The sequence below is a fragment of the Cannabis sativa genome, chromosome 3 (genome assembly GCF_029168945.1).
Source record: "Cannabis sativa cultivar Pink pepper isolate KNU-18-1 chromosome 3, ASM2916894v1, whole genome shotgun sequence".
Classification (NCBI taxonomy): domain Eukaryota; kingdom Viridiplantae; phylum Streptophyta; class Magnoliopsida; order Rosales; family Cannabaceae; genus Cannabis; species Cannabis sativa.
Window position 1 is genome coordinate 4,143,772 of NC_083603.1, and position 72,089 is coordinate 4,215,860.

The 72,089-nt window shown below is 30.9% G+C and overlaps 3 protein-coding genes across 4 annotated transcripts; 2 read left to right on the forward strand and 1 right to left on the reverse strand.

Moving 5' to 3' along the window:
• Window positions 1–19,808: 19,808 nt before the first annotated feature.
• On the reverse strand, window positions 19,809–23,902 carry LOC115708826 (uncharacterized). Of its 2 annotated transcripts, none has more exons than XM_061111493.1 (7): window positions 23,761–23,902; window positions 22,610–22,769; window positions 22,389–22,464; window positions 21,709–21,804; window positions 21,039–21,555; window positions 20,320–20,452; window positions 19,809–20,226 (listed from the first exon to the last, which is right to left on the reverse strand). In XM_061111493.1, exons 2-7 carry the CDS (start codon window positions 22,739–22,741, stop codon window positions 20,017–20,019), a joined length of 1,164 nt encoding a protein of 387 aa, XP_060967476.1. In that variant the 5' UTR covers window positions 22,742–22,769; window positions 23,761–23,902; the 3' UTR covers window positions 19,809–20,016. The 2 variants fall into 2 exon arrangements, with proteins under 2 accessions (XP_060967476.1, XP_060967477.1); XM_061111494.1 differs by having other exon boundaries at window positions 23,734–23,886.
• Window positions 23,903–25,923: 2,021 nt separating this feature from the next.
• LOC115711288 (L-galactono-1,4-lactone dehydrogenase, mitochondrial) lies at window positions 25,924–29,852 on the forward strand. Its single transcript, XM_030639625.2, has 6 exons — window positions 25,924–26,677; window positions 27,795–28,045; window positions 28,140–28,325; window positions 28,403–28,823; window positions 29,096–29,236; window positions 29,426–29,852. The coding sequence occupies exons 1-6, from the start codon at window positions 26,057–26,059 to the stop codon at window positions 29,582–29,584; spliced, it is 1,779 nt and encodes a 592-aa protein (XP_030495485.2). The 5' UTR covers window positions 25,924–26,056; the 3' UTR covers window positions 29,585–29,852.
• Window positions 29,853–34,929: 5,077 nt separating this feature from the next.
• Window positions 34,930–37,132, forward strand: LOC115710311 (small ribosomal subunit protein eS7). Its single transcript, XM_030638678.2, has 7 exons — window positions 34,930–35,034; window positions 35,147–35,182; window positions 35,861–35,945; window positions 36,042–36,115; window positions 36,211–36,334; window positions 36,556–36,738; window positions 36,818–37,132. The coding sequence occupies exons 3-7, from the start codon at window positions 35,871–35,873 to the stop codon at window positions 36,935–36,937; spliced, it is 576 nt and encodes a 191-aa protein (XP_030494538.1). The 5' UTR covers window positions 34,930–35,034; window positions 35,147–35,182; window positions 35,861–35,870; the 3' UTR covers window positions 36,938–37,132.
• Window positions 37,133–72,089: the final 34,957 nt, after the last annotated feature.

Consider the following 72,089-nt stretch of genomic DNA (forward strand, 5'->3'; position numbering starts at 1 on the left):
GGGCGATACATTGGTGAGTATTTGGAGTCTGACCCGAACAACTTCACGGGCGTTTGGAGGGAGTATTTCAGAGTGAGGGTGCGGATCAATATTACTCACCCACTGAAATGGAGAATGAAATTTTGACGCAGAGGGAACGATTCCTATTTTTATGCAAATTTCAAATATGAGAAAGTCCCCACATTTTGCTTTATCTGTGGATTGCTCGGACACTCAGAGAATTTTTGTCCTAAACTCTACGATACACCAGCAGATAAGATTGTGAAGCCCTATGGAATGTGGATGAAGGCTCCCAATCGAAGGCAGAATTTCCTTACCGCCTCACCGTGGCTGCGATCGGGGAAGACGACATCTCAGGCTGACAGTGGGGTGCCCGAAGATGAAGCATTCAACATTAATTCCCCCTCCCAATTTCTGCCTGAATCAAAGAAGACAACTCACCAAATGGATTCGGCTTCTAATCCTACCGTGAATGAAGGGACAGTTGTTATCTTGAAGGAAAATGGTATTAAATTTGCTTCTGATTTGGAATTTGAAATATCAGAAGGTAAGAGAAAGAGAATGGATTCTTTATCCATTGGGCCTGGTGCTATTTCTGGTGGGCCGGTTGATACAAGTGGTTTTGTCACTTTGATAAATACCAAAAATGTTGAAGGCAGTTCAAAAAACGTTCAAAAGGTGGGTGATGGTGTCCAGGCCCACCAATCATCATGAATACACTAAGTTGGAATTGTCGTGGGCTTGGCAACCCACGGGCCCAACAATTCCTAGTAGACATTTGTTGTCAAAAGAAACCCAAATTTGTATTTTTGTGTGAAACTCTTTGCTCTAAGGAAGTGGTGGACCGAATGAAAACTAAATTGGGCTTTGAATCTTGTTTTACTGTTGAAGCAATTGGAAGGTCTGGTGGGCTGGCATTTTTTTGGAAAATTGCTGAGGAAGCCCGTCTTCTTGGATACTCTCAAAATCACGTTGATTTTGATATCACGGTTACTGGCACGTCTGCTTGGCGCCTCACCGGATTCTATGGCGAACCCAACCGTTCCTTGCGACATCGGACTTGGACTCTCCTGCGCACCCTTTTCTCCGAATCGCACCTTCCATGGTGTGTCATTGGGGACTTTAACAACATTGGTAATCAAGCTGAAAAACGAGGGGGACATGCTTATCCCACTGCACTTATTGATGGATTCCAATCCGTTTTGAGTGACTGTTCTTTACACGACATGGAGCTCCGAGGATATCCCTATACCTGGGAACGTGGCCGTGCGTCTGGAAACTTGGTCGAGATAAGGCTTGACAAAACCTTAGTTTCTCAACGATGGCTTGATCAATTTCATCAGGTAACTCTGTCTAACCTCCCTATCTCCTCTTCGGATCACACTCCTATATTGTTGGAATTTCATGACAGCCCCCATAGAGATAATGTTTATCATTTTCGGTTTGAAAAATCCTGGTGCCGTGAACCTATGTGTGCTCAGATTGTGAAAACTTGTTGGGAAACTAATAGTCACCTTTCTCTGCTTGATAAAATAAAAGTGTGTAGTTCTCAATTGGATAGCTGGGGGAAAAATCTTACTGGTAACTTTAAGAATCGGATTGCTAAAAGTAAGAAAAAGATGACTGCTATGAAACATTCTGGCTTTGACAACTGCTATCAGGATTATGTAACTGAGAAAAATAATTATTTTGAGATCCTTGCTCAGCAGGAAATCTATTGGAAGCAGAGATCCAAGCAGTTTTGGTTAAATGCAGGAGACAAGAACAGCAAATATTTTCACGCCACTGCCAGCTCTCGTAAACGAAGCAATCAAATTTACCAGTTGCAAAAGCCGAATGGGGATTGGTCAGGATGGGATACCGGTCTAAATGAGGTGATTTCTGATTATTTTGTTGATCTGTTTTCAGCAAATGGCACCTTTCAAAATACTGTTGCTAATGATATTAGGTGTAGTATTGATGAAGATCAAAATAACATCTTACTACAGCCTATTTCATCTGATGAAGTTAGACATGCCCTTTTCCAAATGCATCCTGATAAGGCTCCGGGGCCTGATGGTATGGGGCCAGGTTTCTTTCAAAAACACTGGGATATTGTTGGGCCGGACATAGTAAACACGGTCACTGATTTCTTTGCTTCTGGTGTCATTCCTATTGATCTGAATATCACAAACCTTGTTTTGGTTCCTAAGAAGAAAAACTTTGTCTCCATGAGTGACTTGAGACCGATTGCCCTCTGCAATGTGCTATACAAAGTGCTCTCTAAAGTCATTGCCAACCGAATGAGGGGTATCATTGATCAGGTTATCTCTGTGAATCAGAGTGATTTTATCCCTGGTAGACTTATTTCTGATAATGTGATGATTGCTTTTGAGGTGATGCACTATTTAAAGCGGAAGACAAAAGGTAAGAAGGGGTTTATGGCACTTAAACTTGATATGAGTAAAGCATACGACCGTGTTGAGTGGGACTATCTCCATGCTGTTATGTCTCATATGGGGTTTCATTCGAAGTGGATTGATCTTGTTATGTCTTGCATTACTTCGGTCAGTTATAATGTCATCCATGGAGGGCATGTTGTTGGTCCTATCATCCCATCCCGTGGTATCCGGCAAGGTGACCCCCTTTCCACTTATTTGTTCATCATGTGTGCTGAAGGACTTACGGCGCTTATCAACAAGTTTGAGGCAAGACGGGCTATTCAAGGGTGCAAGGTAGCTCGTGGTGCCCCTTCTATCACTCACATGTTATTTGCAGACGACAGCTACCTCTTTTGTCAGGCCACTACAGAAGCTGCTACGAGTGTTAATACTCTTCTACATACCTTCCAACTGGCGTCTGGACAACAAGTAAATTTTTCCAAGTCCTCTGTCTTCTTTAGTCCTAACACTACTACCCAATCTCGTACTGGTATTTGCTCTGTGCTTGGGATGGTTGAAGCGTCAGATGGAAGTCTGTATCTTGGTTTACCCAACATTATTGGCCGAAATAAGACCTTTATTCTGGGCTTCTTAAATAATAAGGTCATGTCTCGTATCAATAGTTGGGATGGTAAGTTCTTATCTCGAGCTGGCAAAGAAATTCTCCTTAAGACTATGATCCAATCTTTGCCAACCTATGCTATGAGTGTCTTTCTTATTCCGATTGGAATTTGTGAGGATATAGAGAAGCTTATGGCAAGCTTCTGGTGGAAAACAAGTTCAAGCAAGGGTCGTGGTATATGGATGTCCTGGGATAGAATGGCAAGTCCAAAGCTGGAAGGTGGCATGGGATTCCGACACCTTCATGATTTTAACATTGCAATGCTTGCTAAACAAGGTTGGCGCCTCTTATGTAAACCGGACTCTTTGGTGGGACAAATCTTCAGAGCTAAATATTTTCCTACCAGCGATTATCTCTCTGCTGAATTTGGGAATAATCCCAATTTTGTCTGGCGTAGTGTTTGGGCTGCTCAAACGGTGGTTCGTCAAGGGGCTATTCGTATTATTGGCAATGGTGAAACAACCAGAATTCTCTCAACACCATGGCTCCCTGATACCAATAACAGGCTTGTTACTTCAACACATCCAGCTCTCTTGCAGAACAATGTGAGTTCTCATTTTTCCATGGAAACTCGTAGTTGGGATTCTGATGTTGTCAATGACTTGTTTAACAACCAGGATGCACGTCTGATTCTCTGTCTCCCTTTATCACCAAATGTTGCTTCTGATTTTTTGTCTTGGTCGGGGGACCGTACTGGGATGTTTTCTGTCAAAAATGCCTATTTACTGCTTCAGAAAAACAAAACCCAACATGTCGGCTCTGATCATTCTGGATTTTGGCGTAAACTGTGGCAATTGAAGATCCCGGCCAAGGTCAAGAATTTGTTATGGCGTGTCATCACTGACTGTCTTCCCACCTGCCTTCAACTGGTAACAAAACATGTAAGCATCTCTGCAATCTGCCCCGTTTGTACTGATCAAGCCGAGTCTATTGTCCATGCCCTTCACACTTGCCCTTTTGCTATGTCATGCTGGCGTACTCTTGGTATCACTTATGATCCGCTGTACCCTTTATCCTTTGGTGGCTGGTTTGAGAAAGCTCTTACAACTCTTGATGAGGAGATTGCATCACAGGCTGCTATGCTTTGTTGGGCAATTTGGAAAGCCCGAAATCTTGTTGTATGGAAGAATAAAGCATCCTCACGAACTGAAGTTATTGCATCAGCACAAATAACTCTTGACCACTGGCGTAACACTCAAGATAACACTTCCTTATCTTCTCTATTTTTTGAGAATAGAGGAGATGGAGCTGAGCGTTGGACTACACCTGAAGAGAATAAAATCAAGATAAATGTTGATGCTACACTCTTTCCACGAGATAACTCTTATGGATTCGGGATTGTTGCTCGAGATAGCTCGGGTAAGCTCATTGAGGCCAAATCGTGCTATTATGGAGGTGCTTATGATGCGGAAGTTGTTGAAGCAATGGGAGTCAAAGAAGCTCTCAGCTGGATCAAAAGCAAGAACTGATCTGATGTAGAGGTTGAGACAGATAGCATGCTCACTGTTAGAGATGAAAATTTATACCGCGGGGACCCGCCCCTAATGGGGTGGGGATTCCCCGTCTTAGTGGTTAATGGGGCGGTGGTGGGGGACGATTTCAATACCCGAAGCGGGGATGGGGCGGGGGCGGGGATAATACTATCCGCACCATATCTGACCCCGATATAGATATATATATAATTTCCTTTTTATTCTTAACATATATATAGTATATATATCATTGATAATCAAAATTATCATACATAATCAAAATTATATATCATATGCTTAAATTATGAAGATCTAATGACGATAGTGAACTGATGATCATTGTGGATTACATGTGTAAAGATATTTTCTTCTCGATTCTTAATTTCATCTTTGTTTACTTTTTAATTTGTTGGAAGGCTTGAGAGGTATGAGACTACGATCCTATACTTGGATTATGATTTTTTGGTTTTGTTTTTAATTTCAAACTTTAAGACATATTTAGTTTTTATTTTCTACTAGGTTATGCTTTTTTTTTAGGTAGGTTTATCTTTTATCTTCTATGAATTATGAATGCATAATAAATATTTGCGAGAATATTAGTTTAATTTATTTTTTTCAATTATTTTTTTTTTTTTCATTTTACCTTAATGGATACCCGATGTTCCCCATAACCAATGGGTATTCCCCTACCCCGAATCTGTTGGTTATTAGACGGGGATGGGGGTATAAATAGGTAGCGGGGATGGGGGCGAGGATTGTATTCCCCGTATATTAACCGCCCAATTTCCATCTCTACTCACTGTGCAAGGAATTCGTAGTAACCAATCCTTAAATTCTATTTTTGGTTTGATTATTCATGACTGTCAACTTTTATTCTCTTCTCTAAATAATGTTAAGATTTGTTTTATCAGACGATCAGCAAACTGAGTTGCCCATGTTGTTGCAAGGCACTCTTGTTTTCTCTCTGGTCGTAGCATTTTTGAGTATAATGCTTGGGATGAGTTAATCTCCCTCTTATATTCTGAATGCTAATTATTCAATGAAGTTGTTATTTCATATTCAAAAAAATATATATTTCACTTTGCCAAAAAGAACAATTTAACAAAGAACAAAAAAAAATGTTCTTCTGTTTTTGGGGCTAAACAAGAGCTATAGTTGACTTTCTTTGGAGTGAAAAGAAATTTCAATAAAGAACCTAAAGTTAGTTATTTCATAGTTTTTTTTATATCTACATAAATTAATAACTGAGTAAAAATCTTCTAAATGTTATATCACAATACTATTAAACATCTTGTATGACTATAATATCCTTATATAATTTATTTTATTTAAAAGAACAAAACAAATTATTAAAAAATCAGCCTCAGTTCGTGGATATAAGATGAAATAATAAATTTAAGAAGTGTTATCTTCCTTTTTAACAGTAACTTGGTTTTAGAATGGAAGTGATCTATCCTTGTTATTGTAATTTTGTGGGTCACTCTCCCTTGAAAAAACTCTTCTCTACAAAAATAAAAAAATAAAAAATAATTGTTCTCCTCCGCAAAGTTAAAAAAAGAGTAAATGGTGTGAAATAACATTAAAAGTCTATTAATTGTGGAGGTGACAGTTCTAATTGATGTATAAAAATTTTATTGGTGGAACATGTTGGAATAGTTGCTGCATAAATTAAAAAGAATGAACTTACTGAATAAATATTTATGTTGTGTCACAGATTAGATCACTATCTTTGAGATGTTCATAGTACTGCTCAGAATTTTGTAAGCAGTCTCGTCATCCCCAGGATAAAACATCCCAGTCGAACCACTGTATCGAACTTTCACTACACTATAGAAAACCGTCAAAATACCACACCCAAAAAATACTAGTGCTCAAAATGCATATTGTAATATAACTTTTTCTATGAAAATGATTTCTTAGGGGTGGGCATCCGATCCAATCCACCTTTTTTTTTCTCATCCGATTCAATCCAATTAGTAATTGGATTTAGAAAATTATCATCCGATCCAATCCAATTAGACCTCAAAATCCAATCTAATCCAATCCAATTACTAATTGGATTGGATCGGTTTTTTAATTGAATATCCAATTACACACTTAAATTTCAATATTAGCTTAAAAATATATATAAAAAAAAATACGTAAAAAAACTAAGTATCACTTTTTATTTAAGTTTTTTTTATTTTTTTTTGGTAAGTACTTTTTATTTAAGTTTAATACTTCATAAACATACTATTCTTACAAGTGTATTGTAGCTAAAAGTTTTAAATAATTAAAACAACAACATTTCTAAGTAATAAAATAGAACAAAACATCATGAAAATAAATACACTAAACAATCAAGTGTTACAAATTCAACATACAAAAAAAATCTAATAAGAATATAATAAATATTTATTATATTTTTAAATATTTTTTATTATATAAATAATTTTTTAATATATATAAATGTAATTGGATTGGATCGGTTTTTAATTGGATTTTGAGATTGACATCCAATAACCGATCCAATCCAATTAGAATCCAACTTTTAACATCCAATCCAATCCAATTGTAATTGGATATCCAACCTTTTGTAATTGGATTGGATTGGATCGGTTCAGTTCAATTAGATTGGATTGGATGATGACCACCCCTAATTTCTTTCTCTCATTAGTTTTGTAATAAATTTTCTCCCAAGAAAAAATAAAATAAAGGTGCACACCAATTCAAGTCGGTCGAATAGCTACGCGGGCATGTCTATAGTGTTTATGTGAGCCTTTGTGTGACTCTTCCATCTTCTAAAAAAAGTGGGTAATTAAAGGCTTGATTAGTTTAGAATTTGAAAACAATTTTATGTTTTTGAAAACTTAAAAAGTGGTGGTCCACATAAGAATACTTGATTAGTTTAGTGTTTTCAAAAACTAAATTTCAATATAATATTGAGTTTTAAGCTAAAAAATGAAATAACAATTTTATGTTTTCTATGTTTTCAAATCATTGATTTTAAAAACTCTTCAAATACTCTCTTACTTTTTTATTTTGAAATTCCAAACCAATCACAAATCCAACTTTTTAAAACTCAAAAACACAAAATTACACTACAACTAATCACATTTTTAAAAATAATTTTTCATATGCAAAATTCATATTTTTGTTTTCAAAACACTCTTTTAGAAAACACAATTTTTAAATCTCAAACCATAATTCATAACAAATGTTCCAACAGAACACCTATTGAGACAGAATTTGCTCCCAAATTTCATATGGTATTTATATCTTATTCTGACACCACTCACTTACCTTCTAATTATTGACTTGTTTATTTTCATATTAAAAGTTGCAAGCTTTCATCCATGGCTTCTGCTTAAAGTAACATGTTAGGCCTTAGAGTATTATATAATAAGGGTATATGGGTAATTGTAATGGGAGTATTGAGATGGTATAAATAGGAGAGTAATAGAAGGGTTTTGGGGGGGAATGATTTTAGTTAAATGAGCTTTTAGCTCTTGGGAGAGAGCTGGGTCTCTCGAATACCCAGCAACTTGTTCTCTTTTCATTCCAATATCAATATATCAGTTCTATTATCTCTACTTTTGCTACTGTTGTACCGAGATGATAGGAAATTCCTATCAAATGGTATCAGAGCACGTCGATTCTTTGGGGCGAGGGGTGATGGAAATTCCATCGGAGTTTCAGCAAGCTTCGAACCAATTAGAAATGATGAAATCAGCTCTTGAGGCTACGATTGGTCCCATCGTGAAACGGCTGGACCTGATGATTGATCAGATACAAAAATCCAGAGAGGCACGAAACATCAACGACACTCTAATGGCGACGGAGGTTAACTCGATGGTGTCGGCACAAGGTTGTTCAAAGATGCTGCTTCCACAATTAGGAGCGGTAGTGACAACCATCAAGGAGGATGAACAGCGAGACGAAGCCGATAAGGGTGAAGCATCAGAGGTTTTAAATTTGAGAAGCATCTTGCGAACACTTCCAGTCAAACACCATAGAATGGCTCTTCGAGATACATCGTCGAAGTCGCACAGCTGCTCACCGGAGCTGCAGAAGATGATTGGCGCTCCACTGGATGACACTAACACCGTTATCTTCTTTGTCTTACCCGGATTATGTTGGTCGGAGGTTCTTAGTTGGATGGGTGAGACGCGACGCCGTTCAACGGTGGAAGAGCAGTGTGGTCGACTACCGTCGTCAAGTTCACGGGAGATGCGTCGTCGACCGGAGCCAGAGAAGAAAGAGGTTGAACCACCGCTGGAGCTTCAAAAGAAACGAGTGGCTCTGTCGGACATCAAAGGGATTCACGATCCATGGCCAACAGAACGGTGTTGCCGATCGGTACCGGAGGAGACAATCTTCTCGCCTGCGAAGCAGCTTCTGCGATCCTTGATGCCCAGACCAGAGAAGTCGCTATGTCTTCTCGAGCTTCTTAATGGCGTTCAACATTATTGGTGTGCCTCAATCATTAATGGAGGAAATTACATTCTATACCCATTTTTTATCACCCCATTTTATTTTTACCTCTCCTTTTGTAGTATTTAATTTATACCCTTTTTTATTGCTCATATTCCCATTATACCCTTACGTTTTAAAAAAATTATTGGATATTTTCTCTAGAAACAATGGCTCTTCTCCACCACCATCGACGATCGATCCCCTAGCCACCTTTCCTCCTCTCCACCACTGTCGAAGATCGGAGTCGTGCGCACCACCTGCAATTTCAGCCCTCTGCCTTCATCGCCCTTTCTTCCTTCGTTCCTCCATCTCTATTTCATTCCTCTTCCCCCTTCATTCCCCGATTTCAAACCAGTCCTCTGCCTCCTTCACTATGTCTTATCTTCACCGGAGTGTCTCTCTCCTTCGCTTCCTTTTCATGCTCAGTCCCCAATCATTGATCTTCCCTTCCCTTGACAGGTATTATATATATATATATGTATATTCTATAAACATATGTTTTTTATATTGCATAATCGATTAATTTTAATTTGTAAAGTTAGTAATTATAGTGAAATGTATTGCATTAGAAATTATTTTCTGTTAAGTTGTGATTTTAATAGAGACTCTCTACTTGTGGCTGAGATAGGGACTTGTATTGGTGGTGAGCTTGGTGGCTTTGTTTGTGCCTAATTTTGTTGATTTCCTATCTCTGGTAGGAAGCAGTGTGTGTGTGTTGTGATGGGATTTGTGTTGTCTGATTTATTCTACTTGATTGTATTCAAAAGAGAGTTTGGTTGGGTTGGTGTGGTTTTAGATGGCTGCATTGTAGCTACTGGACTCATTATTGGAATCATTGAAACTTGGTCCTCTCTTTTGCATATATTTGCCCCCATAGCCTGAATGAATCCTCATCAAATTCAGTCTCTTTACTTTGAGAGCTATCTGTTTTGAATTTTAGTCAAAAGAATCACAATGAAAAGAAAATGGTTGTCTTGAAATATTGTGCGGATACTATTTCTTTTCTGCAAAGTGTCTTGTTTTCTCCAAATCATAGTCAATACTGGTCACTATTTGTTAGCTAATCGACACATACAAGACACAATGAGTGTTTAAATTGGTACTCCTAATTGAACAACACTTAATGGCAGCTGCAATAGTCCCTGTAGGTGTGAGAATTTCTTTCAGCTCATTTACTACTTGCACAATTAAAAAGATTAAAAACATTGTTACATTTTAATTCACATGTCTTGACTAGCCATGATCCTTCTAGTTTTGCTTGAAGTTCTGGAACTAGCACTAAACTCAAACATTTGATTTGCTTTATCAACCATCCCCTCATTATTATGCCTATCTTCCCTTAATACACATTTATATTGGTCAAAAATTTCAACTGAAAGTTGTGGTAGAAGAAGACTTAGGCAATATGCAACATTATTCGTTGGGTGTTGTTGTGTCTATATAATGATGGGTTTAGTTTGTGATTGTGATCTTTTAGTTGTAATCTTTAGTCTCTTTGCAATGTGTTCATTTTCTTATATTTAAAGAACTTCATTATAGTATAGCTTACACAAAATACAATCATCAAGCTGTAATTACAATAAGCTAGTTAGTTAGGTAGTCAAACACAACTAACTCATTTATATATATTACTAAGATTGTAGCTTAGTAAAGTAATTACCCTCTTGTTATTTTCTTGATATTTGTTTAGCCACTTTGTTAGCTAATCGACACATACGAGACACAGTGGGTGTTTAAATTGGTGCTTCGATTTAAACAACATTTAATGGCAGCTACAATAATCCCTGTAGGTGTGAGAATTTCTTTCAGACCAATTACAGCTTGCACAGTTAAAAAAAGTAAAAAAATTGTTATATTTTAATTCATATGTCTTGACTAGCCATAATTCTTCTAGTATTGCTTGAAGTTCTGGAACTAGCACTAAACTTAGACATTTGATTTGCTTTATCAACCACCACTTTATTATTATGGTCTCTAATCACTACTCCAACACCAGCCACCTTGAAGTTCCACTATTTAATTTCAAAAAAAAAATTCTTAGTTTTTTTTGGTAGTGTATTTTAAATATCTCTTCCATGTTTACGGTTTTTAATATTGGGAATTTCATTTTTTGGTAGTGTGGTGTCCTAGGGATTTTCAGGCTGTAGCTAGTCTGTGTTGGCTTTGGAAGAGTGGTGTTTGTGATTTTTGGGTATTATTTTTCTAGTTAATATTCATTGATATATTTCATTTGAACCTACCTTTTTGTGAAACAATGAGAATGTATGTATGGTATATATTATAATTGTTAGTTTTTCAGCCGCTAACTGCCAACAAAGCACTTCAAGCAATATACACCTAATGTTGTATTAAACACCAAGCCATCATTGTAGATATATTTGTGTTTTGTCTTATCATTATAGATATGATGAAAATATCTCCCATGACGAAAGTGCGAAGAGCTTCATCAAGTCATCATAATAAAAAAGATAAAATCTCTTCATCAAGTCATTGTGGTGGAAAAAATAATATCGTTTTTGAGGTATTTTTTTATTTAGAAAAGGTTATGTTTTATTATAGTTAATATATTTTGAACAATTTATAATTCAACGTCTAAAATTGTTTGATTTCATTTCAAATTATGCAGTTAGAAGTACTATAAATTATTTTGCTCTGTAATTGTTCTATGGTTTTTGAGGTCTGATATTTAGAAGAAAACCATAGCAAAAAGCAAAGAGAAATGCTTGTTATTATTGAGTGTGATCCTTGAAATGTCAACAAGAATTTCTATGTTATTGAGTGTGATGATAATGGTTAACTCTGTTGGTCATATCTCTAGTGCCCATTTTAATCCTGCGACCACAATTTTTTTCGCCACTACTAGGAGATTTTCACTCAAACACGTGAGCATGTTCTAACCAAAATTCAATTATATGAAGCTTGTGTATAGATCAAGAAAATGATGACCGAAAGTCACATTAACAAAAATAGAGTTTTCAACTAATCTTATCTTTTTTTAAAAAAAAAAAATACAACTAATCTTATCTTAATTAATGCAATTCTACACAATTTAACTACCCATTTTTATTCCACAAGTCAATGTCTTATTGTAATCAAAGGCTCTGTATTTCTCTCTGCCTTTAATATTTAAATTTGATAAAAAAAACAAAACAAAACAATTCAAGACCAGACCAGACCAAACTTTATTCAAATGAGATTACATCTTAACTCCCTATAAGATTAAATTTATATGGTGTTAATCAATGTGCACTTTATGAAAAGAATAGAGACGAAGATTAAACTATAATACTATAGTGTGTGGTTGTATTTTATAGGTACCTGCTTATGTAATAGCTCAGTTCCTTGATCAACTCTAGCTAGTGGTACACTTTCAGCTATTATTTACTAGAAAACAAGATCATTTCTTTATATTAGATCTTGGAACACTTCCCACACTTTATTTGGTAAACTTTGTGTCTTAAGAAAGATAAATAATATGTCTTATTTGATAAATTTTGTGCCTTAAAAAAGATAAGCAACACATTTTATTAGGTAAATTCTGTCTTATTTACCTAAATATAATTTATTATTATAAAGGTAAACAACTACACTAAATAAGGTGAACGATGCGCTTTATTAGGTTAATTCTGTGCCTTATTTACTAAAATTTAATTTATTATTCAAAAGGTAAACAACTACCCTAAATAAAGTAAACGACACGTCTTATTAGATAAACTTCATACCTTATGAAAAGTTAACGACACGTCTTACTTGGTAAACTCTGTACCAAAGCGACACGCTTTATTAGGTAAATTTTGTTCATTATTTACCAAAATATAATTTATTATTAGAAAGGTTAACAACTACTTTAAATAAGGTAAACGACACGTCTTATTAGGAATATTTCGTATATTAAGAAAGGTAGACACACTATATTTGGTAAACTCGGTGTCTTAAGATAGGTAAACGACACGCTTTATTAAGTAAATTTTGTGCCTTATTTTTTTTTTTTTTTTGATAAATCAATGAATTGTATTGCACAAAGCGAAATTTATACAGCCTATGCGCACCCAATTAGGGCCAAAATCTATATACAAGTATAAACCAATCTGAAATCAAAATTTGATTAAGTTCTATAAAGCAATAAACCAATCTCTATCAATACTCTTGATCTTTTTAGGCATTACTCTATCAATCCGATTTTTTGGTGTCCATTTTGTTTCTTCAACAATACGGCTCGGATTGACTCTTGACTTTTGCCAAATAGCTTCATTTCGGGCTCTCCATAAATTATACACCAGCCCTACTACAGCAGCAGCAAGAACATCTTTCTTGAATTTTGACAGCTTAGATCTCCCAATCCACTTGAATTTTGTGCCTTATTTACCAAAATATAATTTATTGTTAAAAAGGTAAACAACTACCCTAAATAAAGTAAACGACATGTCTTATTTAGTAAACTCCTGGCGCTAAATAAGGTAAACAACTACCTTAAAATAAGGTAAACGACACGCCTTATTAGGTAAACTTCGTGTCTTAAATAAGGTAAACGACAAGCCTTATTTAGGTAAACTTCGTGCCTTAAATAAGGAAAACGACAAGCCTTGTTTAGGTAAACTTCGTGCCTTAAATAAGGTAAACTAAGTCTCTTTCAAAAAATAAATAAATAAATAATACTAAGGTTAACCAAAACATAATTTATTATTAAAAAGGTAAACAACGACCTTAAAATAAAGTAAACGACACATCTTATTAGGTAAAATATTGTGTCAAATAACTACCTTAAAATAAGATAAATGACATGTCTTATTAGATAAACTTTGTGTCTTAAATAAGGTAAACAACATGCTTTATTTTGGTAAACTATGTGCCTTAAATAATGTAAACTAAAACATAATTTATCACTAAAAAAAGTAAGCAACTACCTTAAAATAAGGTAAACGACATGTCTTATTAGGTAAACTCCGTACCTTAAATAAGGTAAACAGAAACATAGTTTATCATTCAAAAGGTAAACAACTATCTTAAAATAAGGTAAACGACACGTCTTATTAGGTAAATATCGTGCCAAATTACTACCTTGAAATAAGATAAATGACACACCTTCTTAAGTAAACTTCATACCTTAATAACGTAAACAACATGTTTTATGCCTTAAATAAGGTAAACCAAAATATAATTTATCACTTAAAAGGTAAATAACTACCTTAAAATAAGGTAAACGACACGCCTTATTAAGTAAATATCGTGCTAAATAATTATCTTAAAATAAGATAAATTGCACACCTTATTAGGTAAACTTCATGCCTTAAATAAGATTAATAACATGTTTTATTTAGGTAAACTCCGTGTCTTAAATAAAATAATGAAAAAGGAATTTAGGTCATTACTCTTGCTTTTCTATTGGTGAAGATTATTCTTTTATAATAACAATGTTAGGCTTGTTAGTTGTTCATTCCAAAGTGGTTTTCAAGAGGGAACTTAAGGACAAGATCAAGTGAGTTTCAAATGCATATGTTTCTTACAGTACAAATATACATTTAACAATCTTAGTCCTACTAATGATTATGTCACTAAACCACAAAGTACCACAGATTTTTCAAAAAAAGTTAAGCCTTCTTGATCTCTTTATGGCAATATATACAAGTGTTATAACACATAAACAAATCAAGTTCAATGCGTTGAGAACACATATTTATTTATATTGCTTCATGATTGAATGGAGTGGTAAGTCTCAAAAGTGGCCTAGGAATCTCTTTTTAAAATTCTTAGTACAATGCCAATTTTTGTTCAATTTACACCACTTCGTGAGATTTACCACAATGTGCACATATGGAATGGTCGTTAATTAATGTAAACATATTAGTTGTATGTGCAAATTTAAGTACTCTATGAATAAAATTGTTGCAAATATGCAAGAAGCTATAAAAACAAATAATGAGTTTCTAATAACACGTGTTTGAGAGTTGAATCCAAAAATAAAGATAATAAGTTTATAAAATATTGGAAAAACAATTCTAAGTATCGTCTTGTCTCTCGCCTCTCAAGCTTTGAAATATATTTTCAAAACCCATAAACCCCAACAAATGTTAGAAGCCTCTGTTGATATATCTTCCAAGCGTACTTAAATTATAAGATGTTATTAGTTAATATACTTCAACTAATGTCATATCTATGTATAGTTTGTATGTATAGACATATTATGTATATCAGTATGTGTATAGTAATTTAAACCTTTTATAGATTCATTTTAGGCCACCAAAAGAGATTGTGTCCTAGCACTCAGTTTCCTTTTGGCAACGTTGAAAGAAGGCAATTAAAAGCTCAACCATTTGATCAGTATGACAAGGATTTATATGAAACTCTGAAACACCATACGCCTAAAACACCATGTGTCTTCCACTCATTACAAATAAAGGCTAATCATTCAAATCACTAGCTCCGAAACTGTAAGCATTAATAATAACACATGCCATTAAGGAACTAAAACAAACATTGCATGAGCACACAAGTTTTTATCCACATTTCACAATTTTTAAGCTCACTTAATCATATTACACAGAGCCCAATAAATTATGTAAATATATTTTTAATAAAATAGTACAACAGAAGATAATGAGTAGGAAAAACTCAAGAAAAGAAAACAACAAAAAAAAACCAATTGATAACTCACTAACAACACCTCCATTTTTACTGTCACTAGACGGAAAACCCAGCAAGTTGTCGGTATAACGTTGATGGTGGTGACAGAGGAGGAGGAGGACACTTGCGGAGGAGTCACGAGAATGTTGCGACAATGCTGGCGAATGATGGCTGTTGAGTTGCGTGCTTTCAGGAGGTTAATCGTGTGGAAATTGTGACTCAATTTGTGTGAGGGCATTTTGGGTACAGTACTTATAAAAACATGTATGTTTCAATTAAATTTAAAATAAAGGTAAATTTAGTTAAATGATTAAAAAAAGATGTATTTTTCAATTTATTCCAAATTCTTGATCATAGTGAAAAATATTATGGGTCCAACAACTAATAAGGGAAGGGAATAGAGAAATAGTATTGATCTGTTATAGATTGGTCTACCAAAGACTTAGTTAGCATGTAATTCATGTGTGAATCATTCACTATTACTTTTTACCAAAAACACTAAATAAGTAATATAAGTATCTTATTTTTTTCAATTTAACTAGGCACTCAATTAAAATCATATGCCTCATATACAAACATAAGGAATGTCTTAGAAGGTTAGTGATAGACACAACTCCCAAGTCAACAAGTTGGTTAAGGGGAAGGGATTTAATTAGCCATTGTATTCTACCATACCAGTTTACAAAAAAAAAAAACCCAATATTATAAAAATTAATTACAGAAGAGTAATAAGTGAAAAAACTGTCATCAGCTGCGAATCCCTAAGCTCTCTCTCACCTCTAAGCTTCTAACAAATGGCTTTTTTTCTTTCTATAATTCATATAAAGATAAGTTCATCAACAAGGTACCCACCGGCCACCTCAAGTAAGGATCTCAACCACTCTTTACACTGGTTTGTGCTATGCAGAAAAATAATAGCATGCCTTTTTTTTTATCCTTGGTGTCGTCCATCAAGCTTATAATTAAGACTGGCAACTGTCCTTGCTCTCCTGTTTAATAATTTGTCATGGTAGCATAATCTCTTTCTTACCTTAGGCTTAAAAATAAGTAATACCTTTTACATCTATCTTGCATAGAATTCAAATCAGATTGTATTTTCCCCCAAGTTTAACAAATTGTCTTAAGTATGTAATACCAAAGATGAGAACTTATAGTGCTCTTGTGGGCTTGACAAATATTTGCTCAGAATCATTCTTCACAGCGAACTATGATGGTAGGTAGCTCAACTTGTCATGGCGTTGAAAGTGAACTAACAAGGTATGTCATGACATGATATAGCATATCACCATGAATAGCATCAAAGTTTTATTGTATCATATGACATATAAGGATATGCAATAGGTGTTCCCTGAGCTTCAACAAACATACATAATAAGAGGAACTGTTAGTTTTAAAAAATCAGAATACCTAACTCTGTTTAGTTAATTGTTTTTCAATCTTAGATTTATTCCAAATTCTGCACCATTTTCAACTTAGCTATTCAAAGAACCTCCAATTTTATTTTTTCAATGGATTTTGAAAGAGAAATTAGAGAATGCTAAGACATGAGCTAACAGTTAAGGCATGAAAAGTTACTGTGAATGGTATATCACCAAAAACATGAGTCAACAGACAATAAATATTTCAGATGATAGTAGCATTTGAAAATATTCATTTATTAATAATTAAGTGCACTTGATCTTTATAAACGTTAAATAGAGCAAATTTCATACATAGATATATGCAATGATGCACATGTGAATCCTACGGTTAGCACAATAAACAATGCACATACTTCACCAAATTTGGTTTAACAAAATAAAGCAAGATAACTTAACCATTAGTCGTTAAAGACCAAATTACCTCAGTAGTCAATTCTATCTTTAGGCTTGATGGTAATAAGTCTCTTATTGTGGATTACAGAGGTTAGTGTCTTCGAAAACATCAACCAAAGCCTCTGTAGGCTCTTGAAGAGCAGACACAACTCATATATCAAAAAAGAAGATTCTATAATATTTTATATATTATTTATAAATAAATCATTCATATCTGGTAGTTTCTAAAATTTCTAAATAATTAAAAAAATGAGTACAGATAAATTCGAAGAATGAATATTGAAGAAAAGAGAATGACAGAGATAAGAGTCAAAAACCTGAAGAAGAAGAAGAATTAGTACAGTGACAACCGTGAGTCTCTCCATTCACCAAAATCCAAGGGAGAGATTAGAAAATTAAAATCGGCAATCGATTGATTAACCGAGGAAGAAGAAGAAGACGAATGTAAAGCACTGGATGTTAAACTGACGAGGAATTGAGAGGCCGATGTGAATTCATCGACTAGAAAATTAGATTGAGATGGTGGTGACGACGATGCAGGAGGCAGACAGCTACTCGCAGTGCCGGAGGGAAAGTGCGATCATTCCATAGAGAAGAATGACCTGAGTTGCTTGTGTTCAGGAGAAGAAAATCGTGTGTTATGTAATGTAAGGGTATTTTGGGTACACTACTCATAAAAAGTGGTATGTTTGAATTAAATTTGATTTAGTGGTAGATTTGGTTAATAAATAAAAAAAAAGGGCATTCCTCAACATCTCCCATCATTAATGAGGCAGCTGGGCTCAATTCCTTCTGTCTAGACTTAAGGTCCAAACCAAAACAAAATGGTGGCCCAATAAGCAAGCCCAAAAGCCCATATCTAAATTTAGGTCATAATTGGGTCATATATCATCCAAAGAATAATGGTTCATTAGCCATTTCTCTATGTCACGCATTGAAAAATGGAAATATTAAATCTTCATTCTCATGGTATGTCAAGGTGGTGCGACTTGGGTGCTGTAACTCAGGATCGGCAACGGAAAATGAGGTGTGGGTGGCCGGAGCACAGCTTTCACGTTCAGCTTTTGGGTATGACGAAGAGGGAATGACACCAACTGCTCGTTGGCTTTTTGATAGAGGAAGAAAAGCTTGCTCTCAAGAGTTTCTTCCATGGCCAAGCTTGCACAATAACTTTTGGGTCACCAGGTATTTCAAATGGAATAGAACCAATCTTACTACTAATTTCATATTTCTTATTGAATTTGGAAAATTAGTTGATGATAAGGGGGGTTGTTATTTCATGGGCACTGTTAGACAAATGGGGCACAAAGAAATCACTACAGAATATGAATGTGGACTTGATTACTGTTACATATTCTTTAGCTCTAAAATGGTGACTCAACACAATTGTGGGATTGGACCAATTATTGATAATTTTCTATTCTCATTTTGGTTATATGATGATAATGGGGATTGCCCGCTACTGGAAATATTGAGACAAATCATCCAGCATGTAATTTCCAGCATTGGTGTGATGGGTACTATCCCTTCTCTGATGATGTTTAAAGGACTTGATGTTCTCAATTGGAGGGTCAACAAGGTTGTTAATTTTCTTCTTCAGGGGGATAACTTTTATTTGGCTTATGATGATTATATTCAAAGGAGCAAGGAGACATTTTTTAAGGCAGCAAACGAATTAAAAAGATATTCAGCAAAGTTGGAAATTAAATTTGAAATTAATGCCAAAAATTGGGAAGGAAGCCACATCCAACCACATGATACCTCAAGCACAATTTTCTACAACATTTTTCAGAGGCATAACAAGGAGTGGAAGTGCAAAATGCATATGTTGGACTGGTTTTTCAAGCGAAGTCGACTTGCTGAAACTTGGTGTGTCTCTCACAACTTGAACAATACGCATTTACTGGACTGGTTCTTTGATAGAGGACGAGCGAGGTTGGCAATTGAAGCTTCATGTTCTTCACCTTGAGGACAAGGTGAATTTCGGGCGGCCGGTATTGTTAGGCCTTAGAGTATTATATAATAATGGTATATGGGTAATTGTAATGGGAGTATTGAGATGGTATAAATAGGAGAGTAATAGAAGGGTTTTGGGGGGGAATGATTTTAGTTAAATGAGCTTTTAGCTCTTGGGAGAGAGCTGGGTCTCTCGAATACCCAGCAACTTGTTCTCTTTTCATTCCAATATCAATATATCAGTTCTATTATCTCTACTTTTGCTACTGTTGTACCGAGATGATAGGAAATTCCTATCATAACACTAATTTAGATATATAAGAAAAGTCCAGAGCACTCGGAAGAACTCAAATTACAACGAGAAGGCGATCCAAAACGAGGTCGTTTTCAGTAAGCCGCTGCACGAGTTCTAAAATAGCAATGAATAGAAGCAAAAACATGAATAAAATGAGAAGAAAAAGAATCAAAGACAACTATAACATCTGGATAATATTGTACAAATCTTCTGTTCATATCATATTATTCTCTAGTATATGATATGAATGCTTGTTCCTTTATATAAGTTTCTGTTTGGTAAAACTATAAAAACCAGAATACAAATATGCCGCCGGATTCAAAATGGGCTCTCTTGAAACAACAAAAATCGAACAAAATTACTATGTCAGTCTATTTCCTGTCGAAACCAATTGATCAACTATCAAGAAATAACTTCCAACGAGCACAAACGATGAGATTCCACATCGAGCCATCCGCAATCCAATGCCATTAAACAGGACTTTTCTATCTGCAGGGTGAATCCCCGTCCATCTCTCAAACCTACTCCCGGGTCGTTTCCATTTGAGAAACTTTCTTTCCAAGGAGACAAACTGCGAAAAGCATTACACTAAATAGTAAAATAGAAGGCCAATAGAAGTTTAGATAGAAAGTAAGAATAATAGTTTTGTAAAGGTTGGGAGTACCTTAGGTACTACAGTACATAAGGACCGGGACTTGGCAGTGTCGAAACAATGTGAAGCAGCAGCAGCAACTGAACCAGATAATCCAGCTGCAAAGGTAACAGCTAAAGGAGATAGTGGAATGTCTTCATCCATACTGAGAAACCATAAAAAGCCCACTTTAATAGAAGACCAACATATTAAAATTGGCACAGATAACGACTATAGTACACAGCAAGATCCATAACATATACAAGAGCAGTGCACAAACGCAAGCGTTTGGAAAACCACTGTGTAATTGGAATTGAGTGTAATTCGAAGTAATTACGAGGTTTTGCATGTTTGTTCAACCTGAGTAATTACACGATAACCATGTAATTGGAGGTAATTGATAGGTCTCAATTACACTTTTCAATTCTTATGACTCCCATGAGATAATTAATAGTATTAAATTATGTAATTACTAACTCATTTGCCAAATAGGAAAATAAAAATTCATATGCAATTACTACTTGACATCCAAACACACATTGTATTTTAAAATAGAATGTAATTACACCACCTAGTAATTATACAGTTGTTGCTTACAAACACACCCTATAAGTTTTTATCAAAGCTTTTGAAAAGTATGTAAATCAATTTCAGTTGTAACAACAAAAGCAATATAGATCACTTTGTAAGTGGCTATTATCAATCAATTGTAAAATTTGTAGCAAAAAGGTAACAAACATTGAGAAGAGAACCTGGGTACTGGATTCATTCCAATTGCCTTCCAATCCACCATTGCTTGGTGTAGGAATTCCCAAGCCGTAAAGAAGACGCCACCATAAATAGAATCCCGAACTAGACCTGGCCTTAGACCTCTCAATAATGAACTCCATCCTTCCAAAGATATAATATCAGGTAGTCTCCTAACATTGGTGACTGATGGTGGACTCCCAGACCCGGTCATCATCCAAGGATAGGCTTGCAAAGCACCCGTCATGTTTGTATGTTTGTTTCTCAGTGTTGATAAGAGGTCAACAGAATAATTTAATGCCTTTCTGTCTGGAGTATATCCACGTAGTAGTTTTTCGATAAGTGGTGTAACAACTCGCTTTTTTCTCATAGAGGAGTAGTTTGAAGGAGGAGAAGCTGAAGCAACCTGTGCACGAAGTTTTACGAGCTCAAAAGGAGTGGTTATGACTGATTCGGCTACTCCAGCTACCATTCCAGCCCTAAAGGCCTCGGATAAAGATAAATAATTGTATTGTCGACCATCTGAAAAATAATATTGACAACATCAGAAAAGTGTCACAAAGTCGTTTCAACAAGAATACCAGTTCTCGTTTTGTTGGTAAAACAATCAATTATTAATAAGGGGTATGTGGTATATTGCTTTGGGAAATAAATAACAGAAAAGGCAATAAAAACCTTTGAAATAAGCGGCCATGATTTCATAGGTTCCAAAACGAGCTCCAACGCCTAAACTTCTTCCCAATGCTAACCAGCCAAAACCATTATACAAACCTGCAAGCATTCATCGCAGAACAAAATATTGTTTGAACATTTTCATCTGAATTTTATATTATAAATAGATATATACCGAAATTAATATAACAGTAAAACTAATAGGACGCAGAAGCACTTGCGACCAAGGTATCCACCATACAATGACATGCCTCATAGTTAACTTAAAAATCGTGCCATTGTGCTCATCAACTTTAAACATTTAGAAAAAGTGCATTGAAGCATGGATAAAAACAAGATATAGCAAGCATGATCATCACAAAACTGAAACAGCAATTATTGATATTTAATATAATTTGGTCTTCGTATTATCTCACAAATCATAGCTCATATTGCAAACTTTCCACCTTTTAATGTTACCGAAGTAATTTGGATAGAAAAATAAATATATGAATTTTATGGGGAAACATATAACTCATATTAACAACTTCAAGAATATGCATCCTCACAAGCCTACAAACGATTCAAACTTACTAATATAACTTGCATTGAAGACTTTAACCTTTCACGGGATAATTAAGTATTGTAAATGGTAATTGGGGAAACAAAAAATAAAAAAATGCAAGGATTTTATGGGGAATAACCTGAATAGCCAGATAAATATTTGACTCTGTCTAAAGCCTTAGTGGTCGTCAATGGTTTGCCAGAACTAGAGCCGACCTGTTGTTCAACATTTAAACTTACAAATTAAGTTTGAAATAGATAACTTTATGGTTCTTTTCAAGAAAATAAAAAATAGAATCAGTGATTATTGAATGGTGAACAATAAATAGGTAGGATTAATAACAAAAGTTGGACAACCGACCTGAATAATGACTTTGGCAGTATCAAGAGGGTAAGTTAGAGCATTGCCTAATGTCACTGACCCTGCAGCAGCAATTGCATGGATAGCAAAGATTTGATTCCTCAATAGTTCATCCATCTGAAAATTAACCATTTATGCCTTCACACTTAGAAGTGCATGCCTGTAACATAAGAAAGAAAACACCCGAGAAGTTTAATAAGATGTTAGCTATGTGGTCTGTACATGTTAAAGTATTAATAGCTGCAATAGCATTCAAACCCAATGACTGCATAGATACAAAATATGTTATTTTAGTTTTTAAGACTGGACAATGCAACTGCGTGCTAGCATACAAAGCAAGTTATAAATCTCAGCCCCAAGAAACAAGAAATCTAAAATTTCATAAATCTCTCTGAGGCATTTTAACAAACAAATAATGTTCTTAACAGAAAGAAAGACCAGGACACATTGTATTCAATGAGAGGTGAGAAAACACCGGAAAAATAAAAAGAAAAACTTCAAATGTCCGAGCACATTCCACTATCGAAGCCATTTCAGAAACTAGTTCAATGCAATCACACAATAGACTCCTCCTCTAAAGTTCCTCAAAATCAATCCAACACCTACAATGGCATCACTCCTACCAACTGAAGATCAACCTCTACCCACAATTTAAATCACTCAAAAATCTCAATCTTGTGATTATACTTCTCAAATGGCATCAGAAATTTCCAAATAAAAGAATCAAAGCATAGCAAAATTCTCCCAAAATCATAGTTGTTCTTCAGTAAAGCCAAACCACCATTACCACTAATGAATACAACAAATCAGCAACAATTTAAGCAAAAAAATATATCACCCTCATCAATCTTCTGCCAACCTAATTTAATTTGTTTGAGCTCTCTCAGATTTTCATCAACACAGACTAGAAATACTAAAAAAATCCCACTCCACTACCAAAGAGGCATGAATTATACAGAGTCCAATCAAGTAAGAAACAGCATCAGTTCAGAGAATTGCATACATTACAATTTCACACTTTAGTTTCAATGAGTTATTTCAACAAACACTTAGAAGGCATTAGGTGTATTTTCACATAAAATTCAAGCAATGATACTAACAAACAGACATAGAATGTTACGTACGGAGAAATGGTAGTTGATTCAGCTTACGTAGATAAGACGGTGGCGATGGCGGAGCCACCAGAATTTGCATGGGTTGGGTTGCTATGGAGGAATCGGAGTGGCTGCAATGGAGACTCGTTGAATCTGGTAAGGGTATATTCGGCAATTCAATTATATAAACAAGCAATTAAATTTAGGGGAGTTATATTTGCACGTGAACTTATAAATACACCCCATTTTTAGAAAAAATATATAAACTTAAATAATTTTTAAAAAGTATTCTTAATGTTTTTTTAAATTATTTTCTCAAATAATGTTAATTTCAATACTTATTTTGATTTCATTTCATAATTTTTTCTAACTCACGTATATATATATTTTTTTTTTCTAAGAAAATTTCATATAATTTTTTATTTTAATTTTTTTGCCATAATATTTAAAATATAATTTATTTTTGTTTGATAGGTATATTTTTTAAGAATATGAATTGGAAAAAAAAAAGTAAAAAAAAATTTAGTACAATTAAAAATATAAATTTTATATAAAATAAAAATTATTAAAATGAGGTGCCTTTAAAAAATTTTGAGGTGTAAATAAAATTTCCCTTAAATTTATTCTCCACTTATTTTACTTTTGACCATTTTTTTATAGTATTTTTGAATTATTTTATAGTATTTATTAGAGCAATTTGCGGCGAAACCCCCTTATGTTTGGATTTTTATACACTTAACCCCCTTATCTTTATTTTTGGTGGCAAAACCCCCTTATGTTTTAATTTTTATACACTTAACCCCCTTATCTTTTTTTTGGTGGCAAAACCCCCTTATGTTTTAATTTTTATACACTTAACCCCTCTATCTTTTTTTTTGGTGGCAAAACCCCCTTATGTTTATTTTTCTTTGCAAATTTAAAGTTTTAGTTAAATATTACCGTTAAATACTAACTGGATTACTACTGTATCGACTTCGAGGTTTTACCGTTACATATACAAAGGTGTATACAGTGGTCATCCAGTTGATATTTAACGGTAATATTTAACTGGCGTGTCAAATTTGCAAAGAAAAATAAACATAAGGGGGTTTTGCCACCAAAAAAAAGATAAGGGGGTTAAGTGTATAAAAATTAAAACATAAGGGGGTTTTGCCACAAAAAAAAAATAAGGGGGTTAAGTGTATAAAAATTAAAACATAAGGGGGTTTTGCCACCAAAAATAAAGATAAGGGGGTTAAGTGTATAAAAATCAAAACATAAGGGGGTTTCGCCGCAAATTGCTCTATTTATTATGTCATGTATTTATATATTTAATTTTGGTTAATTAGTATTTTTTTTCCTGAATTTTGATATGTACCAAATCATGCTCTCTGAATTTTTTTTGGCCGTTAAAAATTTCCTGCGAACTATTGAGATTGTTAGATTTAAAGACTTTTGTCTAATTTCATTCAATTTTACTGTTTCAGTGATTATTTATGTACTAAATCATACTCCTCAGACTTTGATATCTACCAAATCATGCCCCTCAAACTTTGATATGTACTAAATCATGCCCATTGAACTTTCATTCATGTTAGAATTTTTTTACTAAAATTAGACAAAAATCCTTAAATTTAACAATCTCAATAGTTCAGGAGGAATCGGCCAAAAAAATTTAGAGAGTATGATTTGCTACATGTCAAAATTCAGGAAAAAAATTACTTATTAGCTTTTTTTTAATTATTTTAGGCCCCCAAAAAGTATAGGCCCTAGGCACGGGTCTAGACTATCTATGCTTAAAGCCGATCATGAACAAAAATCGAATGACATTAGTAAAACACAATCCCAACCAAACTACACTTAAGCCCATAAAAGGCCGACAGGCTTGGTCGAAGAAAAAACAACCCTTTAATAGCTATAAATTTAAGAAAGCCAAACCCTAATTTTTTTCATTTTGAAAAAACTCAACAATTGTTTTAATAAATTTTAGTGTATAACTAATAAAATTACAAGTAACTTTCAATAATTAATAATTATTACTAAAATTATGTATCTTGAACTTTTATCTATGTTAGAATTTTTTTATTAAAATTAGACAAAAGTCTTTGAATTTAACAATCTCAATAGTTCGGGAAATTTTTAACGGCAAAAAAAATTCAGGGGCAAGATTTAGTAGATATCAAAGTTCGGAAGAAAAATTACTAATTAGCCTAATATTAATAATTAGGCTTCTCTTTCCCCTACCTTCCACCAAGCTAGACAGTTACACTACTGAGTCTTTGACTGAATATTTAAACACTGAAAAACAACCACCGAACGTGGCCATACCCAAAAACACAAACACACTCTTCTCATTCCTCAAACAAACTCAAAAATGCTCAGAGCTCTCATAGCTAAGCGTTCACTCCATTCCCTCTTCCCCCGCCATGGCAGCAAACCCAATATTACAAGACACTTGTCTACTTCACCACCACCACCGCCATCATCATCGTCGTCGTCGTCCCAAGCTGAGCTTCGCAAGTACCTTGGCTATGGAGCTTTAGTAATCTTCTGTGGCGTATCCACATACTACTCATTCCCTTTCCCCGAAAATGCAAAACACAAGAAAGCTCAGATCTTTCGTTACGCTCCTTTGCCGGAAGATCTTCATACGGTTTCGAATTGGAGCGGGACCCATGAGGTTCAGACCCGGGTTTTTCACCAACCCGAGAATATTGGTGAGCTTGAGAGGGTTGTGAAAGAGGCTAATGAGAAGAAGACTCGGATTCGGCCTGTTGGGTCTGGATTGTCTCCTAATGGGATCGGGCTTTCTAGAGCTGGGATGGTGAATTTGGCTCTTATGGATAAGGTTTTGGAGGTGGATAAGGAGAAGAAGAGGGTTAGAGTTCAAGCTGGAATAAGGGTTCAGGAATTGGTTGATGGGATTAAGGATTATGGCATTACTCTTCAGAATTTTGCTTCTATTAGGGAACAGCAAATTGGTGGCATCATACAGGTTTATGGCTTCTCTTTGTTATTATTATTATTGTTATTTATGGCTAATTAGAATTTTTGCCATTCGAACTTTGATATGTTTTCCTGGTAACTATTGAGATTGTTGATTTAATGAAACTGATGTTATGTAAAAGTTCGGGAGCACGATTTGGTACAATATTTGGATCCTTAGTGTTGACTTTAGTTATTGACTCAGTTTGACCTTAAGTAGAAGATACTGATAGTAAATGCTGGTTGAAAATTTGTTCTTACATCTCGGAGGAATTTGTGTTTATGCTTATTAGAATTAGTCTAATATTGTTAATGTTATATGATGCACCTTAATCACACCTTACCATGCATCTTACAATTCTAACAAGTCTCGAAAACTAATATTTGTTAGTATTGACTTTGTTGTGATTGCATAATGGTAATGGTAATTGCATAGATCATTGTTGATTATTTAATATTTGTACTTTTGATTAGCGAATTCCGGTTGAATTTGTACTCATCGATTCGATACATTGTCGTTGGAACATAGCCTTAGGTTGCATTTAGTTAGGACTAATGAAGTGAAATGAATGGAAAAGAATCGGTTTTTATTCTATTATTTTGTTTGGTTGCATTTTAAAGTATTAGAATATCATCCAGCCATAACTGAATGATTTTTATATTCCATTTTGAAATTGAAAGAAAGACTGTTCCAATACTAGATGAAATTTTTTATCAATTTTTTTTATACATTTTAAATTTTATTTCATTCCTATTTTTATTTCTGTGTTTTCATTCCTCCTAACCGATGTATCCTTAGTTCATGAAGATGAATTTCTGTGGTGCTTTGACATGAAAACTGTATGAATGTATCACTCTGTAGTGTTGGTGTTATTATGTATGGTTCTAGGGGTTTCCATTCATGTTTAAGCTTAATGTTATTGTCTCTCTCTTGAAATATCACATAGGCAGTTCATGAACGTCCATGATTAACTAACTTCAATGCCTTGAAACAATAAAGTTGATACAACATGTCAATATCTGATTCCTAAGTAGAATGACTTACTCAAGTGGTGTTCAACTTCAAGTTCAGTCAACTCGGTTTGTTGTTTTAGACCTCACCTTTAATTTCATGTTTTTCATTGTAGGTTGGTGCACATGGTACTGGTGCAAGATTGCCTCCTATCGATGAACAGATTGTCAGCATGAAACTGGTCACTCCTGCTAAGGGTACAATAGAATTATCAAAAGAGAAAGATCCAGAGCTCTTTTATCTTGCTCGTTGTGGTCTCGGGGGCCTTGGAGTTGTTGCTGAGGTGACTATTCAATGTGTTGAGAGACTGGAGCTTGTGGAGCACACTTTTATCTCAACAATGGAAGATATCAAGAAAAATCACAAGTAATTACTCTTTCTGAACCATTATCAAGTAATCATGTCTTGGCCCCCTTAATCAATTTGCACAACACAATTAAAATTCCTCTCTTTTTTACAGGAAATTGTTGTCTGAGAATAAACACGTAAAGTACCTATATATTCCATATACAGATGCGGTTGTGGTTGTGACATGCAATCCTGTGTCAAAATGGAAAGGTGCCCCGAAATTTAACCCCAAATATACTTCGGATGAGGCCTTACAGCATGTTCGGGATCTCTACAAGGAGAGTCTGAGGAAGTACAGGTATGGTTTGTTTGTCGTCTTGTTTTAACAATATATTTAACCGATACTATAACAGCTTTTACTCATGTGCAATGCAGAGCGAGAGACATTACGGCTCCATCTGAAGGATACGTTGAACAAGATATAAACGATCTTACATTTACAGAGTTGAGAGATAAACTGCTCGCTTTAGATCCTCTGAACAAAGACCATGTTATACAAGTTAATCAAGCTGAGGCTGAGTTCTGGAGAAAGTCAGAGGGATACAGAGTAGGATGGAGTGATGAAATTCTCGGGTTTGATTGTGGTGGCCAACAGTGGGTTTCTGAGACTTGTTTTCCTGTTGGTACCTTAAGTAAACCGAACATGAAAGACCTTCAATACATTGAAGATCTTAAGAAGCTGATAGAGAAGGAAAAAGTTCCTGCGCCTTCTCCAATTGAGCAACGGTGGTCAGCTTGCAGCAAGAGCCCCATGAGTCCAGCTTCAAGCTCATCTGATGATGAAATATTTTCCTGGGTAACTATTTCTCCTTTGAACTCCTGGTTCTTTTCGGTGGCTAGTAAAATATGTTGGTTCGAGACATCTTTCTAGCGCGAAGTATAACTACTTTGAACTTAAACTCTAGACAAAAATCAAAAGATGGATCGATGTTAAGAGTTTAGAGTCTTGATCTGAATATAAGTATCTCTTTCTGATCAGTGTAGCATGAAAATGAAATACAGAAAAGCTCGAGATATTAAATTCACATGCTAAAGTTCTAATCTGAATTGTTGCCTTTTCTCTTTCAGGTTGGCATAATCATGTATCTTCCTACCACGGATGCTCGCCAGAGAAAGGAAATCACAGAAGAGTTTTTCCACTACAGACATCTGACTCAATCGAAATTGTGGGGTCGATATTCTGCTTATGAACACTGGGCAAAGATTGAGGTATCTTACGAATCGAAATTTGTGTGATCCATACTCTATTTCATATGGACTGCACTATTATGTTTGGTTAACAATTTTTACAACCAAAAGTACTTAATTGGTGTACTTAAATTATTAGCCGACGATAATTGTACTTATGTTTTAGTGTTCGTCTCATTTAATTCATTCACCCTTTTATACTTTCCCCAGGTTCCAAAAGACAAGGACGAGCTAGCAGCTCTACAGGAAAGGCTTAGAAAGAGATTTCCCGTCGATGCATACAATAAAGCACGAAAAGAATTGGACCCGAACAAGATCCTCTCCAACAACAAGATCGATAAGTTTTTCCCAATGTCTGATACTGTTTAAGAAACAGCCTTGCAAAGGGTTAGTATTTCATTTGTTTTCTTTGTTATAAATTATTACCTTCCATTTTTTTGTCTGTCAGACCCGATACAAGTGATTTTTTAGCTTGCCCAATTTTGTCACGCCTGAAACAAGCATTTCGGTTAAATAATTTGGTTGTACATTACAAGATCTTTTGTTTGGATATTAAGTGCATTATGCATATGGTGTGTTGTTACACTTATAAATGTTGATAAAAATAAGGAAAATTGGGGAAATTAGATCTTTTCAATTATAGTATGTTTTAACTTTTAACCACATTCTTTATACCTTAGTCCTCAATCTCTATACCTTTTGTGTTTTGTATGCACTTGATCGGTTAAATGTTTCGGTTTCTTTTCCATTACTTCATAGGGTTGACACAAACCAAAGGTTTGATGAGATTGGATGTAGGTCCTAATCAGGAGACTTGTGATTTCGAGTTCCTTGTAGGCACCTACATACCAATTGTTATAGTTTTCTGGTCCCCAAACATTGTAGGGTTAGGCGAGGATCTTAGTTTTATAAAAAGAAAAACTCAGGAGACTCGTGTCGTGCTTCTCCATTACCGTGTTTCTTGCATTTGATTGAGGTTGAGTTTGACTTGTTGTTGGAGATTTTGATCAGAGAAAAATTGCTAACATAGGATACAAAGTACTGAAAATGATTATGTAAGTAACTACCATGACAGATCACATGTTATTACAATACATATTCATAAACTGTAAATTAAAACTATGAAGAAAACCATACCCATCACTGAAGGGTAAGCAAGAAAAGGTAGAAGCAATATGGCGATCGACTTATAAAATGGAGTTAGAAGCATTCTTCGCAGAGCCAACAGCAGCAGAGCGCGAAAAGACTGCACGAGCAAAAAGTAAAAATCAGAACAAGAAACTCCTAGTAATCTCAAGTTTGTTTCGGTTAAATTGCAGGTCGTTTCGAAGTTGAATGAGAATTTCGAAAACTCACCATCCCTCGATGAAGCCTCGATCTCCTTTCTTCTTAGTAGACCAAGACTTCTTCCCAGTTTGGGGGTTGTTGTTCTCACTTGGGTATCCTTTCAATCAAACATAAAAGAAATCATAAGCCTCTTTTTCACTAAACAAAATCACTATACATTTTATCTATACACACACATATATATATAAATATATAAAAGAAAACACATGTGGAGTTATGTTTGAGACCTGGTGGAGGTTGGTTTTCCTGGTTCTCTGGTTTGGACATTCTGGGCAATAAATAAACTTACAAATATAAGTGAAAATTAGCTCAAAAGTCTAAACTTTGATTTGGTGTTTGATGACTATGGAAAGTAATATTTGAGCACTGTAATGACCCATATTTATACACGTTCATGAAAAGTAAATTATGTTTCTTTATTATTCTTATGATTAATTAAAAGGGAAAAAAAAAGTTTTTTTTTTGAATAAAAAAGTGTAGGGTTGCTCTATATTCTAACTTAGGTTTGTAATAATCTTTTCGAATAAATAGGATTTATCCTTTCGAACTATGACTCTTATAGAGTTTTGTTCCATAAACTATAAAAATCGTTGCAAATGTCTCCCTCTAGTTGTATAATGGTCATTTATTTAAATAATTTGTTAATCTAAAACTAACATAACATTGGTTTAGTCTAATTTAAGAGTTTAGACAAAAAATTAATATATAATTAGCGGTCTAATGATAAATTATGAAAGTATATATATACATTCTTAAAGCTATTGTTTGTATATTTAATGCTAATAAATTAAATTTAAAGTAGCTTTAAGTTATTAAATAAGTCATTGTACTAAAATTATACTTGTAACTCATAGTAACATAAGTAAGTTGTTATAAAAAATGAGAAGAATATAATTAGAGGTAGATATTTGCAACAATTTGCATGGTTCGATGGGGAAGGGGGGATTTTTGCAACTAAGAAAAGTTCAGAAGGCAAAATTCTACAAAAATTATAATTCAGGGACAATAATTCTATTTATTTTAATTTTTAATATTTTATTATTGTTTAGATTTATTTTATGATTAACTAGGGAATAGATCCGCGCTTCGCGCGGTTTTAATAATTTTTTTAAAATTTTACATTAAAGAAATTAATTTTTAGTTACGAATAAAATCTCAATTCAGTCTAATACTATTTTATATTTTTTATGAATAATATAAAATTATATAATATATATTTATGTAAAATTTCTTTTATTTGTGATTAGCACAAATTTTAATCATAATACAATAAAATAAAAGCACATTTCGAATAAATTTATTTATAATAATTAAAAGCTATTAAAAATATAATATTTTTTTTAAATGAATCAAATATTATAATGGTATAAATTTTTCTATAATTAAAAAAATTATTATTTTTTATTTATTCATTTATAGCAAAACTTAATTTTTTTGTTCATATATATATAAATTAAATATTTTTATAGTTTTTTTATTTATATAAAATTATTAATTTAAGTATTAATAATTTAAACATTGTAAATTTTTAACGTTTTTATTGAATGAGAGGTAGATATTTTAAAATATTATTTCTTAATTTTTTCTTGCAACAATTCATTAAATTAATGAATCATGATTTCTTATCTTTTTTATTACTATTATTATTTATAATATTAATTATTTGTATCAATTTTTTAAGTTAGACTAATATTATTATTTTAATTGATGAATATTTTTGCCTCTTCTCTTTTCTAGTGCCACATTTTTTAAACTCAATTAAGATGTATATATACATAAACGAATTAAAATGTATATTTAAAGTAATTATGAAATAAAAAAATTACAAATATTATAAGTAAATGGACAAAAATAATCAAATCTATAGAAAAAAAATATTAATTTTTAGATATTTATATAAAGTTGATCAATAGAATATATATATATATTTATATATAAATATATAAAATTAATTGGATAAGGTATTCAATTACCCCTATAAAAAGAAACAATATGAATTTTTGGACAAATCGGTGTGAATCAAGAAATATTTTACTTGTTGTATTTTTTTAATGAAATATAATATATATTGTGTTTACTTGTAGTTAATAAGTATAATACTCACATAGTTTGTAAATAATGTGAGACTCTTACAAAATATATATATATTACTTAGAAGACATATTATAAAATAAATAAAATATTAATAGATAAATAATAAAAAATATTCATAAAATGACATCTCATTTGATTTATATTTTTCTTTATATATTGAGAAAAAAATAAATGTTTAGTTTGATTTAAAATAATTTAGTTTGAATATTGTTTTGGGCTAATAAAAATATTGAATTATATATAAAATCTAAAAAAAATTAACTTATAATAAATTATATATTATTATTATTATTATTATATATTACATCAAATATAAAAAATTTATAAAACAAATATTTATTAAATAATTACTTTTAAAAATATAAATAATGAAATGTATATTAGATGAAACATAAAAAACTATAAGACATTAAAAATAAAATAATAAAAATTTATAGGGTAAGAAACTAATCAACCACCCATGAACAAAAATACTTTTGGATGAATTAATATAACTTAAAAAGAATAATATTTATAACCTACATGGATGATGCCTACATCATTTATAAACAATGTGGGACATTTAGTTCCAAGTATTTTTGTTGTTGTTTTCTAAACAAAATAGAAAAAAACTACAAATTTTAAAAATAGTATAAAAAAAAATCTAAGATGCCACCTAAACTCATTTTGTGCTTTCCTTTATATTATATATAGATAATGTCATGTCATTCTAATGAAAGCTTGGCAAGGATTTCCACTTGGACTCTTAAAGCCATGAAAAAGGACTAACCAAAACAAAGGTACCAATACAAAAAGTGGAGCTTAAAATGGGGTGCACAACCACACTTAGTTTTAATGCACTAACTTTATAAAATAAATAATTTTTAATACTGTTTTTGCAAGTTTTTTGATAAATTTAAGATAATTTAAAATGTAAGTTTCAAACTTCTAGTGTAAATGCACCATGTTCTCTATAAATTCTGTCTTTTTATCATCTTAAAACATTCAAAACTATATGTATAAACATTATAAATATAATCGATATTTTGGTTTCGAACTGACCATCAAAAGTGAAATAATAATAATTATTATTATTATTATAAACAAGTTTCTTAATAACTAATGGTCAGTTACTATGTGCTTAAAATATTAATCAAAATTGATTGATCTAGAAAATATCGATCATATCTGATCGAATTTTGCTCTTAGTATAATAAAATCGAGATCATAATTTATTTTATACATGTGAATTGGTGTTCTTTAAAAAGCAACTATATAATAAAAATATGCAAAAAGGATTACTTTTACTTGGATTCTTTACTTGGTGAAGAGGAGAATTAAAAAGCTAGGGTAGGAAAAGAGATTATGTGGGAATAATAATATCATAAGCAAATTCCTTAACAACTAAGAGGTTTGGCTAGTTATATACGAAACCATCCATATATAACTATATCTCATTAATTAATATTGGGTAAGTTTATACTCCTATTTTGGTAAATTTTTTATTTGTGAGTTTTTTTTAATTTTTTTTAATAATTATATATATTGTAGTTATTTATAATTTTTTTATAAATTTTTAAGTTGGCGAAATTCATAAAGTCTATATAATTATAATTACACCACATATTGAAATTTCTAATTTTTTTACTTTTATAATATAGGACGGAATTTTTTTCAAAAATACTGTGTAAGTTTTATACTGTGTACTGTGTTAAGTTTTTACTGTTATTTTACTGTTGTTTTTCAGTTGTTCCACTGTTGTTTTTAGTTGATCTGTTTTGTGTTCCACTGTTGTTTTATAAAAACACAGTATTTTTTAAAATATTTCCGTGTAACAGTATTTTTGTAATAGTTAACTCGAATTCCACTATGTTTGTAAATTTCTCTAATAATAATTTGTTTACATATGTACCAATACAATTAAAGGAAATTACACTACATCTCTTATGTTTACTTATTTTTTCAATTATTCTACTAATTTTACCCGTATGACTTCACGAAAATTTTCATTCTTCTCTAATCAAAAGTTTGCCTTAACTTTCCCACAAACCTACACATCCATCTACAAAGAATACAAATATATTATAATTGAAATTATGTCCTAGTTATATGAGTGTGTGAGGATAATTTAAATATAATACTCATAAAAAGAAGTATATTTGAATTAAATTTTATTTGGAGCTAAATTTGATTGATGTATAAAAAAAAAAAGGGTATTCTTCAACTTCTCCCAAAAAAAAATGCAACCCGTATCTGTTGGGTCGAAATTGGGCTGATTCTTTTTGAGGCCCATTCAGCCCAACCCAAGCCGGCCCACTATATATATACACTGTCTCATAAAACCCTAATCCTAACGATACTCTTCTGAACTCAGGCAAAGGCGCTTCCTTTTCTCTAAGGTAAATTCTATGCTCTCCTCTCCTCAACTCTAATCTCTTCTTTTTTTCATGGCTGCAAAGAATCCAATCCAATCTTAGTCTCATCCTCGTTTTTTTTATTGGAAAATCTCAGGTAACAAGGTCGGCCGGAGTGCATTCACTCACTCAGGTAGTATTCTTTACTGACATTGTTGATTATACAGAAATTTAGAGATCTAAAATCGCTTCGTTAATATTATATCTTCGAATAGATTAAGTGAGAAGAGAGACAATTTTTTAAAAAATAAGTCACAATTTCTTTGCAAAATATTATCAATTTATATATATATACATAATTTATACATATATATATGTTAGAACTATTACATGTTCTTTAGTGTTTATGATTTCTTTGCTTTTTGTTTTTTAGGAAAAAACAGATTTTGTTCAATTTTTGGTGTTTATGTGATTTTTATGCGTTTATTTTGTTATGTTCTTATCTTCCATTTTAGTAGTTATAGTAAATATATAATAATTTTACGAAGATTTATAAGAAAGTTATTGTTTGTTCATATAGTTATACAAGTTTTTTTTTTCTGATTTGAATTGTTTGTAATCAATAGGTATTGTATTATGAATGGATCACTGTTGTCTGTAATGATTAATTTTTAAATGGTTTGATGTTGGAAACTTTGAAATGACTTTCTATATTTTTTTAGTTTAGATTGAACTTGAGGTCATATTCTTACTTTGAGATCATTGAATGGGTTAGAATTTTTTAGGCCGATCTAATCGGGTTTACTTGTATGGATAGACTCAGTTCTATTAATTATTTACGAAATCGATATTATCACTACTGTGTATGTAGGTTAGCAAAAATGTATTCGACAAAGAAGAAGATCCTCAAGGATGGCAATGCCGAGCCTACTGAGTTTGAAGAAACAGTTGCACAGGTATAATAATATATATTTATATAATATATGTGTGTGTATTTTTGTATTGTTTTATAGTGTTTATCATACTGAATTATCGGTGTTGATATGTTGCAGAACCTGTTCGATTTGGAGAACACTAACCAGGAACTGAAAAGCGATTTGAAAGATCTTTACATCAACTCAGCTATGTATGTTTAGAATGAATTTTTTTTGGGGTTCTTTGTTTCATATTTTTGTTGGAAATTTTACTAATATGAAGGGAGTTTATTTTTATTTTTAACAGCCAAGTAGATATCTCTGGAAACCGCAAGGCTGTTGTTATCTATGTTCCCTACAGATTGAGGAAAGGTTTCCGCAAAATTCATTTGCGTCTTGTTCGGGAGTTGGAGAAAAAGTTCAGTGGAAAGGTAACTTATTGTAAATTATTCAAGTTTTTTATTATGATGATTTCGATAGTCATGGAAAGTTTCCATTTTTATGCTTAGACAAAAAATAACAAAAATACTTCAACATGGAATTTTTGTGCTTAGAATTTTGTATTTGTAGTAATGATTTTGTAAAATTGTAAATGAAACATAAAAAATGGTTTTTTGAAAATTTCCTGTGTTCTTTTGTTATCACATAACAGGATGTTGTCATTGTCGCAACCCGAAGGATTGTGAGGCCACCAAAGAAAGGCTCTGCTGCCCAGCGTCCTCGTACCCGTACACTTACAGCTGTCCACGATGCCATTCTAGAGGATGTTGTTCATCCCGCTGAGATTGTTGGGAAGCGGATTAGATACCGAGTCGATGGCTCCAAGATAATCAAGGTAAAAATATTTTTTGAAAGTAAATAAATTTGTCATTATAAATTTTTCGCATAATTATAATAATGTGTGTTGATGACAGGTTTACCTTGATCCAAAGGAGCGCAACAACACCGAGTACAAGCTCGAGACATTATCGGGTGTTTACAGGAAGCTTACGGGTAAGGATGTCGTCTTTGAATATCCAATCACAGAGGCTTAAGGCTCTTTCATTACTAGAAAGATGGGTTCTGTTCTGTTTTGATTTATTGCTGTTACTTTATTTTAGAAGTTCTCAGATAGGTGTACTTTTGAAATTTTGACTAGTGAGATTTTTTTCATATTTTAAGCAAACTTGGATGATATTTTGTTCCAACTCTTCCTTCTTATCTTAATGAAAAAAAAATTGGATTAGAAACATTGGTGTTAAATATTATGAGTAATATTTTTAACTAAGGCTAAATATAATGGCTCATTTTTGTTAGAGTTGGTAATTCCGGTCATGACATAATTTACAATAATTATCTGGGTTGGATTGGATAAGAACATAAATTAATCCGTTTAAGATATTCTATTTACACTTTGATATTAAAAATTTTATCAATTTTAACTTTATATATTGTTTATTAAGTATATTATTCAAATGAGTTCAAACAAAGTGATATTAGACAATAGACATAGTAAGGTGAAAAAAGAACCAAATTTAAAAGAAATAATCTTTGATAGAATAATAATGATTTGATTAATTAGAAGGGTGGAGGAGCATAGTAAGAGAAGAAAGGTCTTCCAAATCTTTAATAATGCTTGGACGCTATTAACAATTTTGGGATTTTGAGTTTTGGTTACGTTTTCTTTTTAGGTTTTTATTTATTTATTTACCTAATGATAAGAATCACTCATAGATTCTGTATTAGTGTAGAATTTTTTTCGAACTAGAATAGCTCATCGTCTAATTGAAGGACATGTTTTATGTAATTATGAATTGTTATAGTAAGCGAGCAATATGGGACAAAATTATCTCCAGAAATTTAAACAATAAAATTATATATTCTTAAACGACATACTAAAAGAGCTAGAATGTCAATTTGTAATATTTAAAAAATATTTACAAAACGAAAAAGATAAAGACAAGTGAATTAATTTTTTACCAATGATTAGGGATGTACATTTTTCTCATGGGGATGGGGCGTCGCGGGGACTCGCTGCACCTAATGGGGCGGGGATTCCCTGTATAAATGGGAACGGGGACGGGGATCAAATTTTATCCCTAAATGTTAAATAGTGCGGGGACGGGGATGACACTCTTCGCCCCGACGGGGACCCGTTTAATTTATTAATATTTTATATTTTATATATGGGTTTGTATTCTTTTTAGTGTATTAATACCATTTTTACAATTTTTGAAGTTGTGTTTTTGTATAATAATTACTATATTGAATAGTAAATAATATGTAATATTTTGTTTTATATAATTTAATAATTTTATACATTTAAATTTTAAAAATAAATTTTATTATGAAAATAGGGAATTTCCCGTCTTGTCCCCGCCCCAGTAGGAGATTTCCCGCCCCGTCCCTGATAGGGAATACGTAGGGATGAGGATTAAAATCTTTAACAGGGATGGGGACGGGGAGAGCACTCCCCGCTAATTTCCTGCCCCATGTGCATCCCTACCAATGATATTAAACACTAATAAAAGAAATTCTAAATTATTAGCATAAATAAAATTCTATTACCGTACATTTTAATATGTAATGTCAATAAAGATGGTAAAATGATGGAGTTTTTATAAAAATAATGAATTTTTGGTAAAAGTTTACAATTTTACTATCACACGAATTTTTTATAAAACAATAAAATAGAATAATTAAAACATCAATAGAACAACTAAAAAATAATCATGAAAACTTAACACAGTATATAGTATAAAACTTACACGGTATTTTTGAAAAAAATTCCGCTCCACAATAAAAAATAAAAAAATTAAAAATTTCAATATGTGGTGTAAAAAATTCTAAAATAATTCATATTATAATATCAAGACTGAGATCTAAAAAATAATTTATTGAATCCATGAGTACAAAATAAAACATTTCTCTTACCTAATATAATAATGACCATGACTAACAAAACAATTTTCCATGAATTTGACAACTATATCTATATTCTCTAAGTTTTCTTCCAACAAAAAATATATGTTCAGTTTTCCTCTGTGTTGTTCTATAGTTGATTTTTAGTTGTTTTGCTTCTTTTCATTTTTGATGTCTTTTCATGTATGTTTTCTTATTGTGCCCTAGCTCTCTACATTTTGATGCATTTATTATGTTGTTTCTTTTCTCAACCAACTTCCATCCTTTTTTTTTTAGTAGTTGGTTTAACCTATGTAATTTGAAACCAACATTTGTTAAACATACAAAATAACATTAAAAAAACCATGACAGTGCCAACATTAATGGTTTTAATATTTTTGCTTCACCTCGGTAGAATTAATGGTTGTTTCTGGCTGTTCTGGTATTACTGTGGCAGTTATGTTCGTGAGTGTGGAAGATAAAGGCCTCTTTTTTTGGTGTTAACAGTATAAAGAAAAAAAAAAAGCAGGACAGTATAAATGTAATTTTTGTCGTGTGGTAATAAAATTGTAAATATTTACCCAAAATCTAATATTTTTATAAGTTACCCTAATTATTATCTATAAATCTATAAATGGTTAAATGGGTACTATATAATATTTTGTTGAGATCAAACTTTCCCACATAATTTTATTTTATTTTCAAAATTCCCACTCTATAAATCATTTTTCATTTTTGCCCTACATGCTCCTTACGAATACCATCATCTCTAACATTGTGGCCCAATTTAGGATTTTGTTGGTTCATAAATCACTACTTATTGTATTCCACAAAACCTAGACACATTTTGATCGCTCTTCCAATATTTGCAAGTGACTAATTTTAATATGGATTCTCTACAAAAAAAAATGTTACTTTTAGTCACAACAAAATTTGTGACTAAATGCAGAGGCGGAGGGAAGGGGGGGGACATGTGGGGTCATTTGCCCTCCTCAATTTTTTATTTATATAAATTTTGTATATAATTTTTTAGGTATTTTATATTTTGACCCCATAAAAATAATTTTTTTCATTACATATTTTTATATTTATCTCCATAAATTTATATTTTTCACTTTTATTCTCACATATATTTATTTTTATTCTCATAGAATTTGCATTTTTTTTTTGATAAAAATTATATTTTTTTTATTAATGTTTCAATTTTTTTTTGGCCTCGCTTCACCACCGACTAAAAGTAAAAAAAAATTGACTAATTATAAATCAACATTTCTATTCTGTGACTAGAAAGTCTTTGGCTAAAAATATTAATCACAATAATCACAATTTGTTGTGACTAAAAATCAACGACAATTTATATCTAAATACTATATTTTAGTCACAAGTAACTTTTTATTATGACTAAAAATCTCATTTCGTCACAAAAAATTTATGTTATAACTAATAAATTGTTCATGAAATAACAAAACAAACAAATAAATTAATTAATTATGGTAAAATTAACAATGAATAGAGTTTAGAGTAATTAATTTTTGTTTAGATTATTTAGTTTTAAAAAAAGTTCCTTTCATTAGATTGTCAAATAAATACAAGAATTTAATTGTTTAGTACTTACCTACAGTTCTCGTGAAAACGATCTCACTTACATGTGTATTACTTGTAAAAATGATACGTATACTTGCGTGTTAGAAAATCCATAACAAGTTTTTGCGCAATTGTCCCAGACTATTTTAGTTAATATCAATATAGTTAACTTCCATTCTAATTTAGTTTATTTTTATTAAATTTTACTAATATTTTACTGAATGTGTTTGACATGCAACAAACACCATTAATAGGGGCGGAACAGTCCGCTGGTAATAATGCTGAAATCCGCCGGTAAAGCCCATTAGCGGCGGGCATCCGCCGGTAATAGCCCGTCGCTATTAATCATTAATAGCGGCGGACTGACACATCCGCCGCTATTAATGATTAATACCGGCGGACAAATAGCGGCGGGGTCCGCTGGTAAACGCGTAGAATTAATTAATCTGAACCATTATTACCGGCGGGTGTCCGCCGGTAATAATGATTTTTTTAAAAAAAATATAAAAATGAAATAATTTTATTAATAAATATTATAAATAATTATTTAATTAAAAAATATTTATATTTAATTAAATATTATAAATAATATTAGAAATATTTTTTCTATATTTATTTAATTAACTTTTTTCAAATTTATATTATTAATAAATATCAAAATTAAAATTAATAAACCCACAAATTATCATCCATACATTATTTAAAATTTAAAAATTAAAAGATTATTATCCATACATTAATTTAAACTTAAAGAAATCCAAACATAATAAAAATTAAGATACACTAATTAATATTGTCTTGATTAAACAAATCATCTTCAAAATTTGAGCCAGTAGCATTTAAGTTAATATCAGGATTTGGTGCATTGTCCTAAGCTTGCGATACTCGCTGTAACGCCCTAAATGATTAGGCACGCTACCCAAAATACTTATGAAACCCTAATCCCCTAAACGAGATTACTAATCAAAATAGCGCAGAATTTAAACTTTTATATTAAACAGAAAGAAAATAAACTTGTAATATATTTAAAACTTTTAAAATAGTTGGGATCCCAAAAATATTTACAAACGCTATTACAAGTCATTTATTTCTAGCCGACCTAAACGGAAAAATAGAGTTCAAAAGTTCATCACTGATAGACCCTTAACCCGCTTGGTCTGATATGGCTTGAACATGTACATTCTTCATCTTGCTCCTCAAACTCATGGTTGATCAGCCACTGACTTACCCTTTCCTGCACAGTAGAGCACCCGTGAGCCAAGCCCAAGAAGACAAGATAAAACATATCAATAATATGCTCATCATACAATATAAACAACAATGCTATTCAAATTTGTCTGTGTGACACAGACCTGCATGTTACGCTCACATGCCTATTTATGTCTACGTGGCGTAGACCTACGTGTTGCGCTCACACGTCTATTTATGTCTACGTGGCGTAGACCCACGTGTTGCTCTCACACGTCTATTTACAATAAGGCCTTAGATCAGTTCATCTCGGTTCTTGTTACCGAGTCCAACCTGGTTATGCCTTAAGCGCATAACCCTTCATCTCAACATATATATTTATCATATAATTATTGGTGCCACTGCACTATTTGTCTATTTGCTATAGACCTGCGTGTTACGCTCACACGCCTATATATGTCTATGTAGCATAGACCTACGTGTTGCTCCCACACGTCTATATATGTCTATGTAGCATAGACCTACGTGTTACGCTCACACGTCTATTTACAATAAGGCCTTAGTAAGGTTTATCTCGATTATAATTACCGAGTCTAACCTGGTTATGCCTTACTCACATAACCCTATTCATATATATTTACGTAATCCATACATTACGTTCTTTCAGTGGTTTATCCTAGTAATATACTAGGTCTAACCAAGTTATGTCTTATGCACATAACTCTTGAAATATATGTATGTATTCAATAGATAACAAAACATATAGAATCTTAGGGTAATAACCCTAAATTACATACCAAATAGTCTCTCATATAACATATCATTGCATGCTCAAAATAACACTTATAGAGATTAATAACCCTAATTCATGCTTTCACTTGATTAGCAATATTATTGTACATCATGACTTTCTTACTTTCACATAACTTTTAGGGTAATAACCCTAAACCGCATTACTATCAAACTCAAGGTACTAATTTACCGAGTCTAACTTAATTATGCCTTGTGCGCATAATTCTTTATTACAATATATTTAGCATGGCATAACATTTACACATTAATAATTACTAGGGTAATAACCCTAGGCCATTAAACCGCTCACTTTAGGGTAATAACCCTAATCTCGGTTTCTAATTATCACCAATATAATATTCAATATAAGCACCACCGTGCATATCTCTACGTGCAACTACTGTCTTACCTGTTGTCCCGTAAATGCAGAGATTCTGAATCCCCTGGTGCTCCTGACCAGGTGCCGGTAATCCTAGTCACACAATCCGGGATTTTCACAAATAGGGTTAACCCCTGATTTCATATTCATAAAATAAATTCATGGCATTTCAAATACAGATAATCACATAGAGCTCGAAAAGAGCTTTCCAACGGTATAAAGAACGTCCCAAACGGAGTCCCGAGTCAAAAGTTATGGCCGAAACAAAATTCAGCATTTCCCGATGAACTCCAACCGGAATTCCGGATGAACCAACCGGAATTCCGGTTGTCTGGGCAGAGAACACGAAATTTCTCAATCTTTAAACCCCCAAAACTCACTCAAATCATCCCCAAACATTCCCAAACTTTCCAGAGCATCAATATATGTCATAATAAACATATTCCACAACTTAAACCCAACAATTGCACTAAAAATCAAAAAGTGCCATTAAAGCACCAAGCTTGAGTTCCATGAACTCAAGCTAGCTTTTCACATCCAAAATCATAATTAATCCACTTACAGCAGCTAGCAAATATTATAGGGTCTAAAACACATATTTTATTCATCAAAATCACATATTAAACTCAAAATTCAGATTGCCCAAAAGTATAAAAAATCAAGTTCCAAACTTGTAAAATTCAAGCTCTTGAACAAGAGCTTCAAACCCAACAACTCCATCAATTTTTCAACCATAATTACCAATAATAGCCTGAGTTCAAGATAAGAGAAAACCCTAGAATTCTTGCCTAGAGATCAAACAATCATTTACCAAGAATTCAAACACAACAAACTCAAACTAACAAGAGAATAACACCTCATGCAACATACACTTTCAACAAACAAAATCATGTTCCATCATCAAGAAAATTCAGCAAGGAAGTCAAAATTAAAATCTGAAAAAGCTACCTCAAGTTTAGCTAAACTTCCTTCACTTTCAAGCTCACTAATCCACAAACTCCAAGCTCCAAAACAAGCAATTCCCATCAAAATCAAAGCTAGAATAAGGAGAGGGTTTGAGAGAGAGAGGGTTATGGGGAAGGGAATACCAGAATTTTCATCTCATTAACTCAAAATTCAGCTTTTACAAGAATAAATTAAATAAGGTCAAAAGACCAAAATGCCCTTAGGGCTTAAATACCCACATACACCCTCACAAGGGTAAAATAGTCATTCAATACTCAATTAATTTCAAATAAATTTCAGATTATCATTTATCAAATAAAATGCCAAATAATCAATCCAATTTACATTTCGGGTCCGAACCCAGTTCGGCCCGAAATTCCCGGTTGTGACTATACTGCGCTAACCTGTCAGAACACACCTGAAAAGACAACACAGGCATACTATATAATAATATAGTTCTATTAAGCACGTAATTAAATTAATTTCATCATTTTACCCTTCTCGGGTCATAATTACCAAAATGCCCCTCGCTCACCAACGGGGTCTTTAATATATTAAAATTCATATAAAATCACATATATTGAACTATATAATAATATAATTCCTCAATTATACATAATTATTTAGTTAGGGTTTTGCTAATCCATTTCTTAATTCCGGGTATTACACTGGCGGTGATGGGTAATATGGTTGCTGAGCAGATAAAATCTCCGGAAATTGTCGAGTCTGTCGTTGTTGTGCTAAATTCGGAGATTGTTGTTCTTGCGAAACATTTGGAGATTGTTGTGGCGAGAAGTTCGGGGGTTGTTGCTGAAACTGACCAGGAAAAAAATATAGATTTTGTGGACCGAAAAATTGACCCGGAGAAGTTTAAAGGCTCAAATCGAGTATTTAAACATCTAACACACGGACACCTAATTTTTCCATCAGAATTTTTATATGCTGAAGCCATTGCCAAAAATGCTTGTAAACACTCCCAATATTCTTTACCACGTTTTCTCCAAGAAGTCCAAGATTTATCCATAGTCATCTAAAAGTGTTTTAAAAATTTATGAGTTATAGCAATGGCAATAAAATAATTATGAAAATTTTATGCTATTTTATGAAAATTTTATGCTATTTTATGAATATTTTATGTTATTTTATGAATATTTTATGCTATTTCAATTTACTTTGTCTTTTATGATTTTATATTTAATTTGCATTATTATTATTTCAAGTTTTATACATTACCATATTATTTATTGTGTTTTCATATATAATTTTTATTGTATTTTTTTTTAATTAAACAAATAGTTGAAGTTATATTTAAGTATATTAAAATTACTTTACTTACTAAGTATACTAAAAAAATATTTTAGTTGAAAAGATTTTTTTTTTTTTTAACCATTTAGTATATTTTAGTAAACTTAGTAAGTTATTTTAAATACATTAAATTAACTTTAAAAGATTAAATTATTTTTTTCAGAAAATTAAATAAAAAATCTTACTAATTTAACTAATTTAATTATTTTTCTTCAAAAAATTAAATTAAAAAATTGTTTTTATTTTTTTTATTAAAATATATAAAAATTTATTTATGAATTAATTAAAAAGAATTAATTACTAAAATTATTTTTATTATTTTTTATGATAACATAAAAATATATTAATTCATTATTCAACTTCATTATTAATATTTAAAATTCTAAAATATTTATATGAATCTAAATTAAATTTCATACTAAAAATTTATATTAAATTCTTTTTTTGTCACATTTTTATTCTTCTAAACTTCTAAAATTTTAATTTTAAATAAATTTCATAACATAATATCATATTGTAACTTACAATCAAAAGTAAACAACAAAATAATTACATAAAATTATACATTTCACACATACACATAAATAAAATACCAATTTAAGAAAATTAAATAAAATTCCTAACAATACTAAATAAAATAAATTTAAATATACCATATTTAAATAAATATTTATATATATAATATTAAATATATGAATATTATGTATAAAATATTTTATATAATAAAAGTTTTATTTATTTTATTTATAAAATATAAAAATATATATAACATAAAAATAATTTTTTTCATTTTAATTATATACAATAAATATATATTTATATATTTATACATAAATATATAAATAAATATATAATATATACAATAAATATGTATTTATATATAAAAATATAATATATACAATAAATTTATATTATATATAAAAAAAAATAATATATATACTTATATATTAAAAAATATATAATATATAAAACATATATTTATATATAAAAACTATAATATATACAATATAAAATTATTTAAAAATTAAAAAATACAATATATATAATACATATACTTTTACACAAAAAAAATATAATGTATATAATACACCTATTTATTTTATATATTAACAAAAAAAATATATTTATACTAAGAAAAAATATATTTAAGTGTATATAAAAATATATACATTTTATATATCACAGCAAATAAAAAAACCCTAAAACTAATATATAACACAAATTTATATTACATACCAAAATAAAAAACCCTAAAAAATCACAAACCACACATTTATATATAAAACTAATATATAACAGAAATTTATATTACATAACAGAAAATCTCACAGAAAATTAATTTATTTAGAAATTTCAAACTAATTACAAACACATACATATATTACACAGAAAATTTATCAAAAATAAATACAAAACACATACTTGAAACTAAGAACCGACGGTGACGGTGATGCGACGGTGATGGTGCGAGGAGGTCCACTGCCACAGTGCAACCGAGAGAGGAACCAAAAAAAAATATGCAACCAGAAAAAAAAAATAAGTTTGTGGAAATGTGAAAAGTGAAAATGTAAAGGGAAAATTAGTTACCTGAAGCAGTGAAATTAAATCGGTGGTGGAGCAGAGTCGGTGGTGGAGCAAAAATATGGCTGCAAACCGAGAGAGAAGTGGGGCAAAATGGCTGATAAAAAATGAGAGAAGTGGGAAAATGGGGTATCTGGGTTGGGGTTTTTTTTTATAGACAAATTATTACCGGCGGGGCCCGCCGGTATTAATTAACCCGCCGATAATAATATAATTAGCGGCGGACCCCCGCCGGTATTGGTCCGCCGCAAATAATAATAGCGGCGGACCCCGCCGGTATTGGTCCGCCGCTAATAAATTTTGAATTCCCCCTGCTTCGTTTTCCCGCACTTTACATATCACTTCAAATTAGCGGCAGGCTGTCCGCCGGTATTACCAAATGTCCGCCGCTAATTATTATTTTATTTATTTTACAAAAATAAAAATCTGAAAATTTTGATTAATACCGGCGGGCCCCCACATCCGCCGGTAATAACCTTATTATTAGGGGCGGACCTTCCCCGCCGGTAATAGGTCCGCCCCTAATAACCAAAATTGTTGTAAATCCAAATGCTATACCTTGTGAATTTTATCTAACAACACAATGAGCCATTATATTCTGCTTAGGGAGATTTAAGGAGCTCGGAGAGAGATGTTATTCCAATTTCTCAAGTGGGTATTTTACTTCTTTTTTTTTTTTTTTTTTTTATATAACGGACTTGATGATGAAACAAAAAGTTGGGTAGATTATGGAGCAGAGGTAACTGGAGGGCCTTTGTTAAGGAGAAGTCATGATGTGATAACACTGTTGAATGATATGACAGATTTTAATTACGACTGACATTGGATCCATCATTTCAGGATTGGAGCCACCAGTACCCTCCTTATTGTCCAAACTCACCCCAACCAATTAAAGAAGAGGAGAATATACTATCACTTCCAGAAGAGGTTAATCGCTTGACGGACATGAAAAGATCTTTATTTGATAATTATATGGTGAATAATTCAGAGAGTTTTAAGTACAATAACTCAAATAACGAAAGTTATGAGATCTGTTTGAATAATGTAGAAGTGTCATCAGTAAAACACATAGAAGAGATTGAGCATACAATTCAAGAGCATGACCCCTTTGAAATGACTAAAATTTTTGGTATATTGGATGCCTGTTTAACAACGGATGATCTCAACTTGGTGAATGAAGCAACATCCATCCTCAATGATAAAATTATTGAAGATCAAATTACAAGCAAGATTATGGATAGCCAAGTGACGAGTGAGCAACAAAAAAAATGCTTGTTAGATGAAAGTGAAAAAAATATGACATTGGAGGATGAGGATGCACATGGTAATATTGATTTGAATTCATCAATGATATTTACATATGCACCACCAATGAACCCATCCACGAAAGATATGCATTTTTTTTTTTACAAAAAGTACTTCAATGGTTGACGAATTTCAAAAGTTACCTATTATGTCTCACATATCACATTTTAAATGTTAAATTAATGAAAACCATTGTCTCTTTTAGGCAACACTCAACACTATATTTTTAAAACTTATCTTGAAAGTTGAACTAGATTATATATTTGGAAAACTCACTGGGCAACCCCATTAGAGATGCTCTCGTGGGGGCACTAAGGTGCTTATTACCATTGTAAGGTGGCGCCTTAAGTTGGTAGCAGTTTTTTATAAACTATTAAAATAAAATAAATGTGATTCAATATTTAATTACACTAATAATAATTTTACATTTACACCTTACAAGGGTGTTAAGCACTATATAGACGCCGTTTAGCATTTCTTATTTAAAAATATTTTGTTTAAAATATAAATATTTACTAATTGATCTCCTAATGATTCAGTCTTGCCTCTGCACTAATTACAACGTTTTCGATTACAAAAATAATTAGATTAAAAAGTTCTTCTCAATACCAAAACATATAGATAGTTTATGGAAACACTTCTTCAGGAGGTGTACTACCTATTTTTCAACTAACAATAAATAAAGTAAAAAGACATTGGCATATAGACAGAACAGGGTATTGACAATGTTTGATTCTTTTCAATGTTCACATTAATTTATATATATATATATATATATATATATATATATTTTCAAAAAACCTTTGAGCTTGACCATTTTTCAAAACTGTTTAGCTAATCAGTCTTTTTTTTTCTTCTTTATATAAATATATATATATAAATATATTATAAAGGGCATGCATGCACGAGTGAAAGTAAGAAGTATCAAATGCATGCATGTGGGACCACTAACTTACGTACACAACACGTTAGGGCACAAAAAATACACTACTTAATTACACTCTATATCTTTATTTGAAGAGAAGAAAAAAAAAAAAAGAGAAAATTGTTTGGTCAATTAAAACTAAAACATTTTTCAAGATTGGAAAGTAAAAATTAATTAATGGTTATTTATTATTATTATTATGATGAATTTTCTTTAATTATAAGTATATATATTTTCTTTGATTGGACTTTACAGAATTAAAAAAAGTAGAAAAGAAAAGTAAAAAAGGTAAAAAAATATTTACATAACCCGGATTTCTATAACTTCTCTTACAAAATCATTAAATACAAATAATGTATTTATATAAAATTTTCACAATAATAATAATATTAATAATATTCAAAAACCAATAAATACATAGTGGGAGAGAATATATATAGTTTAAAAAATTATTAAAGGCTGAAAATAATATACTAGGAACTTGAAAAATCTTGTTGAACTGCTAGATGAATAGAAAGAAAAAAACAGAAAATAGTGGAATTATATATGAAAAATCTGAGTAATTATATGTATATATGTATTTATAGGGATATGATTTTGTCCCGTGATTGTACTTTCACGGAATGCATTCCGTGATGTACGGCAGCCGTCAGATGAGAGATTTATTTGATCTGACGGTTGAGATTGATCTAGGGGTAATTAGGGTTAAAAAATAAAAACGTACCTTGACACTCATTTAATGTACCCCGAGACCCATCTAATGTACCATGGAATACATTCCGTGAAAGTACATCACGGGACAAAATCGTGTCCCTATATTTATATATACCACTTTTAATACTGTCAACGATCGGTGTACATAGTTTTTAGTCAAAAATTTTACTAATTAATATTTTATAATAGTTAGTAGTTACACAATGAAAAAGCTATGTTGTCAGTAAGAAAAATATACACAAAACTACTTTGCATTGAATTCAACTGAAGTTTCAATTGTATACATAGAAAATATATTCCTTCCAGTCCTTTTTTTTTTTTTTTGAGGTAATTAGTGGAAAAAATATACCTATTTAACAATAGTCTTTACATAATTTAACAGATAATAATAATTTGTTTACATATGTACCAAGAATATTATGATATAATAATATTTTGGGCTTGGAATGTACTTCAGATCTCTAGGCCCAGGCCCAAAACAAAACCCGTAAATGGACCTGGGCTATAAAGGTTACTGACTGACCCAATTACCTCATTATCCATAAATTATTATTTCACATGCAAAGTTTAAGATTTTATACTCAAAAAAAAAAAAAAAATATAAAAGATTGAAATTTGGAACTATTTATGTAACCCTAGTAAGATGTCTTGCCACATATAGATTTTTTCAATATGTTTTTTTTATGTATATTATATCAATCATTAATTAACTAATTAATTAATAATCTAGGCAAAAATACAATACAAATAAAATAAAATTCATAATTACATTTGATCCATTTTATTATTTGTAGTACAATAGAAAGATGCATATATGAGTGTGACAGAGCTCTTTAACCCAAGCTAGAGGCCAATATAGTAATTTCAAAGGAATAACTAAGTAGTAGTAAAAATAAAAAGTTTTATATTTATTTTTATTTTTTGGTAATTATAAATAAATAAATAAATAAATAAAAAAAGAAAGAGATTTGAATATTGCAGAGCACTAATAAGGTAAGAAAGAAAGTGATATGACAAGACAACCCCACGCTTGTCCCCCTTGCTCCCCATTATTGTTTCAGTTTCCACTGTGCTTTGCTTTCTTCTCTCTCTCTCTCTCTTTAAGGTTTTTCTTATATTGGGTTTCTTGATGTTCTTATCTATATATTTAGAGATACATAGAACATTTATGATTTATCTCCTAAGTATATATAACTTGATTTCCTTTCTTAATTATACTTAATTTGTAGAGTTTAATTCAGGCTAGTTTTGTTGTGGCGGTGTTATTTTTATTAGGGTGAGAATTCTCGAGGTGCATTTCGATGATCTTAATTAAGACAGAATGCGGTATAAGATTTTTATAGCTGACACGTGGTAGGATTGTTAAGGCTATTGGAATGAGGAAAGAATCTGCACTACGAATTTTTTTTTTTTTATATATATAAAAATGAAAAGAAAACAAAAGGTTAAACAAAGAGATTGTTTTGCCTTAATATTCTTCAGTATAATAATTAATTAACATATCAAATTAACTAATAATCAAAAACAAACTTTGACCTTCCTTTCAACACTTTATCTCTTCTTTTAACTATTTTAATTACAAATCCCAAATTATGATAAAAGTTGGGCAAAATTAAGAATTTAAATTCTATGTAAAGAGTTGAAATTGAAGTCTACCATAACACTTATTAATTTAAATGGTGTTATGCAAAAATTTCCAAAACTATTCCCACACATATGTAAACCAATATATATATATACATATACATTTAATACACTGTATTTAATTATATATATGCTTTTTTTCAAAACATGATACGTGTAGGGGTATTAGCTAGGGTTTTAAGAGGGTGTGCCGTACGTTTAAATCATTGTACGGACATATTAAGTAATTAAGTAGATAAATAAATAAAAAATATATATAATAAAAAAATATATTATTATTGAGCACTATTATATTTTTTAAATTTTCTTAAATTATATAAAATCGATAATTATTTATACTGATATTAAAAAATACTAAGTATTAATGATATATTTTAGCATATATTCTCAACAAAAAAAAAGTCAAAATCTTTGGGCAAAGGAACTTATTGACAATTTATTACTTATTTAAATTATGATCGATTCATTGATCTCTTTACTATTATTAGTTGTTTTGTTTGGTACAACAAGCAACAGATAAGATATTAATGAGAGTATTAATTAATTTAGATCAATATATATACATGTTGGATATTTAAGCTATATATATTTACATATATATTAATTGTTGTACGTGTTTTGATGAGTACGTTGATAGTTGTGATTATTAATTATATATAAGTTCGATATTGATATGGTCCCCTATACCCCTACCATGCATATATATATGATCATATATACAAATTTATTATTAACTAATAATTAATAAACAAAATTTTATGCAACTGCACACTACAATATATACATATAAACATCCCATTAATAATTAACATTCCGTACTATCAAATTTTAAATATATATATATTTTTTTATTATTATTCAAGCGTTTATATATTACACAATACATAACTTGGGACTCGAACCCAGAACCTCCAACACACACGCACCCTCCTATGGCCACTTGAGCTACCCTCAAGTGGTTTATATATTTATTTCTTTTCTTAAAGAAAAGATATAGTTATTTATGTACACAGGAAAAAAAATGAAAAATATAATAATTTTATTTATCCTTAAACCTATCCAATGATAATCTATATGTGTAAATTTATGGTAATTTTATAAACTTTTAAATTATACTTATAATCATGTATATTATAGTTAATTATCATTGTTTGTAAATTTTTTTAAAATTTTAGAATAATTTATAGTATTGAAATTAGATCTTTAAATATATTTTGTTATATGCGAGATTATTTTTCTTATATACTGCTTGAATTTTATTTTTAACACTATAAATTTATTGAAATTTTCAAAAAATAAAATAAAATATAAGTGGGATTTTAAATAAGTAAAACGCATACGATTATGAAATAAAATTTATTAGAAAACTCTTCTCGTGATGCAGATTCATTCCCCACTCCTTTAATATATAGCCTTGATAATCCCACCATGTGTCAGCTATAATGGTCTTATACCTCATCCTGCCTTAATTAGGTCATCGGTATGCACCTCGAGAGTTCTCGCCCTAATAAGAATAACACTGCCACAAAAAGCTAGCCTCAAACTCTACAAATCAAGTTAATAATATAAATATGTATATTGTTTTCTCTGAGAAAAAAGGGATTTCTTTCTCACAGAATGAAGTAACGGGAAGAAAGTCATTTTTCTAATCGTAGGGATCGTGTGAACGATCATGTGAACGTTGCTGAAAATACAAAGTACTGAGAAAGCGTCTCTGCTTACTAATTGATTAAACACGTTTAAAAATTATTTTACTTAATTAATTAAAAATAATAATTTAATAAATAAATTTTCTCCAAAAAGATAAGTGACATAACACCCGCCAGGCAATTCGGCTCGACACGGTTGGCGCGCATGGTGGTTCGATGTGCGAATCCTCACCCATGCGCACAAAACTAGATTTCCCTTGAGCCCCAACCCATGTTCCAAATTTGCACATTATATACACTTCTAATAAAGTGTTTCTATCCCATGTGAGACTATACACTCACACACTTTACTTCTCATTTGTAAAATTTCACTAAGTTCCAGCAACTTCTTTATCAAAATAAATAAATAAATAAAAATATTTTCTCTCCTTTTCTTTAGATTTTCTTTCTCTCAAATATTTTCTATCTCTCCTATTTTCTTTCCTCTCTACCAAACATACCTAGGTAAGAGGTAAGATACAATTCCACCATGTTGTAAATCTCACAACACAAACTCAACACACACAACAATGCACACAAACAAAAAATCAAACCAGAACTTAAAACAAACAAGATATGAACATGATCATGAAACACAAAACAGAGAAAATGTAATAAAGAGATGAGATAAATAATTTATCTTGGTTCGGATCTCAATGTGAGTCCTACTTCAGCTCTCCCCTAAAAAAATTCTCCACTATGTAGGTTTATTAACAAACACCAATTAAGAGTAATACAAAATTAGAATCGCTGAGAGAGAAAATAACTCTCAAACCACTATGGTTGAGCTGCTCGAGATACCACGAATGTCATGTTTCTTCATCTTCAAAAGTGTTCTTCTTTGGCTCTCTTTCTCACCAGTGACGGACTCACTTGTATTAGTGTGGGGGCTATAGCCCCACTAACAAAAATATTACTTTTTAAAAAATTAAATGTAATTTTTTTAATTTGATAATTATAGGCTGAAATAGTAAAAAAAGCCTCCACAAAATTAAATAAATCTAATAAGAGTGATTATAATATAGGTATAAATATTTTCCAATGATAAATAAGTCCTCACAAAATAAAAAATTCTGGGTCCGTTTCTCACTCAATCTCTCTTAGTTTTCTCTCTTACTCTCTTAATCTCTTTACTTCAATTGAAATGAGGTTACAAGGCACTATTTATACAGTTTAGTCAAGCTCACAACTCGAGCTAACTAACACTAAAAAACACACTCAACTAACTAACAACGTTAACTAACTTCCTAACTAACTCTTTCAAGAGAAGAAAGAGTATTCCAAAACTAATTTAATAGTGGATTACTAATCACACAACAATATTCTTTATATGTCACTTTGGAATCGAAGGAAAAAAACCCTTTATATAGCTTATTGATTCAGCTTTCTTTAATTTGTATATTAATTATTATTCTTTTACATATTTTAATTAATTAACGAATCAAACTTCTCTCAAAGTAAGATTATGTTACATTATTTTAATTTAATCATATAAGTGCTTAATAAATTAATTATTGTATCTTCTACATGCTTATTTTGCATTATCTTTTATTGCAAAGTGAAAAGGCAACTAACATATTAATTTCCATTTTGAGGCTTAAGAAAAAAGCACCTTTTGCTTTAGAAAATATATAAAAATTATATTAATTAAATTAACAAACAATCCGTACTATATACTAAAAGGTGGGAGACCAAATAAAGATATAAATCAAAGTTTTGCTTTTGCTATATAAATTAATATAGAAAGCAAAAAAATATGGAATACCATCTAATTAGGGAAATCAATTATTTGGTTCATGTATCTGTTCTGTTAACTAAAGTTAATGCTATGTGGATATGATTATCACTTCGGTTATGGCGACCGACCGATCAATTCCAATGTAACATCGATGCTTAATGAAGGATTTTCATTTAAAAAATTAATTGAAATACTTAAAATATTTTTTTGTGTCATTTCGTTATAATACCATTTATTGTAATAAGTTCGTAAATATTTTTAAGAAAAATTTAGATAATTAAATGTACATAAATCAGAATAAGTAATCATTTTCCATATGTATAAAGTTAAAAAAAAAATGTGTAAAACATACTGGTTTCAATTCTATTTTGTAGATTTTTTTTTTAAAAAAAAATCTTGCAAATAGCGCATGCTATAACTATGATAAATATCATCATTAAAAAACAATTAAAAAAAAATATTTCAAGTACTTCAATTAGAGTGTACCCCATGACTATAGGGCTTTTTTTTTGGGCCTTATTGTAATTTTTTTTATGAGTGTGCCTTATTGTAATTACTTTCATAAAATATGAGAAATGTTAAAAGATACCACTTGTGTCTAGTAATTTTTAGGAAATAACGATAACTAATCGTAAAAAACTATTTCTAGAAGGTGTTGAGCACCACTCGTGCCTAATAACAGTACTCATAAAATTGATGTAGGAGCAAGCCTTAACCCTCATTGGTTGGGCCACTTAATTGTAGTTGCTTTAGGACTTCTACTAATTTTTTTTTTTATTTTATCAAATTATATTATAAATTATCTAATATTTATATAAATTTGTAGGAGGTTCCAAATAAATGTATTATCCTTATTACATAAAAAGAACTAAATAAATAAATAAGATTGTAACCTATTCATGTGTTCTAAAAACAACACGAAAAATGTGTTGCCTAACATAAAAGTAGAGAGATGTTTACAATGATGCACATAGTTTTCGATTCCCAATTGGAACAAGTTCCCTTTAGAGTCTTGATAACTGTCTCAGAAACTACAAGAAATGTTACTTTTGCCAGCACATCACATTTTTGTGCTAGCAAAAGTTAATATTGCGATGGTAAAATAGAATTTACTTGTGATGTGGTTGTAAAAGGGAGTTGGCAAATCAATGTTGGTATTAGAACTTTTGCCAGCATAAAATGAAAAGCGCTGGCAAAAATGACTTTTACCAGTGCGTAAATGCGCTGGTAAAAGTTAGATTTTAGCCACTGTAAATGTATGCTGGTAAAACTTTGACCTCTTTACTAGCACAGTTTGCGAAATGTGCTGGTAAAAGTTACTTTTACCAGCGCAGTAGCGAACTAAGCTGATAAAAGTGATATTTCTTGTAGTGTATAGTTACTCTCAACCATCACAAAAGGGTATAGAAACGAAGTAGTAGTCTCCATGGCTAAAAGACAGACTGCAGCTTCTCCAATAAGGGGATCATAGAAGTTAAGTAAGTTTGTGGCCACCCACAAAATTGACTCTGTGTGGTCCCTAGCCAAAGCCACAACACACATGGAATCGCACCCAACTCTCACATCAAATTAATTTTGACCCAATCATTGGGTGGAGGGGATCAAACAGGAGACTCAACGGCTTTTGACGAAGCAAATAAACATAGCCCATAGTCTACGTAATAGATAGAGATAGAGTCAATATAATGTTTAATGTTACACAGAAAATTATTGTGTACCTTGTCGTTGCGAACCCTGCAAATCGAATCTTCCACAATTGAGGAATAGAGAAATAATTTGTCAACATCAACCCCTTTTGATTTTAGATTCCATAAAAATTTAATCCAATCCCAAACCTGAGCGCCGAAATCAAAAATTGACATCACTCTCCAAGGAGAAGATCGCCAAAGGTGAAAAGTAAAGTTGCAGTAGAAGAAAAGATGCTCCATCGTTTCCTCACCCTCCCCACAAAGAGGACAAGTAACCTCCTCAATATGCATTCTCCTAGCGAGGAGGGCACGAATAGGAAGAACATTAGAAAGAATGCTCCACCAAAGAACCTTGTGACGTTCAAGACTTTAGTGCTCCATAACTTGTTCCACAACTCTAGGGCAACATCACACACAGGGGCGCGGTCAAATGCTTGAATAAGGTAGGCAGACTTGGTAGAAAACAAACCACTCAGTTCTTTAGTCCATATCATAAAAATAAATAAATAACATATAAAAATTGCTTACTACTTAGCTAGAAAAACTACTGGTAACAACTCGTATGATCACTGGAAAAGATATAACATTTCGAAACATAGATATACCAAATGGATTTTTGCTTGGAAAATGTTTAAAACCATGAAGAGATTGAGAAAGCAAGGTACTTTTATTTATTGGAGAAAATTGTTTCGAAACACATGAGCATTAATTTATTTTTCAAGTAAGTATTTGTATAGTAATATACAATCTTCTTAGATGCGGGGTGTAAAGCAAGTAGGATAAGCCAAATTAAAAGTTTACACATGGTGTTTAGTGCATAATTACACATAAAGTCAATTTTGTAATTTATAATTGGAAGATTGAATAGTATTTGAAAAGATTTGTACAGAAAGTGAATGAGTTTTAGTGATTGTAATGGTTCTGATTTAATTTACCAAAAAGAAAAAAAGAAAAAAGAAAAAAAAAATCTTGTTGAATTGTTAATTTGTTATCGATTTCATGAGACTCAAAAGTTAACTTATTATCATTGTAAGGCTTATACAATAAAATTACTATAACTTATAAGTAAAATTGAAAAAGTTGTGACAAAGTTAGAAAGTACTTGACAAATAGTTATATGGTTCATTTTAAAATATTTAGAAATTAAAAAAAAAAATTTATTAAGAACAATTTTTTATTCACAAAAGAATTTTGTGGCACAATGTTGTAATTTTTATTATTTTTAGAAGACTTTTGTATTACAAAATGGGTATGAGTACTATGGTTATATGGGTACTATATAGTAACATTTTGTTTAGATCAAACTTTACCATATAAATTAATTTATTTTTTAAAATTCTCACTCTTTAAATCATTTTTCATTTTTGCCCTAGATGCTCCTCATGATACCATCATCTCTCTAAGATTGAGGCCCATTTTAGGATTTTGTTGGTTTATAAATTACTACTTATTTTATTCCACAAAACCTAAACACATTTTGATCACTCTTCCAATATTTGCAAGTGATTAATTCAATAAATTTAGGTAGCGTTTGGTTGGAGGTAATGAAATGGAATGGAATGGAAAGGAAACAATTTTCATTGCATTCCTTTGTTTGGTTGCTTTTTAAAGTATTGGAATGGCATTCCAATGGAATGCTCTTTCCACCATTTTGGTGGAATGGCCATTCAATTTTAAAAAGAAATGAATGACCATTCTAATGTAACAAGAAAAAAATTTTAATTATTTTTTTATCAATTTTTTTTTATGCATTTTAAATTTTATTCATTTCCATTCCTATTCCTATTCCCATTCTTATTCCTATATTTTCATTCCTCCCAACGAAACGCCTCCTTAGATGCATGCAACACCAAACTATATGAACACATCTAATAGCAAGTTTTTATTAATGTTTTAATTTAACAATTTATATTAAAAATAGAAAAAATATTTCATTTTATTCCATTCTTTTTATTCATTTTTACAAAAAATAATTAAAAATATTAATTATTCTATTTGAACTATGTTTATACTTTTGTTTTAATTATTTAAAAAAAAAATAGAAGAAAAGACTATTTTAATTTAAATTATAGATTTTTTAATTACATTAAATTTTATATCATTTTTTTCTCAATCTATTTTAATTGTTCTAAGGTCACTTTTAATATGTAATATTTTCCTAACAATGAGGAGAGAATAATTATATGGTTTTCTTATTTAATTCATTATATAAGTCACTTTTCACATAAAGATATAAATATATATATAAATTAACTTCAAAACATTTTATGTTTGAACTAAAAATATTCATTGAATTGAGACCCACCCCCATAAATTTTTTTTTTATTTTTATAAAAAAAAGCACAAAAAGAATACTATAATAAAAGATGTATTTTATTTATTTTTTATATGCTGCTTTAGATTTAGACCTAATAAGCAATTGTACTCACCCTATTAGATCATTGGATTTGAATAGTAAGGGGAAAAAGAAATCCCAAATTGAGTTGTTTAAGTACATCACTTTATTTTTCTCACTTAACCCTAAAAACAAATATTTACTATACTATAAGTAATAGTTATGACTCCTCTTATTTGTATGAGAAACGCTAAAATGTATCAGTGGTGTCTAATATTTTTTTATGTGTTAATATCATTATTAGTCCAAATAAATATCGGGTCTCATATAGTTTAGTATAATAATTTTTAAGGAGTATCGTTAGCCAATTGCAAGACGACATATCTAGAGGTGTTAAGCACTATTGGTATCCAATAATAATGCTATATTTATATATATTCGGGGTAAGTTTACAGTACATCCTAGGGTTGTACAAAAAAATTTGTAAACCGCCCAAACCGAACCGAAAAAACCGATAAAAATTACAAACTGAAATAACCCGAAAAAATTACAAACCGCCCAATCTGTTAATTGGGCGGGTTGAAAATAGGTCCAACCTGCCCAATTAAACAGACCAACCCGACCAACCCGATTTTGCACCTTTAATTTTTTTTTTAAGTTTTTAGTTTTTATTATATATAACATAAATGATTAAATATATAATTATATAAAGTTATATACTTAATTATTAATTTTAAAGTCATATATATAGTGTTATACTTTGGTGGAATATAATTTTTTTAATTTATCTTTTTAATTTTTATTGATTTTGACTTTAAAACTAAAACTAAAAAAAAAAAAAAAAGTTTGGCCGGTTTGGGCGGGTTAAGCCGACCAAACCGCCCAAACCGTTGGTCGGTTTATAGATTTTTTTTTACATTGAGCGGGTTGCACTTAAATTTTAGCAACCCGAACTTTAGATTGGGTTAGAAAATATATAGGATAAACCGCCCAAACCGACCTCATGGGAAGTTTTCCCAGGAAGCGTGCGAGTGAGGACAAAGCATGCTGAAAACACTTGTGTTGGTCTGTAGGGTCAGTTATCAATCCAGAATGCAGCCAGAGTGGCGTACCCGTGTATAAGAGCCATTATTCCATGGGTGTAAGGACCCAATGGAGGTTTGAAGCGGGGACGTTACAACTTTTCTTTGAAAATTTAAAGTTTTAGTTAGATATTACCGTTAAATACTAACTGGATTACTACTGTATCGACTTCGAGGTTTTACCGTTACATATACACAGATGTATACAGTGGTCATCCAGTTGATATTTAACGGTAATATTTAACTGGCGTGTCAAATTTGCAAAGAAAAATAAACATAAGGGAGTTTTGCCACAAAAAAAAAAAAAAGATAAGAGGGTTAAGTGTATAAAACTTAAAACATAAGGGAGTTTTGCCACAAAAAAAAATAAGGAGGTTAAGTGTATAAAAATTAAAATATAAGGGAGTTTTACCACCAAAAATAAAAATAAAGAGGTTAAGTGTATAAAAATTAAAACATAAGGGGGTTTCGCCGTAAATTGCTCAAAATAATATTATAATTTTTTTCAATGCTAAAAACAAAATCAATCCACCAATAAAACAAAATCTAACAAATTTATAAAAAAATTTAAAACCCTACTACAAAAATTATCAACATACATATTATATAGGTTATTTTATCAATATAAAAAAGTAATAAAAAAAATTATAAAAATATAGTTATATAGAATTTTAAATATTTTTATATGATATTTATAATTTTATTTAGAGAAAATACTATTTTTTGTTGTTAATTTTCTATTATTTATATATTTTAATTTATTATTGTTTTAATATTATTTTTTTTATTATTTTTGAATTACTCTACAAGTATGAAAAAATATTTTCGTCTTATCTACATAAAATATAAAATTAATATTTTAGGTAGATATTCCTATGATCCCACATGAAGTTGGTATACATTTTTTTTTTTAAAAAAATCAAAGATATTAATTAAATAAAAAATATATAAATATAATTAATGTAGTTATTAATATTATAGAAGTTAATGAAAAGGGACAAGAGGGGTTCTGTTACCCCAAAACAGAGTCCTGTAATGTCTGCCAACCATAACTAAAACTAAACAAAACACAGTACTTTTGTTTTGTGTTTTCAATTTCACACTTTCCTATTAATTAATTAATTAAATAATTAAATATATTATAAAATTATACCAAAATAATTTGAATGACTACTCATGTTTCCTAGGCAACAAAAAAACATTACATAAAATTATATATATAGCTAGCTATGACCAATGGTCACACCCTGTTAACTGAAGTTAACACTCTGATTATTTATTTATTTATTTATTAATATTTATAATGCTTTTGATAAAAATGAGACAGAGAAGACAGAAGTGTAGATTAATCAATTCAATGACATTTTTTTTTATCTCTCTATTCAGATCACTCGATCCTATAAATATATATATAGATGTATATAGCTATATAGCTAGTTAAAATATATATATATAGGCCGAAAAGGCAAAAGGAATGAGAGAAAAACTTTGAATTGAAAGAAAAGAAAGAATGAGTAGACTGATTTATATGTATACATAATATATATCATCATCACCTATATATATGTGTACATATATATATATAACATAGATATCTGTTTCTCTGTTTTTAATGAAGAGTCCAATATGACACAATCACCAGTATACATAACATTTATATTAGTTTTAGAGAGAGAAAGAGAAAGAGAAGTGTGGTAGTGTCAGCATCATGGGGTTCTTAGTTGGCACGTGGGAGTCAGTGCATAAAGATATATTTATATATATATATATATATTAGGGTTCTTATTATTCTTATCTATTATTATGTTAGTTTAGTTAAGTATCGAATTTTATATAATTGAAGAAAATAATATTTAAGAAATATTACTAACTAATTATAGATGTTACTTATAAAAGATACTGTGACAGTTACTAATCTCGTAATCTGTAAAGAGAAATACCGAGTAAGTTGTGCAATCTCACACCACCTAGAAAAAGTCATGTAAGATGATTTTGAGACTGTATAGGTATGAGACTACACAGTTAAAGATGACTTAAATGTATTGATACTACAATAAATTTTACTTTTAGTCATAATAAAATTTGTGACTAAAGATAAAAAAAGTTGTGGCTTATTATAAATTATTATTATTGTGTTGCGACTAAAAGGTCCGTGACTAAAAATATTAGTCACAAAAATTACAATTTGTTGTAACTAAATGTAGTTTTAGTCACAATAATTGTTGTGACTAAAACTATATTAGTGATAACTTATAATTAAATATTATGTTCTAGTCATAAATAATTATTTGTTGCGACTAAAAGGTCCGTGACTAAAAATATTAGTCACAAAAATTAATATTTGTAGTAACTAAATGTAGTTTTAGTCACAATATTTATTGTGACTAAAACTAAATTAGTAACAACTTATAACTAACTATTATGTTTTAGTCAAAAATAATTTTTTAATTGTGACTAAAATTCACATTTAGTAACAAAATAATTATGTTGTAACTAAAAGGTTGTCACTAAAACTAGCGGTTTTTTGTAGTGTGATTGGTTGGTACTACCTATATTGACAAGGTGCATATTGTTTTTTGATAGCCCATCATGAAAGAACTTCACGGTTAGGCATGCTTAACTTGGTGTAATTTCAGGATGTGTGATCTCCTTAGAAGTTTTTCCTAGAAGTATGCGAGTGATGATATATAAAGCACGCTAAAAACACTCATAACTCATGTTGGTTTTTAGGGTCAGTCATCAATTCAAGAAGCAGTCAGAGTGACGTACTCATGTATAAGAATCATCATTTCGTGGGTGTAAGAGCCCATTAAAAATTTAAAGCGGTGACATTACAAATACGAAGCACTACTCGTGCTGAATACCAACGCTAAAGTTGATTGTAGCGAAATTCTTTATGATTTTATTTCATACACTTAAATTCTCTATTTTCAAACTAATAAAGTAATAATTTAATTTTACTTTCACTTATATATAAATATATACAATAGTTATCTAGTTAGTATGTAGTAGTAATATTTTAACTAATGAAAAATAAATTTAAAGGAAATTTGTCTCCCATTATTCTTTATATATTATTAAATCAATATTATTATTAGATATTAATAGCGATCAATACCTTTTATAAATAGTTGACCATTAATTAATTAATAATAGTTTATAAAATCTATTTTTTATAATTATATTAAACTCCATATTACATAAAAAAAAAAAAGAAAAAGCTAATTAACAACCATACCTTTAACCAATTCTCATATTATTATTTATGTGTGCATACAAACATATATGGAATAGATATATATATGCACAAATTTTAGTCTTCACTTCAAAAAAAATATTAAGGGGGACTAGGATTGAGGTGTATTGGGTTTTTGACACGTGTCATATAGAGAAGATAGAGATGTATAGTAGTACGGGCAATTCTTAGCCGTTTTTTGGGGGTTTAATAGGGTAGGGGACTGAATGAAGAAGAAGAAGAAGAAGAGAGAGAATCGTATTAAGTAGTAAAAGTACTAGTAGTAGTGGTGGTTTTAGAGAGAGAAAGTGAAAGAGGAAAGAGAGAGAGAGAGAGATTTTGAATGAATGAATGAAGTAAGTTTGAAAGGTCAGGTCAGGTCAGGTCAGGTCTAAGGTCAGGTCAGGTCAGATGTCAGTGTCATTTAACCCATCTTCACATGCACTCTTTCGTCTTGTCAAATCATTTGGAATCATTATATATATTATTATATTTATATATGTATTTGTATTTCACACTTGTCTTACCAAATTTCAACACTTTCACTTTGTCTTCAAATAATAAATTATATATTTTTTTTCATTATTGTTATTACCATACAAAAACTACGTACGTACGTATGAAATAGTAATAATACTATAACATGTATACGTGTGTAGGCCATGTAGGTTAAAAATGGTTAATATATATAATAACATGTAACACATTATATACTAAGTTTTAGAGAGTTGAATAATATTTGTTGAATGTAGTTATAATTTACTAATAATTTAAGAGTATTGTGTGTTGGAATCTACTAACCTTAGTGACTTGTTAGAGAGTTTTTTTTTTTTTTTTCCTATTAATAAAAGTGATTTTAGATTAATACCATAAATTAAATTTTATAGTCATTACATAAATTATTATTTGGTAGTTCGACAAGATCGACCAATTCAGTTACATTCTTAGTAAAAACCTATTTAACCACATTATGAAATGAAAAATTACATTATTTAAAAATAAAAATAAAATTACAACTTAACAAAAAAATATAATTTAATCTAGGTTACTTTTAAAGGATGCAACTCTTAAAAATAGGTTTGTCGATATGTATTAAGAGTTTAGTCCCACATTGCTAATGTGTGGAAATAAATTATGAGATATAAGATGAATAGGCTACTCCTCCTATTCTCAATTGGTTTTGAAATGGAACCCCGTTCATCTTATCCCCAAATTCTTAATATAGTATCAGAGCCTCTTGTGATCCGTTGTGAGCCCAAATTGCCACCAGTCCAAAAAGCCATTTATGATCCGTTATGAGCCAAAGTGCCGCCGGTCCAACCAGATACTTCTGTTATCTCCCCTTTAACCTCCATTTGGGACCTTTCATCCAATGTATGCCAGTTTCCAGCATTGGGGTCTTTGATCTGTTTCAAAATCCACAAATAATTTCTTGACGTGTATACCCACAAATTTCTCGATATTTTGCCTTGTGGGATTCTTTCAAATGTCACGTTCGGTCCTGTAATCTCTTAAAGGTCGTTCGTTATACCTACACTTTCCATACCCAAACGTGAGGAGGGTGTATTAAGAGTTAGTCCCACATTGCTAATGTGTGGAAATAAATTGTGATATATAAGATGAATGAGCTACTCCTCCCATTGCCAATTAGTTTTGAGATGGAACCCCATTCATCTTATCTCCAAATTCTAATAATATGTTTTTTGAGTTTTTGGCGGTTAAATCATTTCAACTATTGTACTTAATCTTCTAAAGTTTAAATTTTAGCGATAAAATCTCCCAAATTACTAAACTGTTAGCAAATTTATAGTTTCATCTGGTTATTTACTACCATGGACTACTTATGTGTCAACTTTTATATACGTTTAACATTTATATTAGTACACCTAATATTATTGTTTTAAAATTCATTTAAAATTAAATAAAAATATAAATATTATAAATTTTGAAATAATTTTTTATAATTTTTAAATTATAATATTATTAGGTGTACCAATATTATAAATATGTCACGTGTACAAGAGTGCACATAAGCAATCTATGTTATCGGTTAATTGTGAAATATAGATGACACCTTAAATTTGTTAATCGTTCAGTAATTTAGAGAGATTTACCATCAAAGTTTGAGTTTAGAGGGTTCAGTACAAGTGAAATAATGATAGTTAAGAGTTTAACCGCAAAAAACTCATATTTTTTTTCTTCATATTTTTTATATCTAAATAGTTATAACTATATCATTTTTTATATGATGTGGATATTATAATTAGTTAAGATATTATAGAATTTGAAAATTTTAAAATAATTTACAATATAGACAGTATATAGTTCAAATAGTCTATTTTATACACGCATAAGAAAAAAAGAGACATGTGTGCAACAGATTATTTGAATCTTATTTTTAATTAACATGTTAAATGATATTATGAATTTTACAAAATTTTATAAAATGTCTTTAATAACTATGCTATATACTATCATATGAAGTAATTAGGACTAAAACTATCTGGTTATTGAAAATACGAAAGAGTATATCAATATACTTATTTCAGAGGGTGCACCATAAAATTTTCCTAAAAATTATTACTAGAAAATAAATAAATTGTTACTAAAACAGTATTATTTACCATAATTTATTGTGATCGAAATATATTTTTAGTAAAAATATTAATAATTTATATCTAAATATTATTTTTTAGTAATAAATCATTTTTAATACAACTAAAAATGATATGTAAAAATTCTTTTAGAAGTAATCATCACTAAAGAGTTTGTTTTAGTGCATGATTTTTATCATTAATTTACCTACCTCAAAGCATTTCTAATAGTACTTTCTCTATTCTATCTTTTAAAAAAATCATTAAAAAACAATTTGTTTTTTTTTTTATTTTACATAACACACCATCTATCATATTGTTCTCTAAATTTTCTTTATATCTATATAATAGCAATATTAACAAAAATAGAATAAAGTACAATTTAAATATTATTAAAATATATTTGAAAGAAAGAAAATAGAGTTCAATTTAAATAAAGTACAATTTAAATTTGCTACTTTGTTCAAAATTTTAAAAAATCTCTATATTTTAAACAAGCTACTGTAAAGTAATTCTGAAACTAAGTAATCTCACACACATATATATATATATATTCAATATTTCTAAATTATAAATACTAGTGGAGACATAAATATAATAATTATATAATCTATATTGAGGTCAAATCATTTGTGTATTACGTACTATAATAACATATTATTGTAATAATGAGTAGTTTTAATTTATTTCTCTTTTATTCTAGTACTAGATAAAGCAATGTTGATGATAATATATATATAAACACTATAGCTAAACAGTACTACTTTGGCTGATCAGACCTTTTATATGCGATTAATTATGATATATATTTATATATATATATATTTATATATATATAGTTGATTGGTTTAATTAATTAAGAAGGTTCTAAAGATTTTTCTTCTGATGATTCATCATTCATCCATATATATATATGGATCTTCAATTCTCATTTATAAAGTATTGATCAATATTAAAAAGTCACATAACTAACAATTGATAACCACTCGAGGCTAGCTCAACTAACCATAAAAAATACCGTGGGCGTGCATGTGTGGGTTGGGATCCTAACTCTATGTGCCAGCATCCGCGCTCGGTGAGAAAATGGGCAAGTGTTCTTTAGAATGATTAGGCGTAATGTAGGTAAATCGGGTTAAAAGTGAAAGTCACCAAAAATTGGTGGAATGCTCTCCAAACAAATTCACTTGAGTGAGAATATAAAATCTAATCCTAGAAATATAGCATTTTTTTTTTTATTACTCATGATTTTGATGCGTTTTGAAATAGAGAAATTCAAATTTCAATTTTCACAATAAATATATACGTTCAAAAAAAAATCAGTCACATAATTTTTTTTTAAAAAAAAATGGATATATTGCATGAAGTCTAAAAAGTCTTAAGATATAAGGACTAAGGAGGATCTCAGAAAATTAAATAACTAAATCCATAAAGAAGCTTCCAACTACTAAACACGAGAATCATCTAAAACAAGCGTCCTCTTTACAATGATTGAATAATATAACTAAGATGGTACTTGTTTTTCAAAAAATATTATTAAATAATATAACTAATACCTAATTATTATTAATTTATAAAATATATAAAATTTAATCAAATTTTAAATTTATTTATAAAAAAAAATTATATCTAACTAATTTTATTAAACAATAAAATAAATAAATAAATTTAGCTACTTTAAATAATATAATTAATAAAATTATTATTAAATATAATTAATTAATTGAATTAATGTCTAATTTAAATTAAAATTTATACATAAAAATAATTATTTAATTTTGTTGACACTTTTAGAATAAATTTAAATATTTCAAATTATTTTCTTAAAAAAATAATAATTAATTGATTGGTTTAAAGTGTTAGTTTTAACAGTAAACTTTAACGGAAAAAAAACTGTCAAACTAATAATTTTCATTAAATAGTCACACTTAATATAAAGAGATATATAATATATAGGGTAAATAGCAGCATAAGTACTCAAAGTTTTAAGTTTGTAAGAAACATAAATCCAATATTTATTTTTAACGGCATAAGTACCTAATATTTGTAAAACTCCAATTTTGCCAGTAAAAACTTCGTTTTGAATTTATTAAAAAAACATTTGAAAGTAACTGATACTACATGTTTCTGTTTAGACCTAATCATCTAGAATGTAATCTTTATATGTGTTATGTTTAAGACAATAATAGAGTATGTACTCGCGAGATTAGAGAAAATTACAGTTTTATAGATATTGTATACTTATGCTACTTTAAATAAATATTAGATTTACACCATTTATAAACTTAAAATTTTAAGTGCTTTTATTTACTCATATATATATATATATATATATATATATATAGTGTTGTATGTAACATCTTTTTCTCTAGGTGCGGTGGTAATGAATTAGCATGTGCATGTCCAAATAAATCATAGTTAAATTTATATACTTGAGTTATTGAAAAAAGAACCATTACAAAACCCAAGTAAAAACTTTTACAGTACAAAATGATGCATTTGTTTGGAATCCAATGCTATTATTTGCTCAATCCCTAACTCTTAGTATAATTATAATATAGACAAATAAAATAATTTTAAATCTCCTCTTAAAATAAAAAAAAAAAAAAATGAGTCAGCATTCTTAATAAAAATACGTTTGGTAATATTTTTTTAAATCAAATTTTTATATTTTAATTAAAAAAATAAAAATATTTTTTAATAACATATTTAATAAAATTGTTCACTTTTTAATTTTTTTAATTAAGAATCAAAATTTTAAAAATTTTGAAAATAAAAAAAAATTACTTTCAATTTTTTAAACAATTTTTCTTTTAATCAATATTTTAGACTCTGATCCCAACTTAGACCTTGACACCTGAGCCCAAACCCCGACCTCAGCCCTAACCCGGACTCGAACCCTGGATCCCAGACCCTAGACCTAAACCTTGACTCAGACGCATGCCCGGACTTGAACCTAAACCCAGACCTCAAATTCGGCCATGGACTTAAACTGAGACCCGAACTCGGGCCTGAACCTGAACCCCAACCTCGACCTTGGACTCAGACTCGACCCCAACCCGAACCCCAGACCCTAAGCCGAACCTGGACCTCGACCCCGACCTCAAACCTGGACCCTGAACTCGAACCCGAACTTAGCCCCAGACTCGGATCCCAACCCCGACCCCTTCCTGGCCTGGGTTCCAAACCCCGCTCCAGCCTCGAACCCGTACCCGAATCCCAACTCCCAGACCTGGACCTCGGCCCCAGCCCTGACCCGAACATGACTTAAAAAAAATTAAAAAATAAAAATAAAATTTACAAAACATGCTTTTGCTTCTCTATTTTTAAAATTGAAAAATAAAAGTGGTTGTAGAATTCATTTTTATTTTCAAAAATAAATTTCATTTGAGGTGTGGATTCTTTTATGTGTGTATTAACTACTGGGAGTTGCATAAGCTGACGATTAAGAACAAGTATCCAGAGCCAAAAATTAATGACTTCTTTGACTAGCTTCAGGGAAAGATTGCAATTTAGATTAGACATGGCCATTATGAATTCTTGGTGATGTTATTTGGTTTGACAAATGCTTTGTCACCCTTTTATGGATCTTATCAACAGTGCTTTCAAGAATTTTCTCGATAGCTGTGTCATAGTGTTTATCGACATCCTTGTAAACTCTTAAACAAATGCAAAACATGAACAATATATTTGAATGGTTTGGGAATGACTTAGAGATCACAAATTGTATGCTAAATTCAAGAAATGTGAGTTTTTGTTATTGCAAGTGTCTTTTTTAGGCCATTGTGTTGGACAGGATGTGATCATGGTTGATTCATGGAAAGTTAGATTAGTTAAGAACTAGGTGAGAATAAGGAAATTTTTGGAGTTAGAAGTTTTCTTGGATTAGTTGGGTATTATCAATGCTTTGTGGAAGAATTTTTCAAGATCTCTATGCCATTGATAGATTTGACTAAGAAGAATCAACAATTTATGTGGTCTGATAAATGTGAAACTAGTTTTCAAGAGTTAAAGCATCAGTTAATTTTAGCATCAGTGTTAGCTTTGTCATCAGATCAAGAGAAAATTATGATGTATTGTAATGCATCCAGACAGGGTTTGGAGTGTGTTTTGATGTAGGCTGATAAGGTCTTTGCTTAAGCTTCTTGTTAGTTGAAAGAGTATGAGCAACATTACCCGACACATGATTTGGAACTTGTTTTTTTGTTTGCCCTAAACATTTGGCGGCATCGTTGGTATGGAGAGTAATGAGAGATTTATACTGACCACAAGAGTCTCAAGTACTTCTTTATTCAATAATATTTAAAGAGGAAACAAAGATAGTGGTTGAAGTTAGTCAAAGATTATGATTACAAGATTTTATATCACCCCGAGAAAGCCAATGTGGTGATGGATGCTATGAGCAAAAAAGGTCCCAGGCAGGTCTTCAGTACTAAGATGATCTCTCCTCAGTTGGCATCAAAAATTGTCAAGGCTAGAATTGAGTTTGTGATAAGAAAACTTCATAACCTAGCACTTCGATTTGATTTACTTAAAAGAATCAAAGGTACGTAGTTGGGATATTCTTAGTTGATTAAGTTTTAGAGAAAGTGCTAGCTGGTTGGGTTAGGGTTTCTTAATCTTGAATAATGGGATGTTACTTTATAAGGCTTCCGAGCGGTAACAAGCTCAGAAAAGAGATATTGGAGGAAGCTCATACTACACCTCATTCATTGCATCTGGGTACCACCAAAATACACTAAGATCTGAAGCTCTATTACTGGTGGTACAGAAGGAAGAAAGATGTAGGTAATTATGTGTTTAAGTGCTTAACTTGTCAGAACATCAAAGTAGAACATCAGAAGCTGGCAGGGTTATTACAACTTTTGAAACTTCCTAAATGAAAATGGGAAATTGTTATAATGGACTTTGTGGTTGGTCTACCTAAAACCACAGGGATGTATGATTCAGTTTAGATTGTTTTGGATTGTTTCATGACGTCAACACACTTTTTTCCGATAAAGATAACTTATGCAATGGATCAGCATGTAGAGTTGTATGTAAAAGAGATAGTTCGCATTCATGGAGCTCAGACAATCCATTATTTTGAATAGGGATTCGAAATTCACATCTATGTTTTGAAAAATTATTCAGAGAGCCATGGGTACAAAGTTGAAGTTTAGTACAAATTTTCACCCTTAGACAATGGACAATCCAAGAGAATAATTTAGATTCTAGAAGATTTGTTACGAGCTTGTGTTATGGACTATGAGGGTTTATGGAGTAAATATTTACCTTCGATATAATTTTTTTACAATCAAAGTTACTTTTACTCACAAAAAATTTATATTGTAACTAAAAAATTATTACTAAATATAATTGTTTTTTGTAGTGTATATATATAAATATATATACATATATAGGTGACTATATTCTATGTTGTAAAACAATGACAAGATATAGTTAGCTAAGTTAATTTACTATTTAATTGCTTTTGAAAGACGTACGTATATAGTAATGACACTTTCCATTAATTGGAAATTTATTAAATAATGTTTAATATTGTGTATATATTCAAACTTACTTCTCTAGCTACTCTCTAATATATGGGCAAAAAAAAAATTATTCAGTACGTTAATCGTTAAATATATATATATTGTCAATTATATTTTATATTTTTTTTTATAAAGAGTGTATATTATATAATAGAATTTTAGTTTAATAGTTTGACCCGTGCAGGAAAGGAAAAGAAGCGGATCCAGTCTTGGGACAATAAATTTCTTTCTCGTGCAGGAAAGGAAGTTCTTATTAAATCAGTTGTTCAATCTCTTCCGGCCTATACAATGAATGTGTTTCTCATTCCTGTCGGGATTTGTCAGGACATTGAGCGTGCTATTACCAAGTTTTGGTGGAGGTCGAATAAGAATAAATGCATACACTGGCTTAGCTGGGACAAGCTCACGAAACATAAGAGCAATGGTGGTATGGGATTTCGAGATTTAAGGGACTTCAACTTAGCTCTGTTAGCAAGCAAGGATGGAGGCTTTTGACTTGTGGGGATAGCTTGATGGGGCAAATTTACAATGCTAGATACTTTTCGTCAGAGTCTTTTCTTACATCGACCTTGGGGAGTAACCCGAGTTATATTTGGAGAAGTGTGTTTGAGGCTAAGGAGTTAGTTCGGGCTAGGATTCGACGGTTGGTGGGTGATGGTTCTACCGTTAATATTTTGTTTGAGCCTTGGCTTCCTGATGAGATGAACCCTTTCATTGAATCTGTCCATCCAGGTCTTGTGGGGAAGTCGGTCGACTCTTTAATGAAAGTCGAGCAGGTTGAATGGGATGGGGAAGTATTAGTTGATCTGCTCACTGCTAGAGATCGAGCTTTGGTGTGGAAGATTCCGCTCAGTAGTCATTTGAGTACTGATTTGTGGTACTGGTTACATGATGCGTCAGGAGTTTTCATTGTTAGGAGTGCATATTCTCTGCTTCAATCAATGAAACCCAACAGAGATAGTCCAGATAACTTTGGAATTTGGCGGCTATTATGGCAGTTGCAGCTCCCTCCAAAGGTTCTTAATTTTCTGTGGAGAGCTTCTACCAACAGTC

Coding starts and splice junctions, on each gene's coding strand:
- LOC115708826 (XM_061111493.1), bottom strand. CDS start 22,741: ATGGTTAATTTTCAGATGGATGAACTATTGAGGAATCAAATCTTTGCT. Junction 21,805..22,388: donor ATATTTATCTGGCTATTCAG/GTTATTCCCCAT, acceptor GAATGCTTGCAG/GTTTGTATAATGGTTTTGGC. Junction 20,453..21,038: donor GGAATGAATCCAGTACCCAG/GTTCTCTTCTCA, acceptor ATGGTTTCTCAG/TATGGATGAAGACATTCCAC.
- LOC115711288 (XM_030639625.2), top strand. CDS start 26,057: ATGCTCAGAGCTCTCATAGCTAAGCGTTCACTCCATTCCCTCTTCCCC. Junction 28,326..28,402: donor GAGAGTCTGAGGAAGTACAG/GTATGGTTTGTT, acceptor TGTGCAATGCAG/AGCGAGAGACATTACGGCTC. Junction 29,237..29,425: donor AACACTGGGCAAAGATTGAG/GTATCTTACGAA, acceptor TACTTTCCCCAG/GTTCCAAAAGACAAGGACGA.
- LOC115710311 (XM_030638678.2), top strand. CDS start 35,871: ATGTATTCGACAAAGAAGAAGATCCTCAAGGATGGCAATGCCGAGCCT. Junction 36,116..36,210: donor CTTTACATCAACTCAGCTAT/GTATGTTTAGAA, acceptor TATTTTTAACAG/CCAAGTAGATATCTCTGGAA. Junction 36,739..36,817: donor ATGGCTCCAAGATAATCAAG/GTAAAAATATTT, acceptor TGTTGATGACAG/GTTTACCTTGATCCAAAGGA.